The 72,089-nt window shown below is 40.8% G+C and overlaps 1 non-coding gene and 1 pseudogene across 1 annotated transcript; one reads left to right on the top strand and one right to left on the bottom strand.

The window, feature by feature from the left end:
- Positions 1–32,487: 32,487 nt before the first annotated feature.
- Positions 32,488–57,575, top strand: LOC122121644 (annotated as a pseudogene).
- On the bottom strand, positions 36,184–36,347 carry LOC122121661. Its single transcript, XR_006150001.1, has one exon. It is a non-coding gene; the product is annotated as a U1 spliceosomal RNA (small nuclear RNA).
- Positions 57,576–72,089: the final 14,514 nt, after the last annotated feature.

Raw genomic sequence — 72,089 nt, 5'->3', positions numbered from 1 at the left:
TAACATCTATAGGAGTGAGAGAAAAGAGAGCATCATCATACCCCATGATAGTTTCTTATCAGATAGTTTACAGCAGAAACCTTGAAATCCATAAGTTATTGTGTTGATATGTTCAAAGTGAAGGACAAGGGATGGAGTAGGGGCTTATGTGGTTGAACCCCTTCCTAGCAAATTGGAGGTCCTCAGCTTGAATTCTCCGACTGCCAAATCCATCAGTCTTTCCTACAGCTAGAGAAAGAGTACATCCTTTAGAGAAAGAGATATATCTGGGTGTTTCAATGCCATTGTGATGCTATAACAAAACTCCAGGTCCCAATAGCTTAGAGCAAGGTATTTGTAGTAAACAGACATTCTGAAGGACAAGATCTAGAACCTAGAAAATTCAAGATACAGAGAGGTCAGCTTCACCAGGTTTAATGTGCTCACTTTTTGCTGCGTCCTCATATGGTAGAAAGGCTAGAAACTTATTTTAAAGAAAACAATATAGTTGACAGACTTCTTTCCACCATCCAGATGAAGGTTAATTTGTTTCAGATCTCTATTTTTTTCTTCTCTCATGGTCCTCCTCCTCCTCCTGTTTATTTGTTGTGCTTTTTTTAGCTGACTGGTCTTGAACATTTGAACCACCAAAGAAATGGAAGTTTGGATTCCAAGTACGTACCACCAAAATCATCTGCTGCTACTTCTATTTTGGAAGTAAACCACTTACCTGCCCCAAACCCTGTGCTTTATTGTCCTTCGTGTATTATGTTTTTAAATTTTTGGTCTGTTTCCAATTTTGCAGGAGATTTATCAAGGACCCTTCACAGATAATAGGCAAATATTCTACCACTCAGCTACAAATTCCTTGCATAGATTTTATTTCTTCATTGGTTGACTTCATGTTAAACCAACTTACTGAATAGTTCTTGGTGTATACCTGTAAACATGTTTGAATTTTTATGTAGACTACCATGTCATCTTGCTCACAAATTACAGTGTTTTCTTTCCATTGTGATCTTCTTCTTCTTCTTCTTCTTCTTCTTCTTCTTCTTTCTTCTTCTTCTTCTTCTTCTTCTTCTTCTTCTTCTTCTTCTTCTTCTTCTTCTTCTTCTTCTTCTTCTTCTTCTTCTTCTTCTTCTTCTTCTTCTTCTTCTTCTTCTTCTTCTTCGTTAAAACATCAAATGTGTCATCGAATTCCATCACTGAAAACAAATTTATCTCTTGATTGCATCAGAAATACCTCAGCTAATTTTTAAAAAACAGTGTGTGTGTTTGATAGATATTCTACATAAGCTAAAGCTATTTTCCTTCAGTTTCAGAGTTTTCAGAAATATTAAAATATTAAATACTTTTGTGTCATCATCTGTTCAGATGAATATATGGGATTTCTTTGTTACTCAGTATGATAAATTGCATTAGGTTTTCTAAATTTTAACTATGTAAGTAGGGTTGCAGCTTGGTGTTAGAATAACTTGATTACCATGTGTAAATCCAGTGTTAAATCTTCAGGAAAACACACGCATAGGAAAGAGGGAAAAAGGATAAATGTAAACGGTCCTTCATTTCTGATACATATTTTCTTCTGTTTAGGATTTTTTGCCTTTCTATTCATGAATAAAATTACTATAAATACATTCTCATTTTGTCATGGGGATTATAAAGTTAATTAGGAGGTGTTTCTTCTTTTTAAAAATTTCTGCAGTAGTCAAATAAGAGATATATAGTATATGTATGAGTCAAGCGGAAAAGGTCAGATAATGTGATGTTAGGAAAACGAAGCCTTAAATATGTATTTTAATGTTTTTTTTCTCTCATGCATGTGTTTCTAATGCATTTATAAGATTATTTCTTTGTTGCTTGTATGTCCCTCCCCCACAGTATAACCCCCGCTTTCACTATATTTGATGTCAGCATAACTTGTGGAGGAGATGGGGACAAACAAGTCGTTTAAGGATTCAGGTGGACCTGTTGCAACAATGAGAAGTACAAAATGTCATGTCAAAAATGAGCTTTACAATGTCGGTGTGGGGGGGGAAAGGGGGGAAGGATTGGGTAGGGGGAAGGGGGGAGGCTGGGAAGGGAGGTGAAGGGTAAACAAAGGAGTAGGCTGCAATGCTTGGTAAGAAATGTATACATTATCCTGCCCATGTAATTGTTTTTTTTTTGTTGTTGTTGTTGTTGTTGTTTTTTAATTCAATTTAATTTTATTTGTGAACATGCTGTACAGAGGAGTTACAGTTACATGGGCAGGATAATGCGTACATTTCTTACCAAGTATTGCAGCCTCCTCCTTTGTTTATCCTTCACATCCCTTCCGAGCCTCCCCCCTCCCCCCCTAATCCCAATCCTTCTCCTTCCCCCCCCACCCCCCGCACCAACGTTGTAAAGCTCGTTTTGGACATGACAACTTGTACTTCTCATTGTTGCAACAGGTCCACCTGTATCCTTAAACAACTGGTTTTTCCCCATCTCCTCCACAAGTTATACTGACATCAAATATAGTGAAAGCAGGGGTTATACTGTGGAGGAGGGACATACAAAGCAACAAAGAGATAATCTTATAAATGTGTTAGAAACACATGCATGAAAGAAAAAAAACATTAAAATACACATCTAAGGGTTCAATTTCCTGACATCACATTATCTGAACTTTTCCGCTTGACTCATACATATACTAGATATTACAAATAAGGGAAACCTTGGGACCTACGTTTCTTTGGGCCTGGCTTACTTCACTTAATATAATTTTTCCAAGTTTTTCCATTTCCTAACAAATGGGGAAATGTCATTCTTTCTGATGGAGGCATAGAATTCCATTGTGTATATATACCACATTTTCTTGATCCATTCATCTACTGAGGGGCATCTGAGTTGGTTCCATATCTTAGCTATGGTAAATAATGCTGCAATAAACATAGTTGTGCTGGTAGCTTTAGTGTGGTCTTGTTTGTAAACATTAGGGTAAATGCCCAAAAGTGGGATTGCTGGGTCATAGGGGAGCTCTATGTGAAGTCTTTTGAGGAACCTCCATACTGCTTTCCAAAGAGGTTGAACAAGTTTACATTCCCACCAACAATGAAGTAAGGTTCCTTTCTGTCCACATCCCCTCCAGCATCTGTTGTTGTTAGAGTTCTTGATTTTTGCTGTTCTAACTGGAGTGAGGTGATATCTCAATGTTGTTTTGATTTGCATTTCTTTTATGGCTAGGGATGTTGAACATTTCTTCATGTGACTATTGGCCATCCTTCTTTCTTCTTCAGAGAAGCTTCTCTTTAAGTCTTTCGCCCACTTACTTATTGGGCAGTTGTTTCTTTGAGGATTTGTTGTTGGGTGGTTTAAATAGGGAAAGAAGAAATAAAACTCTCCCTCTTTGCAGATGACATGATCTTATATTTAAAGAATCCCATAGACTCCACTCCCAAATTACTCAAGCTGATTCAAAACTTTGGCAAAGTAGCAGGTTATAAAATTAACCCCCAAAAATCAATGGCTTTTCTGTATGCCAACAATGAGAAAAGTGTGGCTGAAATTAGGAAAGCAACTCCATTTGTAATAGCCCCACAAAAAATAAAATACCTAGGAATTAACTTAACTAAAGAAGTGAAGGACCTCTATGATGAAAACTTTAAAATCTTGAAAAAGGAATTCAACACAGAACTTAAAAAATGGCAAAACCTCCCACGCTCCTGGATTGGAAAGATTAACATCGTGAAAATGGCAATACTTCCCAAGGCTATCTACAAATTCAACGCAATACCTATCAAAATTCCACCCTCATTCTTCAAGGAAATAGAAGAGGCAATCCAAAAATTCATATGGAACAATAAAAGACCCCGAATAGCAAAAACGCTCCTCAACGGAAAGAACACTGCTGGAGGAATATCAATACCAAATTTCAAACTCTACTATAAAGCCATAGTAATCAAAACAGCTTGGTATTGGCATAAGAACAGACCTCAGGACCAATGGAATAGAATTGAAAACCCAGAAATGAACCTACAGACCTATAGCCATCTAATCTTCGATAAGGGAGCTAAAACAATAGAATGGAAGACAGACAGCCTCTTCAGTAAATGGTGCTGGCAAAACTGGTTAACTACATGTAGAAAACTAAAGCTAGATCCTTATATATCACCCTGCACCAGAATCAACTCCAAATGGATCAAAGACTTTGAACTCAAAGCAGACACTCTGAAAACATTACAGGATGGAATAGGAGAAACCCTGGGTCTCCTAGGCTCAGGCCGAAATTTTCTGAATAGAGACCCGGAAACAAAACAAATCAAAGAAAGGCTGGACAAATGGGATTGTATAAGGTTGCAGAGCTTCTGCAGGGCAAACGACATAGCTAGCAAGATCAATAGAAAGCCCACAGACTGGGAGAAGATCTTTACTAGCCATACAACGGACAAGGGTCTCATATCTAAAATATACTTGGAACTCAAAAAATTAAACCACCCAACAACAAATCCTCAAAGAAACAACTGCCCAATAAGTAAGTGGGCGAAAGACTTAAAGAGAAGCTTCTCTGAAGAAGAAAGAAGGATGGCCAATAGACACATGAAGAAATGTTCAACATCCCTAGCCATAAAAGAAATGCAAATCAAATCAACATTGAGTTATCACCTCACTCCAGTTAGAACAGCAAAAATCAAGAACTCTAACAACAACAGATGTTGGAGGGGATGTGGACAGAAAGGAACCTTACTTCATTGTTGGTGGGAATGTAAATTTGTTCAACCACTTTGTAAAGCAGTATGGAGGTTCCTCAAAAGACTCCACATAGAGCTCCCCAATGACCCAGCAATCCCACTTTTGGGCATTTACCCAAATGATCACAAACAAGGCCACACTAAAGCTACCCGCACAACTATGTTTATTGCAGCATTATTTACCATAGCTAAGACATGGAACCAATCCAGATGCCCCTCAGTAGATGAATGGATCAAGAAGATGTGGTATATATACACAATGGAATTCTATGCCTCCATCAGAAAGAATGACATTTCCCCATTTGTTAGGAAATGGAAAGGCTTGGAAAAAATTATATTAAGTGAAGTAAGCCAGGCCCAAAGAAACATAGGTCCCATGGTTTCCCTTATTTGCAATATCTAGTATAGGTATGAGTCAAGCGGAAAAAGTCAGATAATGTGATGTTAGGAAAACGAACCCTCAAATATGTATTTTAATGTTTTTGTTTCTTTCATGCATGTGTTTCTAACGCATTTATAAGATTATTTCTTTGTTGCTTTGTATGTCCCTCCCCCACAGTGTAACCCCCGCTTTCACTATATTTGATGTCAGTATAACATGTGGAGGAGATGGGGACAAACAAGTCGTTTAAGGATTCAGGTGGACCTGTTGCAACAATGAAAAGTACAAAATGTCATGTCAAAACCAGCTTTACAATGTCGGTGGGGGGGTGGGGGTTGGGGGGTATGATTGGGTGGGAGGGAGGGGGGAGGCTGGGAAGGGAGGTGAAGGCTAAACAAAGGAGGAGGCTGCAATGCTTGGTAAGAAATGTATGCATTATCCTGCCCATGTAATTGTAACCCCTCTGTACAGTATGTTCTCAAATAAAATAAAATAAAATTTAAAAAAAAAAAATCCCCAACAATTAATGTCTTTGGATCTATATGGGATTTGAGGGAAAGTAGTGTTTCTTGGATAAATTTGGGTGCTCCATTGTTTGGCGAATAGATATTTAGAATTGTAATATCCTCCTGAAGGAGAGATCCTTTAATTAGTATGTAGTGACCTTCTTTATCTCTTCTCACGAATTTTATTTTGAAGTCTATTTTATCTGATATTAGGATTGCAACTCCCGCCTGTTTATGGGGGCCGTTTGCTTGGTAGATATTTTTCCAGCCTTTAACATTGAAAATGTGTTTGTTTTTACACTGCCCATGTAATTGTAACCCCTCTGTACAGTATGTTCTCAAATAAAATAAAATAAAATTTAAAAAAATAAAAAATAAAAATTTCTGCAGTAGTCAAATAAGAGATATATTGGGAGAGGTGGCATATACCAATTATTCCAGCTATTCAGGAGGTAAAAACAGGAGGATCACAAGTAGAAGACTAACCTGAGCTAAGCATGGCCTATCCTCACAAAAAATAAATAAAAAGAAAAAAAAAACAAAAAAGAAATGAAAACTACCAACCAAACAAATTAAAAAACACCATATGAATAAAAAGGCTCGAGGCATACTCAAGTAGTAAAAAACTTGTTTACAATGGGCCATTTTTCGGGTTTGACACCTAACAATAAGGAAAATAGAAGGTATTTTCTTTGACACAATTGCCCATGAAATATTTGGTTGGAGTTGTTTATTCTCCCTTTCATCTTTTTCCTTTCCCTTTCTTTTATCTTTGAGACGTACTTTTCGTATAACCTATATAACAACTTTCAATCCTCTAATTTAGCCTCCTAAGAGTTGAGATTACATGCATATGTTATCACACCTGGCCTTTTTGGCATTTTTTACAATAAATTGTGTTGGCATAAGTTTAGTATACAGAAAAGTTCAAATGTAGTAAACATTTTGTATGTCCCCTCATTCTCCTAATGTTAATGGAATGTACCAGCAGTATGTAACCACTGGATGTTTGTAAAATAAAAAAGCAACATTGGTCTTCTATTGTTAAATAAATTGCAACCTTTACTTCATTTTGCCAATTTTTGTAACACTTTTTTGTCCTTTTCTAGTATCCACTACTTTGCTTTTGCCTCTGGCTTTCTCCTTTCTTCATGTTACTTAATCAGCTCTTCCATTAATGAGGAAAATTAAAAGTAGGTTAAAAATCACCACTTGCCAGGCACCAGTGGCTCATTGTTTGTAATCATAGGTATTTAGGAAGCTGAGATCTGAGGATCACTGTACAAAGCCAGAATGAGCAAGACAGTGGAAAACTCATGATAAAAAATGGCATTTAAAAGATAACCCAAGGACTTGGAATGTGGCTTAGAGGTAGTGTGCTTGCCTAACATTTATGAAGGCTTGAGTTTGATTCCACAGTGCCACTTAAACAGAAAAAGCTGGAAGTAATGCCGTGGCTTAAGTGTTTGTCACAGATGTGCAGGCAAAGGAACATAAAACAGGGCTGGTGGGAATGTGAACTTGTTGAACCACACTAAAAATCAAACAAACAAACTAGGACTACCCTGTGGTCCAGAATACCAGTTTGGGGCATTTACCCAAAGGACTACAAATCAGGATAAAGGAAGGCCACCCATATAACAGTTTATTGTCAAGGTATAGATATAGCACAAATGCCTTCAATAAATGAATGGATCAAGAAAATATGGTATATATACACAGAGGATTTTTACTCTTAGATTAGATTTTTACATCATTTGTAAAGTAGTGGATAGACCTGGAAAAATTTTTGTGAAGTCAGGATGCATGTTTTCTCTCACATGTGGAAGATAGGTCCACTTTTTAAATATACAAGTAAACACATAAAGGTTTTGTGCACATATACATAAACATATTGCACAAAGTACAGTAAATGTAAGAAAGACTTTAAATGTTGTAATTAATTGGAAAAACTAACAGTACAATAAAATGAGTATGAAGAAACTGAAAATTCAAAAGTGGGGAGCAGGTGAATGAAGTCATATTTTTCAATGCATATCCAATGAAACTAGGAAAATTGAAGAGAAGGAATTGAGTTTCAGGGATGGGGGAGATGATGAGAAAAGTGTCATTGATCGGGATTCAATGTACTTATAAATAAATATGTAATTACTATAATAATGCCTGAGCTTCCCACTTATGATTTCCATATTCACACTTCTGGGAAGCCATCCTCCTTCCAAACCACCAGGAACCACCTCATCTTACTTAGAAAGGGTACCACTTTACAGTCTCTGTGAACCAAGGAATTGTAAGAAGATCAAATTAATGCTGTCCATATATCCCAAGCCATCAATATAAGGCCAGACACCATGAAACAATTACAAGAAGTGGCAGGGGAAACACCATGGCTCCTAGAACACAGGTCCAAACTTCCTAAGTAAAGATCCAGAATTACAACAAATCAAAGAAAGACTACATAAATAGTATTGGATGAAACTTAAACGTTTCTGCCTGGTAAAGGACATAACAAGCTAAATAGAAAACCCACTGAATGGGAGAAGAATTTTATGAGCTTTGCATCAGACAAAGGCCTAATAGAAAAAATATACATAGAGCACAAAAAATTAGCCCCCAAGAAACCCTCAAATAACACCCCAATTACACCCCATTACTAAATGAAGTAATGCCCTAAAGAGAGACTTCTCAGAAGAAGTAAGAATGGCCAATTGATACATGAAGAAATGTTCAACAAATCTGAACATATAAGTAATGTAAACCAAAACAACACTGTAATTCCACCTCACCCCAGTAAGGAAGGCCAATAAAAATGTTTTTTAAAGTGATTAGCAACAAATGATGTCATGGATGTGGCCAAAGGGAGCTCTATCACCGTTAGTGAGAATATAAATTGTTCAACCAGTCTGGAGGCTGAGATGTGAGTATTGTGGTTTGAAGCCAACTTGGGCAGAAAAGTCAGTGTGTTTCTTATATCCAATTGGCCATCAAAAAGCCAAAGTAGAGCTGTGATTCAAATGGGTAAAGTGGCAGCTTTCATTACAAAATCTCAGGGACATTACACATATCCTGTGTTCAAGCTCCAGTGTGTGTGGGGGGGGGTATGTGTGTGTATGAGAGAGTGTGTGCTCGCGCGTGCACACAGGTGTACACCCACCCTAGTGATTTCCTACCTGAATCACATATTTTTGTCTATTTAAATTATTAAGAGAACAAGGTTTATATGTCCTGTGGGGTATTTTTGTGTCTCTGTGTATGTATGTGACTATCTGCTGTAGGTGTGTGTGTCGGTGTATGCATCTGTTTGTGCATTTACTTTTTATCTTGCTTATTCTCCAGCTGGGTTAACAATATTGGCAGACTTGAAAGGTGGACACTACTGTTTAACGTTAAGACAATTTTCCAAGATTCTTTTTCAACAAGTTACATTTGAATTGTCCACTGAAGGACAGAGAGTGTGGGGAAAGAGAGAGGGATAGAAAGTGGACTTGTAAATCTAAGACTGCAACAGTCATGTTCCAGAACAAGTCTGTAGAAAGAGGTATAAACTAGATCCAGTGTTGTATCTTCTGTCAGCTATCTGTAAGAAAGCCCCCAGTTGGCCACAGTTGTGGATTGTAGGAAAAAAGACAATTCTGTAAAAAAAAAAAAAATTCAAATGTTCTGAGACATTTACACAAGTTCTGGACATCACTTCCACTTGAGCTGCTGCTGTTGTGCAGGCCCAGTATTTGATCTGAAGCAAAACTTGCCATTACAAAAGTTAAGCCCCAATGTCTAGTAATCTCTGAAAATCCTGTGTAACTCCTTAGTCCTCATAGCTGATACTGTGACCTATTGGGAAAGGCAGAGAGCGGACTTCCAGCTATTGAAGATTTCTTCCTTGGTGAATTAAGAGCTATCACCTTCAGTCATGTGGTTCCAGCACAGACTTGGCTCAGGGCTATGAACCTGAGTGTAGAAGTTTCAATCTCTATAGTGTGAAAGGAAATTTGGCCTTGTTTTAAGCTAGCAGTTTGGTGGACCTCTGGTAGCTGTGGACAATAAGTCTCCTTTTGTGAACATTTACTTTAGATGTAGGAATTCCTAACTAACTAGTAGCAGTGGTCACCCCAGGTTGGAACAAGAGAACCACAGTAGAGGGACAGGGGTAAAGCTCACACTATCTGCCATTTTGTGCTTCTTGAATTGACAGGTTCTGCATGCATTTTAGTAATTCAAGAATAAAAATTAACATTACATATAGATTTTTTAAATTGCCTCTTTGTTTTCCAATCTACAAGATTATTTTTCTAAGGGAGCATTGTGAGAATCAAGGAGTCAAAAACCCCCACTATTAACCAAATGTGAGACCTACAGTAAGTCTTTGCCCTTTTGACCTCAGTTAATGTATCTTCTAAATATCTTCCTGCTGTCCTCTGGAAATTCTATGGAGCCAACCTTATGTGTCAGATGAACGTATGGCCAAAAGGACAAAACTGTCCTTCCTGTGCCAAAGATTAGGTGGGGTTGGGGTGAGGCCAGGCCAGGCCAGGCCATGGGGGACAGTGCTAGGATAGCAAAACCTGTATCCCTCCAGATCAGGCCAGTAGCCAACAATGGCATGTGATCCACATCATCTTTTCTCCAACTTGTTGGTCAAACTCCTGTGAGTCCCTGCTCCAAAGTGCTGACTGTAGGATCTGGTCCCTGAGAGGCATTCATTGAACTTCTCTACAGTTCGTGGTCCACTTTACATAATGAAGACTGCTGCCAAGTATGTGTGTTTGTATGTTTACAGAATGTTATACTTAACACTATGTCCTGATATTCTTATGAGAATTTTTTGCTTAATCCATGCAAAAAAAACTAGTGCCAAAATACACAAAAAGTGTCAGCTAATATTCCCAGGCATGGGTTAGTATTAACACTAGCATTAGTATAAATCAGAGCACATAGAAGGACCCATCTGATCTACCAGTTGAGAATTCGGGTATCATTTCCTCCTCTGCTGCATTTCAGGCAGTGAAAGACAAATCTTTTCAGTAGACTTGGGGAAGAAGGAGTAAACACCTGTGAGACCAAAAGAAGCCCCATGCTGGCATATGAGTACTGTCACACACACACACACACACACACACACACACACACACACACACACACACACTTGTGGGTCCATCAGTATTCTCAAGCATCTCCCCTGATCTGTGAACTCTATACAGCAAAGGCTAGAATTGGGTGGAAACAGGATTAGAGCAGCTTGTCCACACTTCACCAGCTGTTTGAATGATCTTCCACTGCTAGATGTTATCTTAAATGCTCTGCTCTGAGCTGGAGGGACAGTATCTTCCCTTGGGAAGACAGTGAAGGGATTAGACAATCTACATAGGTAATATGAGCAGTCCTGCATCACAAAAATACTTCCTTTAAATGCTAGTTTATTAGAAAGCTTTGAGCACACTTGTCCAGTACTGACATATATTCATGTCGTCTCCCTATTTTGTTTAAATAAAAATCTGTATTTATGAACTCTCATTTCTCCTTGCCCCCTCTGGTATATTCGTGTAGTATCTAATGCCTCACTTTAAAGCTTCATTCCCCCCTCTCTCTGGTGAACTTTGGTGAGAGTTATCAAGTAATTTTCTTACTTAATGCAACCAAGACAAAGCTGATGAAGAAAACAATGTTACCTTCAGGTTAGCATAGATATCTGCTCTGATAAAGGAAGATGATGGTCTTACAACCATCATACCAAAGGTCCCTCTGGAGATAGGAGATTGCATTTCCTCTGCCTTCCTAGCTTCCAGGGTAACCTCTGGCCTCCCAGTAAAGGAATTCCTTTCTAAGAAAAAAAGCATGCCACCAAATTGCACAAGGTCAGCACATCCACATTATTTCTGCTTAAGAACACTTCTCCTACCATATACTGCTGATTCACACCTATAACCCTAGCCATTCAGGAGTTTGAGAGCAGAGGATCTCCGTTCAAAGCTTGCCGGGGCAAGAACAGTCCACAAAACTTTTTATCACCTTCACCACAAAAAGCCAGTAGGAGAGTTGTGGGCCAAGTGGTACAGTACTACCCTTGAACAAAAGCGCTCAAGGACAGTGCCCAGTCCTGGAGTTCAAGCCTAATACTGGCACACAGACACACAGACACAGACACACAGACACACACACACACACACACACACACACACACACACACACACACACGAAAAGCTAGAAGTGGAGCTGTGGCTCAATGGTATAAGATTAGTCTCTTTTTGTACATTTTTATTGTAAAAATGCTGGACAGAGGGGTTACATTTACATGAGCAAGGTACTGAGTACATTTCCTATTGATCATTGTTACCTCCTCCTTTGTTTTCTCCCTACCCTACCTTCCCTCCCACCTCCACAAAATACCCTTCCCATCCCACCCCCACCAAAGTTGTAAAGTTCATTTTCAACTTAGTGTTTTGTACATCTTATTGTTACACTGGGTCAACTGTATCCCAAAAAAAACAAAGTTCAGACTTATGTGAAAATTTTCACTAAGGTAAAATGTCAATGCCCAGAGTTCAAACCCAATATCAAAATACATTTTTTTAAAAAGACTACTTTTAATAAGCTTTCCAAACATAACTGGTTGTCTTCCTTTTATGGTACTGAGGTTTGAACTCAGGGCCTCATGTTTTCCAGATACACACTGTAGTATTGAGCCACACTTGTATAATTTTTGCTGTTTTTGAGACAGGGTCTCATTACCTGCTCAGGTGTGCAACTGGATTTCAGTCCTCCCACTTTCCTCTCCCATCACTGCTGGGATGAGAGGTGCACACCCCTGTACACAGCTTCTTCTGTTCAGATGAGGTCTCAAAGAATTCTGCCTGGGTTGATCTGAAAACACAACTTTTGCAGTCTCAGCCTCCCCAAAAGCTAAGCTTTTAGGTTCACATCACTATGCTTGGCTTATTGAAGCCCTAAATTCAATCACCAATACAAAAATTGAAAATGAAAATAAATTTAAATGGAAAGGCAGTATGGTAAGAGCAGGGAAAAAGGATGGAGCAATGATCTTGGGCAGCTCCTGAAGTCCAATCTGATGGCTTTATTTACCAACATTGGAGAATAAAATGAAACTATGTAACAAGACAGCCCTGTCTGTTTTTCCTTAGCAACAAGACAGCCCTGCCTGTCTTTTCTCATTTATGCCAGAGCCAAAGGGCTCAGTAGACCACGACTAAAGGAGGAAGTTAGAGCTGTGTAAGATGAAAAAGAACAAGCCCGGGACATGTCTGGAAATCAAGAAAGCTTCTGGAGCCTTAGAACTCTTAAGCATTTCAGAGACTACTATTCCAAAAAAAAAACCAAAACAAATGTTCAGAGAGAAAGTCAAGATGTGCTCTGAGGTGTGTAGATTCCCTTACTCAAAGAACATACAGACCTCCCAATGGCACAATCCTCCCTGCCAACTATAGTTCTTCACAGTGAGTGTCAGGGGGTAAACACACTGCCCTTTTCTACCCGCCAGACACCAGCCCACATCCTGAGAGCACCAGGAGAGCAGGGAGGGAGGGCTCAGCCCTATAACAGCCCAAAGATGAAGCTCAGAGGACCACACCTAATCACATAATGTTTTCAGACCTCATAAAGTTCTAACCGCTGCCAGAAGGAGTCCTCAGCCTTTCAAAAAGAACAAGCTGTAATACCCAGTTTTACAGCCTATCCCCACCCGCAGGACTTCAAGGAGGGCAATGAACCTAAGCAAGAAGGAATGAAGGGACAAGAGACACGAAGAATGACAGCAAGACAAGGATTCTGATCAAGATGCAAATTTTTATTTTTCACACAGGGGTATTTATATGCTTAGAATAAGAAAGCTTTTTCATTGGCGGTAGCAGCTGCAGGATGTTTGCTTAGGGCAGTGTGAAAAGGTGGTCGTTAGCAGCTACCTGGTGTTTGGGGCAGGATGAAAAGACCAGATTCTGTAAACAGCCTCGAGATGTTCCAGTGAGATAGTCAAGCCTATCATGCAGAAAGACTCCCTTTAGGGCTCCCGACAACAGCCCAAACTCCCCACCCAGTATTAGTCCTGCTGTGACATGCAAGCTAAGTAGGGCTCTCTGATAATTTTCCTAAAATTATCAGGCTCCATGCCAGTGTCCACTCATTTGTCCTCTGGTGACAAAGCCTCAGGGTCCTTCAAGACAGAAGCAGCCATGACCTCAACTCCACCTTCTGTGGGCAGTTCAGCAATCCTTACTCTTTTGCTCCCTCAGGGGTTTGTTTCATTTGGGGATAATCTCACAAACACTGTCTCCTAATATCACTGTCCCCTAGGGGCGACTCCCTACCCAAGCAAACAGCCAAACAAGCTGGAGGTGCTCTCTTTGGGAAAGACACACCAGCCTTCCCATGAGCCCATTTTGAGGAGCTCCCCTTTCCCCAGAAGCCTTGGAAGGGGCATCTGCTCCATCCAGCAGCAGGCCTGCCATTCCTCCCAGACCCAAACTGACCAAGCATCCTCTAGTGAGCTGAACACTCATTTCCAAGTTGGGAAAGCTGCTGTCCCCAAGTTCTTTGTCTGAGTAGATGCTAGGCAGCTTCTTGTGCCTTCAGGTGCCTCAAGTTGCAGACTCTGCAAAGCTATCCAGCAAGGTTTCACCTTCCAGCCTGTCTAGTGTACAGCTAGCCAATCCTGGTGTCTGCTTGAGCTCTGGCTTCCCTGGACATGCAGTGTTAGGGAACCCGCAGCTCCTCCTGCCAGTGCCAGCGTTGAATTGCCCACCAAGAGCACCATGTACTCCTGGTCTGTCTACTTTGGTCTTTGGGATTTTGCCCCCCACCAGCATGGGACTCTCTGGTGCATCCAGTTTTAGGGGGATATTTCTGGGTAGCAAGAAAGTCTAACTTTTCATTAGGAAGCCGGCAGTCTACTAATACAGGCTCATCACCTGTCCCCCTGCCAAACTGGATAGCCCTGTTCCTCCAAGGTCCATTGCCCACCCTGTGTTTAGGGGCCCCTTGAGTCAGCTTCTGCTTCCTGAACATGCCCATGTATTCTGAAAAGAGCCCAGAGAAGCCTTTGACATATGTTGTTCCCCAGAAGTCAGGCCACAATGAGGCTTCTGCAGTGCACAGCCTTGCTCCTAGCACAGTCACTAACAGGGCAATGCCCCCAGGATCCAACGCAGACCTCTGACTTGGGTAAAAAAGGCTGTGCTTGAGTCGCCCACAGTCAGCAGTCAGCAGTCCTGGCACATTGGCATCTACTATGTCCACCCCAGTAGCTATGGGGGCTTTGACATAAAGAAAGAGGCAGGCACACCTGTGTAGGCTGACTTTGGAACAGCTCCTCTTCCAGGTGCAGGCATGGTGGCCTTTGAAGCACAACATGACAGTGGACACACTAGAAGATCACAGCACACACTAGAAGAACTTGGTAAGCCATGGTCCTGTGCTCAGAGACCTGACAGGCAGGAAATCAGAGAGAGAGAGAAAGAGAGAGAGAGGCTAGCTCTGATTTGTACCAGTTTAAATATCCTTGCTGAGAAAATTTTCACCAAGAAATAAAATGGAAAACTTCTAACTCTAACTCTGATGGAGTAGCTGGGATCAATCTAGACTTCCTCCATAAACAATCACAAAAGAGGATGTCATGTGAAAAAAAAATGTATATAAATGTATATATAATATAAATATGTAGGCATATACATGTGTATTCACATACGCAATGTGAATATGTATTGTATGTATAATGTGTGTGTGTGTGTGTGTGTGTGTGTGTGTGTGTGTGTGTATATATATATAACATACAGGGAGAAAAAAATACATAGTATTTGAAGGAATAATTACCAAAACCATCCCAAATTTGATTGAAAGCATGAACCCTTCTATGCAGGAATCTAGCAGCTTAAAGAAGTCAATTAACATAATTACACAGGTCCACACTAAGACCCATTCTAATTAAACAGTCAAAGACAGAATATCTCCCAAAGCACAGAGACACAACTCATCACACACAAGTGATCTTCAATGATATTATGACAAATTTCTCATCCAACACTAGATTAACTATTAGACAGCAAGGGCAACAAATTTAAGGTGCTAAAGGACATATCTAATACCAACCTTTCTAACAAATATATATACTTCCTCCAAATGTGAGCGATGAGCTAAGTACCTAACGATGGCTCAGGCATATAATCCTAACTACTCAGGAAGGTGAATTGTGAGGATTGTGGCTCAGATATTCTGGACCTTGTCCCCTCAGGAGCAAGTTGTAGGACAGCTGTCCTTGAGAAGGCAGAGGCCTTTTTGCCATTTCATTGGTGGAACAAGATATAGGATAAGGTGGGCATCAAGATTGGAGGCTATTGGTTAGTGTCTCCACAGAAGCAATTTATGAGATTCAGGAGTCTTCTATAAGGTCAGAGGACTTTGAGTACTGTCCTAGTGGTTTCAGGAATGGCATAATATGACCAGAGCAACCTCAAGCCCACATGGAGTCCTTAGCCACAGTCTTTGAAGCCTATGAGCTACAGTAGCAATGCTGGCAAGCTATGATTGGTCCACTTTTTCTCTGACCTCACTGGCCCAGACTCTGATTGGTCCATTTCCTCTATGATGTCACTATGCTGGGCTGTGATAGCTCCATTTTGAGAGGTCATGCAGGATATATAGGAAGCCACTATACTCCAACCTATGTCAGTTAACACCTTTAGGAGCTCTTGATTGGTGACCCACTGGACTGTCTCAAAGCTAAATCCATGATATTTTTGGCTGGGGGGTGAGTTGTTATTTGGATTTTAGTATTTATTTTTACTTTTTCTGGGTTTTTCATTATTTTATTCAGTTAATTTTAGGTAGACTTGCTGCCTGCCACCATAGCAGAAGCATGGAAGAATACAAAGAATCATCCTCCAGATCTTTGAAGGAGGAGATCATCAAACAATACCAGATGAAAGAGCTCATTGACCATGGTACTAATGGACAAGTGAGGCTGGCCCATCCTCACCTCACACACATGGCAGTGGCAGTTAAAATACTCCTGAAAGGAGAGTTCTCCAGTCATCAGTTAAAGAATGAGGTGGACATTTTTAAGACGGTATGGCACAAACACATCATGAGGTTGTACCAGGTGATGGAGAAGGAAGAGTATGTGTATTTCATCATGGAACTGGTCAGTAGAGGATACCACCTGGGTTGGATCTGAAAATTCTGCAACCTATATGAGGATGAAACCAAGAGGCTCTTCACACAAATTATAAGTGCTGTTCACTACCCACACTAGAATAGAATCACACACCAAGACCTTAAGTCCAACAACATCTTGTTGGATACCAAAGGTAATAACAAGGTCAGCGGTTTGGTCTGAGCATCTGGTTCACCCTGGGGCAGTTGCTATCAAATATATGTGCTGCTGTGCTATTCAATCCCCCTAAATTTTCCTGGAAAAAAGAAATGATGGCTGGGTGCCAGTGGCTCACACCTAGCTATTCAGGAGGCTGAGATCTGAGGATCACGGTTCAAAGCCAGCCCAGACTGGCTCTACCCTCTGAGCAGACTCATACTGACACCAAAGACTAATTTGAGGAGGAAATGGCAGTGGATAGAGGAGGCTAGCAAAATAACTACCACTCTTCTCAGAACAAGCTATTGAATGTGGGCCTAAGAACAGAGCAGTTCCAGACAAAGGGGAGGAGAGCCCTAAGAGATATCAAAGATAACTTCACTTGAAACACAGAAGACCCTGTTATTGAGATGGGAGAGATTTGTAGGTGGTCTACTAAAAAAGAGTTGTAAGTGGGATTCAAGAATGGAGATCAAAACATTTTGCCCAGCAACACCCTCAGTCCAGCCAAGAAGACAGATGCATCAACTGCCTTAGGTTACCTCAGGAGAGATTCCAGCCAAGGGGCACCTTATACTGCAGTGTAACTGAACGTTGTAGTTATCAAAGCATGTAATTTTTGTGCATTGTATCAGTTCCTTGCACATTCAAAACTACTTGAATTACACTTGAAATACACCCTAGTCTTTAAAAATATAGTTTGATTTATTTTATTCTTTGCAGTCTCATTATATAGCCAAGTCTGATCTTAACTTCATAATTCTCCTGCCTAGTATCCCAAGTGTTGGGATTACAGGTGTGTACATCTATGTTATCCCTCATACTATTATTTGCATGTTTCCTTAAGTTTAATACTTTATTTTATCCCTTGGCAGTACTGTGGTTTTGATTCAGAGGCTGGTGCTGGGCAAGCAAGTGCTCTACCCTTTGACCCCTGTCCCCAGCCCCTGTACTTCATTTTACTTTAGATGAGTTCTTATTGTATTATTTTGCTTGGGTCAGAATCAGACTGTGATTGTAATGTATTTTCCTGCTGGGAAGCTTATTTTGTCCTTTTATATTTTTTGTAAATATAATTTTTCTTCTTATTAAAAAGAAGGTACACAGAGATGTTACATTTATATAAGTCATTTTAAAATTCAAAATCTTATTTTAAAAGAGTAAAAAATGCAAATAATCACTAAAATTTATCTCTAGAAAAAAATGACTACCAGATTAAATTTTTTTGGAGGCTAGGTAAGTGGCATTTGGTATTGTTCTCACTTCAGCTCTAGACAATGCTTCACAGTTCCAGGCCTGCATGACCTAAATAAAAACAAGTAAAAAGTAAGAAAAATGATCCTTTAGGGCACAGCTGTGGAAGATTTGAAATACTCTTGTGTATTGTATTGACCATTTTTACATTTCTGTGGTAATGAAAAGTGATATAACAATTATGGTAGAATTTGACACATTCTTCTAACAAAACATAGCATGACCACATTACCCAGCAATCCCATTGCTCATTGCATAACCAAAAGAACTGAAAAGAAAAAACTAATAGCTCATATGCCAATGATAACAGCAACATTTACAATAGTCAGAAGTTGGAAATACCTAGAGTGTCTATCAGATGAACAGGTTTATAAAATATGAGGTATGCATAAATGGATTATGACATCCACAGAAAAGCTGCAATTTAATATATGTCTATCATGGATGGACACCAAAAATAATCTACTATTTATGTGAAACATATTGACTAAACCATTTCATAAGAGAAACTGGAAGATTACAATTTCTGGGGCAGGTCATTGGGGTGATTATTACTCAATGATTGTGTGGATTCCATCAGTATCGAAAAGATAGTTCACAAATAGAGGTAATGGTTACAAAGCAGTGTGGATATAATTAATGTCACTGAATTTTATACCTGCCTAGCAAGCATGAAGCCCTACGTTCAACCCCCAGCACATCCAAAAAAAACGCTAAATCTTCCTTCTGTTACCTACCTTGAGTGGTAGGTGCTTTTCTACTGTTTTGATTGTATTCCTCAGAGGATCTCTGGTGGATCTCTGATGTTTAGTCATTCATTACAGAAAATCCATTATTTGAATATTAATTCTGAGTTTTAAAGGAAACCTCATATATTAAAATGAGAGCAATGCTTGCAGTATTAACTCAAGAGGCTAAAGCAGGAAGATCCTTACACAGTTAAGGCTTCATAGAGAGGTCATGTCTAAATCACTGTGGTATCTGCTGAAACTGGAGGGATAATTATTTGTAAGCAATTACAAGTGAGAGATAAGAGAGAGATAAGCTTTTGATCACATTATATTTTGGTCATGTCAGCTTGTATTTAATATTTACATGATTTTTAAAAATTTTCCTTTTTCCCTTACTCTCAGTGTCATTTTGAAACTTTGTACTATGTTCTCATTTGCCACATTAAAAAAAACATAGCTTTTCTTTATATCATATTAAACTTTTTTTTATTTTTTCTATATTACAACTACTTTTATTTATTTTTGAAAGCTTTTAGCATTTTTTTTTCTGCATATAGGGAGTGGCCACTCTCTCAGAGATTTTTCTCAGTTCTGCCAATTGAACCACAGATCAACTTCCAGATTCATTCTTTTGAAAAGTCTCATGCAAAGCCCAGCACAACTAAGGAGGATGAAATCTGAGGATCTTGGTTTGAAGTCAGTCTGAGCAGCAAAGTCTGAGATTCTTATCTCCAATTAATCACCAAAAAGCGGTGGGTAGTAGAACTCTAGCCTTGAGTAAAACAGGGCAAGTTCAAGCCCTAATACTGGTAATTACACAAACAAGTCTCATGGACTTTCTTGCTTGGGCTGGCTTTGAACTACAGCCCTTAGATTTCAGCCTCCTGGGTAGTTAGGAACCAACTGCTGACTTATATTAATTTTTTTTGGTCGTTCATGGGGCTTAAACTCTGGGCTTAGGTGCTGTCCCAGCGCACTTCAGCTCAAGGCAAGCACTCTACCGCTTGAGCCATAGAACCACTTCCAGTTTTCTGGTGGTTTATTGGAGTTAAGAGTCTCATGGACTTTCCTGCCCGGGGTGGCTTGGAACTGTTCCTCAAATATCAACCTCCTGAGTAGCTAGGATTACAGGCGTGTGCCACTGGTACCCAGCTTATTTTACTATTTTTAACCATCACTTTCTTGCCTTCAACCTCAATACTTTTTTAAATTTTGTCCAGTAGACTTGATCTTTGGGCCACATTGCTGTTTCTTAGTTATTTTGAAGGGAGGTAGGGATTGAACTCTCAGCTTGGGTGCTGTCTTTGTGCTCTTCAGCTTAAGGCAAATGCTCTACCAGTTTACCCACAGAGTCACTTCAGGTTTTCTGGTGTTTAATTGCAGATAAGAGTCTCATGAACTTTCCTGACCAGGCTGGCTTTGACCCATGATCTTCATATCTCAGCCTCCTGTGTAGTAGGATTACAGGCTAGAACCAGCAGTGCCCTTCTGTTTCTTAGCTTTCTGACTCAAGGATGATGTTTTACAACTTCAACTACAGCTCCACTTCTAGATTTTTTTGGTTTATTGGACATAAGTTTCAAATGTACTTTTCTGGGTAGTCTGGCTTCAAACCATGATCCTCAGATTTCAGCTTCCTGAGGTGCTCTGATTATACATATGAACCACAAACCCATTGATCAATTAAAAATATTAATATGTTTTATTCACTTTTATTTTTAAAATTTTCCTTGCTTTTATTGTTGTATATGTTCTAGTCCTGGGACTACAAATCAGGGCCTGATACAATGCCAGAGATTTATTTCAAGACTAGTAGCTTACCACATGGGCCAAACTATAATTTGTGGCTATACTTGTTTTGTCTTCGTGCTTGACCTAAAGCCCTGGGTGCTGTACTAGAAAGTGATTGCCCAGTTTGCATCTTTGGTCACAGCTCAACTCCAGGTTTTTGTTTTTTTTACTTCTTGGTAGTTAATAGGAGATAAGTTTTATGCAAAGCCCAGCATGAATCAGTGGGCTGAATTCTGAGGATCATGGTTCAAAGCCAACCAGGGCAGGAAAGCCCATGAGACTCTTAGCTCCAATTAATCAATGAAAACCTGAGAGTGGTAGAGCTCTGTCCTTGAACAAAACAACATAAGTTCAAGCCACAAGATAGCACACAAATGCACATACAGAGAAAGCTTCATGGACTTTCTTGCATGGGCCAGCTTTGACCCATGCTCTCAGATTTCAGCCTCTCTTCATCCTCTCTCCTTTGAAAATTTTATTGGTCCTGTAGCTTGACCTCTGACTCTAAGGCCTATATGTTAGCTTTTAAACTCAAGGCTGGTGCTTTACCACCTCATCCACAGCTCAAGGCTTTGTGCCATGTGGCTAGAGATAAGAATGTCAAGCACGTTCCTTCCTAAGCTGACTTGACTCTTCAATGCTCAGTTGTCAGCCTCTTGTGTAGTAAGGATTACACACATGGCCATCAACATTTGGGTCATTTTAAAACTTTAATATGTGCTTGCTTCCACCTTTTTTTCTTTTTCTTTTTCCATTTTTGCTTGTCCTGGGAGTAGAAATTGAAGCTCAGATGTTGTCTCATGGCATACATGGGACCAACCATAACATTTGGCTTTTGAGGGGAGATTAATTGGAGAGAAAAGAATCATATAGAGCTAGGCCAATTTCAGGAGGCTGAAAATTTAGGAGAGTTCATGACACTCCTATCTCCAAGTAACCACTAAAGTCTGAGAGTTGTAGATCATTGAGCAAAATAGTGCAAGTTCAAGCACCAGGACTGGCAAACCCACACACACACACACACACACACACACACACACACACACACACACACACACGTATCTTATGAACACCTATACCTGAGCTGCGCTTTAAAGAGTACCCTCATATGTCAGCCTGAGTATATAGAATTACAGACATGAGCCACCAATGATTGTCTCATCAAAACCTCTGTTACTTGGTCTTTCTTCTTCTTCTACCCTTCTTTTCATTTATTTCACTCCTTTTGTGTGTGTTGGTGCTGGAGCTCGAACTCATGCAAGGCCTGGCCTAATTCAGAAGCCTGAAATCTGTCCATCATGGTTTGAAAGCAGCCTGAGCAGGAAAGTCCATGAAGCTCTTATCTCCCTTCAATCAACAAAAACTTATCCCCAGTGTGGCCACCACACACAAAACAGTTTACTGTAATTTCTTGATTGGGTTTGCCTTTACACAGGATCTTATATTTCAGTCTCCTGCATTTCTAGAATTACAGACATGAGCCAACAGTTTTTGGTTCTCTACTTCCAAGCATTTAATTTTCTTATTGTGATCCTGAGGCTGAATCTCTGAGCCAGGGCACTGTTTCAATAAGTTATTCTTTCAAGGCTGGTGCTTTACAACTACAACCACAGCTTTATTTCTGGCGTTTTTTGCTGGTTAGTTGGAGACTTATGCACTTCCCTGTCCAGGCTGGCTATGAACAACAACCTTCAGATTTCATTCTTATGAGTCAGTAGGATTACACATATCGACCAAATATTCTTACATGGATCATTTTTAAAATTTAATTGGATTTTCTCACGGGGGGGGGGGGGGGTTCGTTTTCCTAATCCTGGGGCTTGAACTCAGGCCTTGGGCACTGTCCTTGAACTTCTGTTACTCAAGGTAAGAACTCTACTACTTGAGCCACTGTGCCACTGCTAGCCTTTTTTATTTATGAGGTACTGAGGATACAAATCCAGGGATTAAAACATGGTAGGCAAGCACTCTGTCACTAAGCCACATTCCCAGCCATTCTTACACCTTTCTATTTGTATTTTTATTTTCTTGTGTATGCTGGTCCTGGGTCTAAAAATCAGCCCAGTTGCAGTCCCAGAAGTTTTTATTCAAGACTAGCACACTAAGACATGAACCACAGCATAACTTGTGGCTATTAGTTTTTGTTTTGTTTTAAGTAGCTACTTAGATTTGAGTCAATGAATTCTCCTACCGGGGCTGGCTTTCAACTGTGATCCTCAGATTTGAGCCTCCCGTGTGGCTACCATCACAGATGTGTGCCACCTATGCTTGGCTCATTTTAAGCTCTGGAATTGGTCATTTATTCTCCTAACTTTTCTGCAATTATTTATTTTATTGTTTGTGTGTATGTTGGTCCTGAAGTTAATATCAAGATCTGGGTGCTGTCCCAGAAATTATTTTCTCATTTCTGCCATTGAAGCCACAGCTCAATCACCAGGTTTTATTTTTCTTCCTTTTGGTGGTTAATTGGAGATAAGAGTATCATGTAAAGCCCAGCAAGACACAGGAGGCAGAAATCTGAGGATTGAAGTTGAAGCTATCCTGGATAGGAAAGTCCATGAGACTATTTGCATCAACTAAATACTCAAATTCAAGCCCTAGGCACACAGTAAAAAAGCCCCATGGACTTTCCTGTTTGGACTGGTCTTAAAATGTATCTTCAGACTTCAGCTCCATGAATAGCTAAAATAATAAGCAGGAACCACCAGCCCCAGGCTTATTTTCAAATCTCAAATGGTCATTTCTCCTCTTCTTTCAGTTTTGTTTTTGGTCGACTTTGGGCTGAATTATGGACCAGGGAACTATTTCCCAGTTTTTTTTTTCATGAAATTTCAGTACTTTACAACTACTATCACACCTTCATTTCCAGCTTTTACTGGGTAGTGGGAGAAAAGAATTTCAATCACTTTCCTGCCCAGGCTGGCTTTTAGCGGTGATCCTCATATTTCATCTTTCTGAGTAGCTAGGAATACACACATAAACCAATAACTCATGACTCATTTTGAAACTATAATTTTCTCATTCTCCCATCTTTTATAATTTGTGCTTTTTTTTCTTTTCTTTGTAAGTGTCTGTGCTAGGGCATCAGCACCAGGGTCTGTGTGCTGTCCCAGAGCTTTCTGTTTAAGACTAGCACTCTACCACATGTGCTAGAGCACAGCTAGTGGCATATTTTTGGTGACAAGTGAGACATAAGAATCTCAGGGATTCTCCTACCTGGGCTAGCCTTCAACTGTGATCCTAGGCTTTCATTCTCCTGAGTAGCTGATAGAACATCAGTGAGCTACCAATGTCATTGGATCTGTCATTGAACTCTGTCATTGGATCTTCCTTCTGCACTTCTACCCTCCTTTAATTCTTCTGTGATTGTCCTGGGGCTTGAACTCAGTGCTTGGTTGCTGTCCTAGAAACTGATTGCCCAATTCTGCCACTTGAGCCATAACTCAATTCCCAGGTTTTTTTTTCTTTTATTTTTGACAATTAATTGGAGATAAGAGTCTGAGACAAAGCCTAGCATAAATCAAGCTAGCCTGGGAAGGAAAGTCCATGAGACTATGACCTCCAATTAACCACTGAATAGTTGGGAGTGGTAGAACTCTATCCTTGAACAAACCAGCACAAGTTCAAGGATGGCACACACAAGCTGCAGGATGGCACCGAGATGCACACACACAAAGTCTCATGGATTTTCTTGCTTGTGTTAGCTTTGAACTCTGATCCTCAGATTTCAGTCTCTCTTCTTCCACTGTCCTTTTTATTTATTGTTTTTATTTGTAATTTTTAGTGGTCCTACAGCTTGACCTCTGGCTCTGGGGACTATTTCTTAGCTTTTTAAACAAAGGCTGCTACTTTATCACCTCAGCTTCAGCTCAGGGCTTTGTGCTAGGTAGCTTGGATAAGCATCTCAAGCACGTTTATGCCCAGGCTGACTTGATATCACAATCCTCAGATGTCAGCCTCTTGTGGAGTTAGGATTATACACAGGACCAACAACCCTTGTGTCATTTTAAAACTTTAATATGTGCTTTCCACTATCTACTGTTGTTTACTCTTTTTTTGCATGTGTGTGTTGTTACTGGGTCTACAAATTGGGGCTCATATTCTGTCCCAGAAGTTTTTATTCAAGGCTATCCTCTATTACATGAGACACACTATAACTTTTTGTCCCTTTTTTGGGGAGGGTGATTAATTACAGACAAGATTTTCATGAACTCTCCTGCCAGGGCTGGACATAAACCATCATCCTCAGATTTTAGCCACTTGTATAGCTAGTAGAACATGTATGAACCACCAATGCTTGATTCATTTAAGCCTTTGTCACTCACTCTTCCTTGGTTACTTCTACTCTTCTTTATTTCTTCTGTGCATGTCCTGGGGCTTCAACTCAGGGTTTAGGTGGAGTCCCAGAAAATATTTTCCCAGTTCTGCCACTTAAGTCATAGCTCAAATTCCAGATGAATTAGGTGGCTGAAATCTGAGGACCACGTTTCAAAGCTAGCCTGGGCAGAAAATCGATGACACTCTTATCTCCAATTCACCACCCAAAATCTGATAATGCTAGGGTACTAGCAAAGTATGGTACACAAACACACACATCACAAATACAAACACACACACACACAAACAAACATACACACACACACACACACATACACCCAAAGTTTCCTGGATTTTGCTTCTTGACCTGGCCTTGAAAGTTGATCCTCAGGGGTTGGGAAGATGGCTCAGAGGTAGAGCGCTTGCCTTGCATGCATGAAGCCCTGGGTTCAATTCCTCAGCACCACATAAGCAAAAAGAAAAAAGCCAGAAGTGGCGCTGTGGCTCAAGTGGTAGAGCACTAGCCTTGAGCTGAAGAGCTAAGGGACAGTGCCCAGGCCCAGAGGTCAGGCCCCACGTCTGGACCCAAAAAAAAAAAGAAAAAGAAAAAAAGAAAGTTGATCCTCAGATTTCTGCCCCCACGATCAACAAGCACCAGGCTTATGTTTCAATTTACAATTGGCCTTTCTTCTCTTCTCCTACATTTTTTTAGCACCAGGAATTGATCCCTGGATCAATAAACAATTTTTTTTTTTTAGCTTTTTCAACAAATACAATGTTTTACAACTACAATGATATCTACACTGGGTAGTTGGGTATAAGAGTCTCATGTACTTTCTTGCCCAGTCTAGCTTTGAACCTTGAATAGCTAGGAATACACATATGAACCAAAACCAATGCTCATTTTGAAACTGGCTTTCTCTTTTCCCATCATTTTTAGTTTGTGTTTTTTTTTTTTGTTTTTTGAAATATGTGTCTAGGATTTCAACTTAGTGCTTAGGTGCTGTTCCAAGCTTACTGTTTAAGACTACCACTCAACCGCATGAGCCAAAGTACAGCTTGTAGCTTATTTTTGGTGGCAAATTAGATAGATGAGTCTCATGGGTCTCATGGACTCTCCTGCCTTGGCTGGTCATGAACTGTGATCCTTAGATTTCATCCTCCTGAGTACCTCGTATAACATGTGTGAGCAACCAATGTTTGATTCATTTCAACCTCTATCACTGATAGAGGTTTTGTACTTCTATCCTCCTTTTCTTTTATTTCTTCTGTGTTTGTCCTGCAGCTTGAACTCAGGGTCTGAGTGCTGTACCAGATACTATTGCCCAGTTCTGCCAGTTGACCACAGCTCAATTCCAGGGTTTTTTTTTTTTTTTTTTCTGTTTTGGTGGTTAATTAGAAATGAGTAGAGCCAGTCCACATTCATGAGGCTGAAATCTGAGGATCAACATTTGTACCAGCCTGGGCAGGAAAGTCCATGATATCTCCAATTATAACAACTAAAAAGCTGAGAATAATAGAGCCTTGAGAAAAACAGTACAAGTTCAAGCAACAGGACTCTCACACAGACATACAGACACACACACACACACACACACACACACACACACACACACACACACGTGTCTTATGGACTTTCCTAATTGGTCTGGTCTTTAAATATTATCCTCATATTTTAGCCTCCTGAGTAACTAGAATTACAGTTATGAGCCACCAATGATTGGCTGATTGGCTCATTGAAGCCTCGGTTATTGGTTCTTCTTCTACCCTTCTTTACATTTATTCATTTCATTGTTTTGTGGGTGATGGTCCTGGAGCTAGAACTCATGCAAGGCTTGGCCTGTTTCAGGAGGCTGAAGTCTGACCATCATGGTTCAAAGCCACGCTGAGCAGAAAGTCTAAGATCCTTACCTCCAATTAACTGCCACAAATCTGGGAGTAGTACAGTTCCAGCCCTAGGATGTGCCACAAAGAACTGTCTTCTGGGCTTTCTTGCTAAGTTTGGTCTTTACACTGGATCCCCATATTTCTGCCTCCTGAGGTTCTAGAATTACAGGCATGAGTCACCAGCCCTGGGTTCTATTTTTCTTATCTTTTTTTTTGTGATCCAGAGGCTGGATCTCTGAGGCACTCAGGGCACTGTTTTGTAGCTTTCTCACTCAAGGCTGGTGCCTTACAACTCCAATCACAGCCTCACTTCTCTTTTCTTGTTTGTTTGTTTTGTTGGTGATTTGATGATGAGACACCATAATCCTCAGATTTCATCTATCTTAGTTTCTAGGATTACACACATGAAACAAAAACTCATGGCTCATTTGGAAAATTTAATTGGATTTTCCAATACATTTTTTAATTTCTATTTTTTATTTCTATATGTATGCTGGGCTTAGGGCTATAAATCAGAGCCTGGGTATTGTCCCAGTACTTTTTGTTTTTGCCGGTCATGGGGCCTGAACTCTGGGCTTGGGCACTGTCTCTCAACTCTTCAGCTTGAGGCTAGAGCCCTACCACTTGTTCCACAGTGCCACTTCTGGCTTTTTTTCTTATTTTTTGCTGAGGAATTGAACCCAGGGCCTCATGCATGCAAGGCAGCACTCTACTACTGAGGCAACTTCCCAGCCCCGTCCCAGTACATTTTTAATACTAGCATGCTAATACGTGAGCCACAGCACAATTTGTGGATTTTTTAAAAAACTGTAGTTGACTAATTAGAGATGAGTCCATGGACTCACCTGCCTTGGCTGGCCTTGAACACTGAGTCTCAGATGTGTGACCCTTGAGTAACTTTAATAACAAGTGTAAGCTACCTCAGTTTTTATTTTATCCTCTGAAATTTGCTCTCCCTTTTCTTCTTCTACCTTTCTTTTCATTTATTTATTTTATTCTTGTTTGTACTGGTCCTGAAGCTTATCTCAAGATGTGGGTGCTGTCCCAGAAATCAGTCTCATTTCTGCCATTGGAGCCACAGCTCAACCTCCAGCTGTTTTTTTTTGTTCTTTTCTTTATTTTTTTGGTGGTTCATTGGAGATAAGAGTCTCATGCAATGCACAGAATACCTCAGGAAGCTGAAATCTGAGGATCACAGTTTTGAAGCCAGCCTGCAAAGGAAATTCCATGATTCTCTTTATCTCCAGTTAGCTGGTAGTGATCCCACCAAAAAGCTGAGATTGATAGAACTCCAGCCTTGAATAAAGTAGAACAAATTCAACTCTCATGACTGGCACACACAGAAAAATGGCCAATGGGTTTCCCTGCTTGGGCTTGCCTTTTAAATGGTATTTTCTGACTTTAATCCCCTATGTAGTTAATATAACATGTGTAAGCCACCTGTGATTGATTAATTTAAAACTCTGTCACTGTCTATTACTTTTCTTCTACACTTCTTTATTTCTTTTGTGGTGGTCCTTAGGCTTTAACTTGGGGCTTTGGTGTTGGTCTTTTTATGTCTTCTATATAACTTGTTCCAGTTTTGTTCTAATGTTTCATTTGTTTATATTGCTTTTTATATCTTACATAAGTAAATTTTTATATCTCACAAAAGTAACGTTTAGCTGGTGGCTCATGCCTGTTATCTTACTCAGGAGGCTGACATCGAGGATCACAGTTTGAAGCCAGCACAGGCAGAAAAATCTTGGAAATTCTTATCTCCACTACACTACCAAATGTACTAGAAGTGAAGATATTACTGAAGTAGTAAATTGCTAGACTTGAGCAAAAAACTCAGAGCCCAGGTCTCAAGTTCAAACCCTTGGACTGGCACAAAAAGAAAACTTTCATTAACTTATATTATACTAGGATTACTGGTGTGAGACACCAGTTGGTTTTAAGAACCAACTTTTGTAGCAGCTGCCACTTTTGATGTTTTCCCTAGGAACTTTTATGTTGTTTTTTTCCATGCCTTACATTTACATTCCATTAAATGGCATTCTTACTTCTTTTGTTTGGAGGGACATATCAATAATTCAATGACAAATCAAAAAAGGCATGTCTTGAATTTTTCTTTAATTTAAATAGGAAAGGGAAACGCTGAGTCTAAACCTAGCAGAGAGTGAATGACGGTTTGTTTAATGTATTCGTGAATGTGGGAACCTGCCATTTTGGGTGCTTTCATGGTGGGGTCATCCTGCAGCTTCACAATAACTTCTATGATGTCACAACCTCTTTTTCCATCACAACGGATAGGTGTCAGCCACTGATCTCACCCTTATGTGGACTTAGATACACAAGGAGGAAAAAAATAATTAGAAGAAATGACTATTAACTACAAGACCACAGCTTGATGAGTTTTCCTGACTGAATTCTGATATTACATGAGCAGAGCAGGCTCACCTCTATACAAGAGTACTAAGCACTAAGGCTCATCTCTACACAAAGCTACTAAGCCGTAGGCAACTGGAGAAACATGTGAATGCAGCTATAAATGGCCTTCTCCATGCAAATTTCATGCTGAAGGAGAAAACCAGAAATCCCAATGATAATATCAATGAATCAGAAAGATGGTAATCTGGGGAGACAACTTCACATTGAGGATGGGAGGAAGAGACATATGATCTAACAGCAGGGGACTTCATCCATGCTGGCACCAATCTCAATCCCAGATCTCATCCTTCTGAGTAGACAATTATAGGTATGAAGTACCTGCAGTGGGCTCTTTGATATCAATATCTAACCAATGTGTGCTAAGTTTCTTGGAAGTTTCTTGAGAGGAAGGTTCAAAATTAAGCATATTATGTATCCTAAACATTCATTTCATTATCTTCTAATTATTTGAATATGAGCTGTATTCCTCACTTTTTGGAAAAACCAAGACAATTTTTTTTTCATTGTTCAAATCCTGGGGAGGGAAGGAAAATCACAGCTTCTTTGCCAAACTAGAAAGTAATAGTCATTTCAACTTAACAGTTTTTCCAAATAGTATGTCTTGTCCTTGATGGATTTTTCATCTTCAACAATGTTAGATGGATGAAATTATAAATGGGAGAAAAGCAACCACATAGTAGCAAGTTTATCACAATGACATATAATCTGTCCACTTTCTATCCAATGAAAACATTTGCCACAAGAATTAAAAAACTTGAATAAAAACTTGGAGATTCTACTCTTTATACAAAGTTGTTTTTTTGTTGTTTTTTGTCAGTCGTGGGGCTTGAACTCTGGGCCGAGGGGCAGTCCCTTAGCTATTCAGCTCAAGGAAAGCACTCTAGCACTCGAGCCACAGCACAACTTCTAGTTTTCTGGTGGTTATTTGTAGATAAGCTTCATGGAGTTTCCTGCACAGGCTGGCTTTGAACTGCAATCTTCATGTCCCAGCCTCCTGAGTAGATAGGAATACAGACATGAGACATCAGCACCTAGCCAAACTTGTATTTTCTTCAGTTTTGCTGGCTTGAATGATTACCAAGGAAAAAATAGAACCTAAAATTATTATTTTGTGCTAAAATTTGCAATAGTTTTACCACGAAGAATAGTGAAATATTTAGAATTACATATTTTGAGAAAATGTAGCTTATTAGCTTTTATTGTTCTAAAATAATAGAATCTCTTTTTTTGTAGACACTGTACTCTGCGTTCAGAACTTGTACATGTTGACAGACACTCTATTCTGTGAGCCACATCCTTCTCATTTTTAAATCAATCATCATTTAAATAATTTGAAGCTCACAGGCATCTTTTGTTAAGATTAAGTAAAATAAGCCTAAACTCCTGCCTTTTGAGTAACAGAAGAAATCCTAATATCTAGAATATATAGACAAAAAATGAAACACCCTAAGAACAAATAATCTAATCAATAAATAGGCAAGTGAATTGACTAGATAGTTCCCCAAAACTGATGTAGGTGTCTAAGGAATACATGAAAATATTCAACACCGTTAGTAATCAAGGAAATGCAAATCAAATCTATGTTGAAGTTCATGTCTGCCTAATCAGAATGCCTATTAAAAAAGAAAACAGAAATACTTGCAAGGAGGTGGGGAAAGATACCCTCCACAATGATGGCAATTAAGTGAATCATTGCAGCCCCAACAGAAATCAGTGTGGAAGTTCCACACAAGAAATCCTATATATACACCTGAAGAAATGTAAGTCAGCCTTATAGTACAGCTATTTGCACACACATTTTTTACAGCATGATTCAAAATAATCACATTCCAAAATTGGCCACCACAGGCAGAAAAGTGTGTAAAACTGTTATCTCCAATTAACAATTAAAAATCTGGGAGTAGGACTGTGTACCAAGTCGCAGAGTACCAGCCTTGATGGAAGGAAGCCAATCAAGAGATTAATGTCCTAGGTTCAAGCCTCAGGACTGGCAAATACACACACACACACACACACATACACACACACACACACACACACACACACACACACACACACACACACACAATGCTTACTATATTTTTTAGCCAAGTTTCTTATTCCCCTAAGATTCATACATCTATGACAGATCTAAATGTAATGGGAAAGAGATATTTATAATGATAAACTTCTACTGAAGAACCCAACTTTTTCTTGTTTTTTTTTTTGTGGTCTTTGGACTTGAACTCATGGCCTGAGTGCTGTCTGTGTGCATTTTCCCTCAAGGTTGGTGCTCTACCACTTAGATACAGTGCCACTTCCAGGTTTGTGATAGTTTGTTGGAGATAAAGAGTCTCAAGAACTCTGTCCTCCACACACTGATTTCTAACTGCAATTCTCAGATTTCACATTCCTGAATTGGTAGAATTAGAGGCCTGATCCACCAATGCCGGGCTAGAACCTGAGTATTTTCACCTTTGCTCATTAGAAGAGTTCAATTCTTTTTCCTCCAGAACACTTACCAAGCACAGTTCTCTCTCGATGGTAATCAAGCAAATACTGAGGCACCAGTAGCTCACACCTGTAAATCCTAGCTACTGAAAAGTCTGAGATATGAGGATAGTGGTTCAAGGCCAGCCCAGATAGGAAAATCTGGGAGACTTTTAGTCCCAATTAACCACAAAAAAATGCCATATGTTGAGTTGTGGCTCAAGAAGTAGAGCTCTACCTTGATCAAATACCTCAGGGATAGACCTCAGGCCCTGAGTTCAAGGCCCAAGACCAGTGCACATGCAAACACACACAATTTAATAACATGGTTCTCAAACCTAGCAAGGTGCCATCCTAATCCATTAATGTCATGCTTTGTTATGAGAACTGGAAAAGTCTAACGTCTGGCGTGGGCTGGTAAACAGCATCTGGACATAGTAATTAGCTCACAGCCAGTCAGACCAACCCAGACCGGAAGCAAGATTGAGTTGGTACAGGCACATGGCCCCTACTCCTTATTCACCCAGACTGGAATCAGGAGTGAGGTGACACAGGCAAGCAGCCCCCACTCACCAAGACCGGAAGACAGAGTAAGGTGACAAGGGCACCAAGCCCAGACTTATCCAGCCAGGAAGCAGTAGTGAGGTGATGCAGGGACATGGCCCCTACCCACCCAGACCGGAGGTTGTCGTGAGGTGACACAGGCAGCATGGCCCTTACTCCCCCACTCATGCAGACCAGAAGCAGGAGTGAGGCGAAACAGGCACGTGGCCCCCACTCACCTAGAGTGGAAGCAGGAGTGAGGTGAAACAGGCATGCAGCCCACACTCACCCAGACTGGAAGTGGGAGTGAGGTGGTGCAGGCACACGGCTCCTACCCACCCAGACCAGAAGCAGGAGTGAGGTGACACAGGCATGCGGCCCCTATTCATCTAGCCAGGAAGCAGAAGTGAGGTGATGGTCGCATGCCACACCAGAGGCATGATCCTAGCATTCCATGGCAGCTCTCTTCTCTCCCAGCCTTTGTGAAGGGCTGCTAGGTTCCATGATGCACTCCGGAGGTCAAGGGGCTGGAGCCAAGGTTGCTGCTGCCTCCCCCAACTGTTACTCCACCTGCTGCAGCTATGGTAGCAAATTTAATAAGTTCTAATTCACAGACCATATACTATGAACTATTAGTGTCTTCATGTACCATGTTCCACTTGCTAGTCACTTAATTGTATAGTTGCCAATGTCTTAAGTGTTCACTGACTTGTAAATATGCTGGAATGGAAATCCTAATATCACTGATGTCTTTTAATTTCTAGGAATGATGATTTTGAAATGACCCTTTCTGAAGAGAAGAGGAGGGGACATAGACTCAACTGTTCAAGAGTGCCTTTGGTTGACATTATTGGCCCAAGAATGAGTCGACACAGCTGGTATCCAGTTGTTTTGTGTTAGTCTTTGGGTCATGTTTTCTGTTTGGCCTTGGAGTCTTAGGCTTCTCTTTGTAGACACAGAAGATGGGAAAGTAATTGCCAAGGCTTATATAATCAGGAGCCATTTACTTCCTGCCCTTCTGAAATGGCATCTCACTACATAGCCAAGATGGCCTTGAACTTATTTTGCTTCTGCTTCAGCTTCCCAAGTGATGGAATTACAGGCTTACCATACCATGCCGAGCTATCTCTCATGGACCATTTGAAATAGAAAAATCATGACATGTGCGCTGTATCTACTAAGAGACTTGTGCAAAGACCAAATAATTTACAACCCTGTTGTTAAGAATATAGACTCATATTCAACTGAATTTCAAATTCAATTTTGGTTTCTTACCTGCTTTGGGTTAAAGAGGTAGACACTATATCACTGAGTTTTATTCACTTGTACAGAAATGTGGATGGTGCCAGGGACAGGTGGCTCATGCCTATAATCTTACTCAAGAGGCTGAGATGTAAGGATTGTGTTTTGAATCCAGCCCGGGCAGAAAAGTCAACATTAGAATAGGAGGGCAAGAGCCAAACTGATGAGCCAGATACTCTTCTGAAAAATGGTTTAATATGGTACAATGTTTCCCATATGTCAGTTTGTCATTCTGCTTCTAGTCAGAAAATTTATAAGGCTCAGAAAAGGATTCAAGCTCTCTGTTAAACCATACTGTAGCCATTTTGATTTGTATTAAAGGAATAATCAATTTAGACATTGGTAGCTCATGCCTATAATCCTTGCTGCTTAGGAGGCTGAGATCTGAGGAACATGATTTCAGGCCAGCCCAAGCAGAAAGTCCATGAGACTTGTCTCCAATTAAGCAGTGATAAACCCAGAAGAAGAGGTATGCCTTAATACAGTATTATTCCTAAGGAAAAAGCTTTATTTAAGCTGGCTTAAAACTTTGGGTCATATGTTGGGACATTGCCACGTACAATGCTGCTGGACCCTGCCTTCCTTTGGTGTGTTTGCCTAGAGCCTGGCTTTCACTCCTGTGGATATAGGCTGTTTAGCCCACAACCTTGGGGGTGGCATGATCCGTGTATGCCATATACTGCCCAGACAAAAACCTATGATGGAAGCAATGATTGACAAGGTGTTAGTCCAAAGTTACAATGGTAAGGATGTATTCTGTTTAGCTTTTTTCTTTAGTTAATTGCTTTTTAAAGTTTATCTGCTTATTTAATGTACTCTAGGAAATCAAAAGTTAATATTTGGAATTTTTGGTGCAATTTGCAACTAGGCAAGTAGAGCACCCATTGCCCCCAAATTCAACATTTAAAATTATTAAAACTCTGTTCAGATGTTTTAGTCATCAGAAATTTGAGCCAGGGATGGGAGCTCACACTTGTAATGCTAGCTGCTGGGTCTTGACAGATACAGAGAGGATTATGATTTGATGTTAGCCCAGGAAAAACATTCAAAATATTGGATCTCAATCAATATTGAACCCAATGCATTGTGCTTCTTATTTCATCTACTCAGAAAGGGTAAAAAGAAGGATTATGGTCCATGCTGGTCTGGTCATAGACATAAAACCCTACCACAAAAATAGCTAAAGCCAAGCCAGGCGCAGGTGGCTCATGCCTGTAATCTTAGCCACGCAGGAGGCTGAAATCTGAAGATCACAGATCAAAGCCAGGCCAGGCAGCCCAGTGAGACTCATATCTCCAATAAACCACTAGAAAACCAGAAGTGGTACTGTGGCTCAAACAATAGAGCTTTCACCTTGGGCTGAAGAACTCAGGGACAACTCCCAGGCACAGAGTTCAAGTTACATAACCAACAAAAGAAAAATGAGGGCTGGGAAGGCGGTCAGTGGTAGAGTGCTTGCCTTGCATGCCTGAGGCCCTGGGTTCGATTCCTCAGCACCACATAAGCAAAAAGAAAAAAGCCAGAAGTGGCGCTGTGGCTCAAGTGAAGAGTTGAGGGACAGTGCCCAGGCCCAGAGTTCAGGCTCCACGACTGGACTCCCCCCCCAAAAAAAAGAAAGAAAGAAAGAAAAATAACTAAAGCCAAAAAAAGCAGGTGTATGGCTCATCTGGTAAAGTACCTACCTAAAATGCATGAGGCCCTGAGTTTAAGTTCTAGGATAGAAAGGGGGAAAGGATGTGAAGGAATAGAAGGAAGAAAAGAAGGAAGGGAAAAGTTATTCTGTATATTGTACTTGCCTAGCTATTTCATTAAGGTGGCTTCTCATTCCTTTTTTTTTGTTTTTTGGTCGGTTGTGGGGCTTGAACTCAGGTCCTGGATCCTGTCCCTGATCTTTTGTGCTCAAGGATAGTGCTCTACCATTTTGAGTTACATTGTCACTTACGGTTTTCAGTGGTTAATTGGAAATAAGAATCTCATAGATTTTCCTTCCTAGGCTGGTGTTGAACCTTGATCCTCAGATCTCAGCCTTCTAACTAGCTAGAATTACAGGTATGAGCCATTGGCTCTGGTCACTCATTTGTTTTCTTTCTTTTTATTTGTAAGTCATAGGACTTGAACTCTGGGTACTGTCCCTGAGCTCTTCAGCTCAAGTGAAGTGCTCTACCACTTGAGCCAGAGCCCACTTCTGGTTTTCTGGTGGTTAATTGAGGATAAGAATCTCATGAGCTTTCCTATATGGGCTGGCTTTGAACTGCAATCCTCAGATCTCAGGATTACATGTGTAAGCCACCTGCACCCAACTTCCTCATTTATTTTCTCATGGTGAGTTGTAGCTGATTTCCCTACTCCTTGTAGTTCCTAGCAACTACAAAGTAGTCCTAGAGGTACCTCATCCTTTATAGTAGTCCTTAGGACCAAGTGACTGCTGAGTGCAGGAAAGCAGATGAGGCCAATATAAAATACAATGCTATCTATCTATCTATCTATCTATCTATCTATCTATCTATCTATCTATCTATCTATCTATCTATCTATCTATCTATCTATCTATCTATCTATCCAGTGGAGAGAACTAACACAGTCCCCCACTACCACAAATTATACAGTCGAATTTCCCACATTTGGGGAAATCTCAGGGGTCAGCACATCTGAAGTGCAATAGATAAGCCTGGCCCTGGGAAAACCATCTTCATGATCATAGTATCTCCCCTGCCAGGTAAGTAACAAGTGCCAGGTAAGTAACAAGGCTGACTTGGTATTTAAAAAACTAACAAACACATGAGAGTAGTTCACATTTGTAATCCTAGCTACTCAGAATGCTGAAATCTGAGGATTAAGCTTTAAATACTAGATAAATTTTGCTGAATTTTTATTAAAGCTCCTTTGGTGTTTTTAATTGAAGGTTTTATTTATTTTCTTATTTTACTGTTTCTTACTGTGACTACCAAAAAGCTGAGTGACTTCCGTGGCTTGTATTCCTGGATTACTTTGGAGGTGCTCTAAGACTTCATCAGAGGCCAGACTTGTTCTACTCAGTGGAGTAGCCAGCCACAAAGTTGTAAGTGACAATACTTACAGTAAGCAAAATTACATAAAATTAAAAATTCAGACACACATTTCCACTAGCCATATTTCAAATAAAAATAGAATTCAAGTTTCAGTGAATGTTAGTAAAGTTATAATGCATTCATTTTATGTGTCCCCTGTCACACTGCCACAGAAGAATGGAATACTTAAGGCATATCATGTGACTCCCAAGGCCTGGATGTACTTACTCTGTTCCTTTACAGAAAATGTTTGCCTGACCATGTACCCTAGTGAATATCATTTATTATGCAGAGCTACCCTCTTTTCTATATGCTGTTATTTCTCCCTATACTTTTCTCCCTCCCTCTCTCTTCCCTCACCCAATCCCTCCCTTTCCTTGTTTTAGGGATCAAAACTCATGCATGGTAAGTTGCTAAGCTGAATCTCAGCCCTGTGTATGATTTTGTGTTTGGTGAGGGGGTACTTTTTCAGGGCTTGAACTTTGGCCCTGGACACTATCTCAACTTTCTTCCTCCCTCCCTCCCTCCCTTCCTTCCTCCCTCCCTCCCTCCCTTCCTCCCTTCCTTTCTTCCTTCCTTCCTTCCTTCCTTCCTTTCTTTCTTTCTTTCTTTCTTTCTTTCTTTCTTTCTTTCTTTCTTTCTTTCTTTCTTTCTTTCTTTCTTTCTTTCTTTCTTTCTTTCTTTCTTTCTTTCTTTCTTTCTTTCTTTCTCTCTTTCATTTTGTCAGTCATGGGGCCTGAACTCTGAAATCTGGGCCTGGTCACTGTCCCTCAGCTCTTTAGATGAAGGATAGTGCTTTACCATTTGAGCCACAGCACCACTTCTGGCTTTTTCCGACTTATGTGGTGATGAGTAATGGAACTCAGGGCCTTATGCATGCATGACAATCACTCTACCCCTAAGCAACCTTCCCAGCCCTCATTTTATTTTAAAAATAAAATTCAAAACATGCCTTTTATGAATCTTCTTTCAATTTATTGAAACATAGTATATATTCTTTAAGCTGTTTTTAAAATATTTTTAGTGTAAAAATATTGTACAGAAGGTTTACAGTTACATGAGTAAAGTAGTGGGCACATTTCCTAGTGAGCATTGTCACCTCCTCCTTTCTTTTTCCCCAAACATCCCTTCCCTCCCCACCTTCCCAACACCTCCCATCCACCACAAATGTTGTAAAGTTTGTTTTCAACATAGTGTTTTGTACATCTCATTGTTACAATGGGTTAAACTGTATCCTTATTTAAACATCTTGTTATGTACATATAAGACGCAGGTCACCAGAAACAAATACAGTGAATACAGAGTAATACCCTGGAGGAAGAACATACCAGAGAAACAAAAAAAATCACATAGTACATTATAAATATGTTAAAAACAATAGCAAGAAAGAAAAAAGCACTTGAGTTACTATCTTGAGGTTTATTTCACTTAACATCATCCTATATGGTCATATGTACATAGCTTTTGATTTTTTCTTCTTGTCCTAGACATATACTAGATATTGAAAAAAAGGGAAACTATAAGACCTACGTTTTGGGGGGGCCTGGCCTACTTCACTTAATATAATTTTTTCCAAGTCTTTCTATTTCCTAACAAGTGGGGTGATGTAATTCTAATGGAGGCATAGAATTCCATTGTGTACGTGTGTATGTGTGTGTTTGTGTGTGTGTGTGTGTGTGTGTATTATATATATATATATGTATATATACATATATGTATATATATATGTATATATACATATATATGTCACATTTTCTTGATCCATTTATCTACTGAGGGACACCTGGGTTGGTTCCATATCCTAGCTATGGTAAATAATGCTGCAATAAACAATTGTGCTGGTAGCTTTAATATAGCCTTGTTTGCGATCATTTGGGTAAATGCTCAAAAGTGGTATTTCTGGGTCATAGGGAAGCTCTATGTGGAGTCTATTGAAGAATATCCATACTGCTTTCCAAAGTGGATGAACAAGTTTACACTCCCACCAACAATGCAGTAAGGTTCCTTTTTGACCACATCCCCTCCATCATCTGTTATTATTAGAGTTCTTGATTATAGCCATTCTAACTGGGGTGAGGTGGAATCTCAACATTGTCTTGATTTTCATTTTTATTCTTCATGTGTCTATTGGCCATTCCTATTTCCTCTTCAGAGACCTTTCTCTTTAAGTCTTTAGCCCACTTATTCATGGGGCAGTTGTTTCTTTGAGGATTGGTTTTTGGGGAATTTAATTTTTTGAGTTCTAAATATATTTTAGATATGAGACCCTTGTCCATTGTATGGCTAGTGAAGATCTTCTCCCAGTACTTGGGCTTTCTATTGATCTTGCTAGCTATGTCCTTTGCCATGCAGAAGCTCTGCAGTTTCACGCAATTCCATTTGTCCAACCTTTCTATGATTTTATGTGTTTCTGGGCCTTTATTAAGAAATTTTCGGCATGTGCCAAGGAGACCTAGAGGTTTTCCTCTTCCTTCCTGAAATGTTTTCAGGCTATCTGCTTTGACTCCAAGGTCTTTGATCCATTTGGAGTTGATTCTGTTGCAGGGTGCTATATAAGGATCTAGTTTTAGTTTTCTACAGGTGTGAAATATAGTATATATTTTATAAGTCTTTGTCCATCTCTCTAGAGGCCTCCACAAGTTTATATGTATTTGTAGCTTAGGAAGGGAAATAAGATTTAAATCAGGACAGTAGGAGGCTATGGTTTATAAGACTCATTTGAGACCCTTTTGGAAGGAATGTTGACTTTTTCCATCTGATATCCTACAGATGACAATCTTGGTACAGGTATTGAGTAGTCACAGGATAGGAAGCTTGTACTGATTTCTCCTGACTTTCCCCTGGGGACAAAGAAGGTGAAGTAGCCATAGGCATGAATCTGTAGGGGGATTGCAATTTATTTGTACTGACTGTATATTTCTAATTACTGTTGCCACAGGCCAGTGGGTGAAAGGTTTTTTTTTCCTTTCCTACTTTAGCTGTAACTAGTTATTTTTCATTTTTTAAATTTTATTTTATTGTAAAGAGTCTATAGAGGGGTTAGAGTTACATAAATAAGGCAATGAGTACATTTCTGGTCAAGCATTGTTACCCCTTCCCTTGTTTATCTTCCACTATCCCTTACCTCCCCCACCTCCCACACTCCTCCCCTCCCCACCCGAAGTTGTAAAGTTCATTTCCAACATACTGTCTTATGGGTGTCATTGTTGCAACGGGTCATCCTGTGTCCTTGTTTTAGCATTTTGTTATTCCCTTCCCCTCCCCAAATTAGAAAAATGTATCTACAAGATGCAGGGTATCAAAGTCAAGCACAGTGACAACAGGGGATATACCACAGGGGGAAGAATATACAAAGGAAACCAAACACTTACATAATAAATCTAAAACAACAACAACAAATGAACCCCAAGATATAGTAATTTGTTTTTATAGGATATTTATTCTAAAACTCCCTAGACATCTTAAGTTTGGACTGTTTCTTTTTTTTCTGCCAGCCTGTGGTTTGAACTTAGGGCACTCTACCGCTTGAGTCCCAGAGCACCACTTTGAGCTTTTTCTGAGTAGTATATCTTATATAGAGTGTCATAACTTTCCAGCTTAGGCAGGTTTCAAATAATGATCCTTAGTTCTCAGCTTCCTGAGCATCTAGGAGTACAAGTATGAGCCACTAGGACCTGGCTTGAATAATCCCATAGTTTTAACTAGCTGTTTTCATATCCCCTACCAACAATGCTTTCTCATACTTTTTAAAGTTATCTCTAAATAGCTTAGGAAGGAGTTTGAGCATTGCTTAATCATTTTTTCACTTTCATTAGTATATACTAGTTGCACACACTGAGAGGTTTGATGGAGTTACTTCCACACACGCATATGATATACTTGCTCACATTCATCCTGACATCCCAGTGCCCAGCCCTTGAATTCAAGGCCCAGAACTACTGTGTACATGCAAACATTTACGGACACACACACACACACACACACACACACACACACAGAAGAACAATTAGCAAAGGTTATACTATTGATCAGGAACTGCAAGGAAACATGGGAAGGTAGATTGTCTTTTCCCAGTTTCTCTGTCTTCCTCCATTCTCTGCTTTTCCTCAGAACAACTCAAGCCCTCCACACCTCGCTTCTGTCTGTTTGAACACCCTGAGCCTGGCTTCCAGTATGCCATTCATAGGGAGCTGCCCTTGCCTGGATAGATGGTCCTCAAAGTAAGCAGAGTGTCTCAGGTTATATTTTATTTTTCCATTTGGAGTGTGAATGCAGGCCCTGGGACCATAAGCAGCATCTTGAAGTGTATGGACAGCTGTTTTGAGCTACAAAACTCACCTCAGAAAACAAGCAGAGGAAGTGGGATGCAAAATACACAACCTGAACCAATAGATCTATAGGTGACTGAGAGCCAATTTCCACATTAATGTGAATACAAGGGTGAGTCCATTTGAAGACAGGTCTCCAACGATTTAATGGGACCCCATGGACAAGCCTGGCAGGAAGACACGTGTGTGTGTGTGTGTGTGTGTGTGTGTGTGTATGTGTGTGTGTGTGTGCCTGAAGGCTGGGCTGGGGCTCAGGCTGAGGCTGAGTGCAACCTGCCCTTATGCCTTTTTTGCTGCTCTACCACTTCATCCACAGCTCCACTTCTGGCTTTTTTGTTAATTGATTGGAGATGAGATTCTGATGGACTCTCCTACCATGGCAGGCTTCAACTCTGATCTTCAAATCCCCGCCTCATGAGTAGCTAGTATTAAAGAAGTGAGGCACTGGAACCTGTCAGGAAGCCTCTTAAATATCAGAGCTATTTTTAGGGAGACAGGAAACACCTCAGTCCAAAAGATGGTGTTGCGTTTTCATGTTTTAAAGGAAAAAATGCACTCAATATTGAAGTGTGAAGTAATATTGAAGGAAAGAAGACAGCAAACTTTCATGAATCTGGTGTTGTGAAAGCCCATCAGACATGAGTGTTTCATATAGGAATCAAAATAATATCCATGTGGCAACATTGAGACTCACCCATGTGGTCACTTGAACTGGTTGAAGACCTATTCTCAGACTGACTAACCTTCAAAAGTCTGGGATTCTGCTCTGTGGAAGATGTTTTCCAGTCACACTTGTAAGTCTCTTAGTTCTGTTTTTCACACTTCTCATCCCTCATTCTTAGTATTCACCAAGTATCTTTTCCATTGCTGCTCCAGAAGATGCTTTCAATGTCACTGTAAGAAGTGGCGCTGTAGCTCAAGTGGTAGAGCGCTCGCCTTGAGCTGAAGAGCTGAGGGACAGCGCCCAGGCCCAGAGTTCAAGCCCCACGGCCAGCCAAAAAAAAAAAAAGAATCTTTGGGGCTGGGAAGGTGGCTCAGTGGTAGAGCACTTGCCTTGCATGCCCGCGGCCCTGGGTTCGATTCCTCAGCACCACATAAGAAAAAAGCTGGAAGTGGCGCTATGGCTCAAGTGGTAGAGCACTAGCCTTGAGCTGAAGAGCTGAGGGACAGCGCCCAGTCCCAGAGTTCAGGCCCCACGACTGGACCCCCCCCCCAAAAAAAAGAAAGTAATATCAATGTCACTGTAAGGATTCATCTAATAAGAGAAACTTGTTTGAAGAACTTTAATACTTATATTAATAATATCATTACTAATAAAGAGTATTATTCAAGAACTACTTTAAGATAAATAAAACATGATTCAGAGCAGTTATGTAGTTTGGATATTAAATCTGATAACACACATATATTCCTAGGCCATTACAAATCTGTAGTTACTTCAATCTTACAATACAAATGTTCTTAAGAAAGAAAGTGTTGATAATATAAGCAACCCAGTAGTTGTTGAATGAGATAAATATAGTGAGGACTTCTGTTGAGCTAGTACACACTGGTTCTTGCTCTGAAAGCATCACCTATCTGTTCTGAGAGCCAGTCAGGCTTAAGTAGGACACATGCTTCCGGATGACAGACCTGCCTGGCATTCACTGCCTAAGTCCATTCAGGCCCACAGCCCATAGGCAATATAGAACAATCTTCAGAACAGTCATCCTGACTTTAAAGTTCAAGCCTCTAATCCTAGCACATCAGCAGACTGATGTCTGAGGATTGTGGTTCAAAGTCACCCTGGGCAGCAAAGTCTGGAAGACTCTTATCTCCAGTTAACCACAAAAAAGCCACAGTGGAAGGGATAAACTGAGAGCAAGGGAAGGGGTGTAATTGTCCCCCAAAAATGTATTCATTACCTGACAACTGTTTAATTTAACTGACTTAACTGTTACCCCTCTGAACGTCATATTCCTAATAATATTTTTTTAAGAAAAGGAAAGATGAGTCTGGGAAGGTGGCTCAATGGTAGAGTGCTTTCCTTGCATTCATGAGGCCCTGAATTCAATTCTTCAGTACCATATAAGCAGAAAGAAAGCTGGAAGGCACACTGTGGCTCAAGTGGTAGAGCACTAGCCTTGATCTGAAGAGATGAGGGACAGTGCCCAAGCCCAGAATTCAGGCCCATAACTTACAAAAAAAATAAAGAAAAGGAAATAAAAAAGGAAGAGTATTGCTGCCAGGCTCAGTGGCCAAGCCTGTAATCCTAGCTATTCATGAGGCTGAGGATCAGTGATTGAAGCCAACTTGGGTTGGAAAGCCTATACGACTTTTATCTCCAATTATGTACAAAAAAACCTAGAAGTAGAGTTGTGGCTCCAGTGGTAAAGCAGTAGCCTTGAGGGGAAAAACATAAACTACAGGGATAGTATCCATTTCCTGAGTGCAAGCCCCAGAAAGGCACAGAATAAAAGAAGGAAAGACACTATGAACTTGGTTTATCTGTACCTGAGATGTCCTTGTTAGAGACGATTATGGACTGAAACTCTGAACAGGGCATACTAGGTCTGGCATTTTTTCTGCACAAACTGTGTGCACAACCATCTTAACTCCTTCGCTATTCTATAGTTGCAGGTTGCATTATCTTCTCACCATGGAAGAGGTCCAGTATTTACTTTCCCTAGGGTACCTGTTTCCTTGTCTTCTGCTCTTTATTCATGGACAGCAGTATTTTAACTGAGAATGCAAGGAGGAGGATTGGCAAGGCCTTGAAAAAGAGAATTTGCTAGAAGTGGGTGAGACAGTGGTGATAATGCCCAGGACCAGGTGAGCATTTTGGTGATGATTGGGCATGGTGTGTCATTCTTTATCAATATGCTGAGGGGCCATGGGCATGAAGAGGAGGCCTCAATGCCTCCTGGGGTCATTCAGATTACACAGATATAAGCCAGCTAATCTTCCTCTCACTTTCCCAGCATGGAGTTATGGGTCCTGCCTGGAAGGGGACTCATGCCCAAGTATGGACAGCTATCCACACAACATCCAGTTGTGTCCTCTACATTGTTACTACATTGAGAGCAGTGCAGCACAAATCACATGGAGCATGTCTAAATCATTAAAGGGATGGGAAAGTGGTTCTATGTTATATGGACCAAGACAGACAGAGAACACCATATAAGTTCCCTTTCAGAGACCCCACTTCTGTTCAATGGCCAAGAGAACATACAGGAAAACCTCCAGAAGGAGGAGCTATGTTCCTAACCTGGACCTTCACTGCATGATTTCCCAAAGCTTATGGATACAATAAAACTAAATCTCTCCAAGATCAGGCATGAAGTCTCTCAGAGACCATTGCCCACATCTGTGAGGAGAGCATAGGAGGTAAAATGGACTGTCAGGGAGGGGAATAGCCACAGAGTGTCTCCGTGACATCTCTGGCATCCAGTATTCAGATAATTAGGGAAAGGTTACGAAAGCCTATTTGGTGTGGATAATGAATCATTGCAGCAGGTGGCACAGAGGATGGGAAAGCTAGTTGAAGAATACATGGGTCCCATCAAGTCCCAAGATGTGCAGATCTACCATCAAGAGAGCTGGACTATATGTTGGATATGTTACATGATAGCCTTTGCTAATGCCAGGTCTTAGACATGTGTTATACTACAGTGACTCTGCTGTCTACTACCACAAAGGCATGTAAGAGAGAGAAACTTGATACAGTTGCTGACGTCACCAAGATCATCCTAAGGAAGAACTTCGTAGACATTATCATCTGATTGTGTGTGGGGTCTGGGGTGGGGGGGGTGTATGTGTGGACACTAGAGATTCAACTTTGGGTCTGGACAGTGCCCCTGAGCCTCTTTTGCTCAAGGCTTGTACTATAGCTCTTAAGCCACAGCTCCACTTTCAGCTTTTTTGATATTTTATTGAAGTCTCACAAGTATTTACTTACAAGATAAACTTTAATTATGAGGTGATATGATTTTAAGGATGATATACTACTATGCAAATGCAATAAATAAAAATAGGAGGTAAAAAGACACTCTAAGGACTATATAGGAAGTTTTATGAAAGCCATGAAAGTATATCTTAAAAAAGTGTTATTAGTGACTTAAACAGCAGTGCTAAATTTTTTGTCCTGTATAAATGAATGAAGTAAGTTATTTCTGTTTAAATGTATAATGTTATTTTTCTCTTTTTACTGTTTGTAATCCATACTATTAATATTAATAGGTGTAGGAGACTCAAGCTTAGCTGTTGAACCTGGAAAAGGTTTGAGAGGTTGGAACATCACCTGAATAGTACTCAGAAAGCTGAGAGCTGACTATGCAAAGGTTAAAACACAGCTCTGTGAAGTAAGCCAGGCCCAAAGAAATATAAGTCCCATGGTTTCCCTTATTTGAAATAACTAGTATATGTCTGAGACAAACAGAAACTGTCAGACAAGTTGATGTTAGGTGAAATGAACCCCAAGATAAGGATTCAAATGTTTTTTTTTTCTTTCTTGAGATTGTTTCCAACATATTTATAAAATGATTTCTTTGTTGCTTTGTATGTACCTCCCCATGGAATTAGCCCTGCTTTCACTGTAGTTGATGTTGGTATAATTTGTGGAAAGGAAGGAAAAAAAACAAATTGTTTAAATAGGGATACTGGTGGACCCATTGCATGAATGAGATGTACAACACGTTATGTCGAAAAGCGAACTTTACAACTTTGAGGGGGAGGTAGGAAGAGCTGGAGGGAGGGGTGGGGGGCGCGACATGGGGAGGGATGGGAGATGGGAAGGGATAGGAAGGGAAAACAAAGGAGGAGGCAGCAATGCTTGATAAGAAATGTACTCATTATCTTGCCCATGCAATTGTAACTCCTCTGTATGGTATTTTCACAATAAAAAAAAAAATATATATATAAATAGGGTTACAGGTGACCCCATTAAAACAATGAAATGTATAAGATGTTATGTTGAAAAATGAACTTTACAACTTCGGTAGGGCGTGGGGGTAAGGAAGGGGGGTTGAGAGGGGAAGGGATGGTAAGGGGAAACAAAGGAGGAGGCAACAATGCTTGATAAGAAATGTACTCACTATCTTGTCAATGTAATTGTAACTCCTCTGTATGGTATTTTCACAATTTTAAAAAAAAGCACAGCTGTGGAGAGTGTTAAGCTATTGCCCCCTTCCATAGTGCTTTAAAGGCCTTGAAGCCTGGGAGGTAAAAGAATTGACAACTTAACCTAGGAAGCTAGATAAAATAGACCAAATGTCTGGATTTTCTCTAGGTTGCATTCTCCTTTCTCAAAACAAAAAGGGAACCAGTGTTTCTCTCTCACTGTGGTGGTTCTGATTGCAATATAGAAGCTTCATTTTTGCATGTATCCATGGTAACCTTCCCAGTGTGAATCCAAATAAATATGATTGCTTGTATGACCTGGGGCCCAAGTGCCAGTAAGCCTTGGGACCCCAGGTCCTCATTGATTTTTTTTTCTTTTTCTCTATACCTGTCCGTGTATTTTCTAATTTTCTTCAGCTTGGTATCCTATTGCACTGCCTTGGGTTGCAATTAGCAACAAATATGAATATTCTTGAGTTGTAAAACATAAAGGACTTACAAACTTTCTTATCCCAGATGGCTTCAAACCACAATCCTCAGATCTAAGCCTTCTGAGTAGGATTACAGGCATAAGCCACTGGCAACCAGCATGCATCTGAAGACTTGATGTCAGTGAGATCTTTCTTGGGGAATGTCTGCACATCTCAGTCCTCCTCAGCTCTGTTCCTTCCTGTTACCCAAACAGAGTCAACATTTTCACTCCTTTATGTTCAAAATCCTTGAGGTTAGTGAACTGACTTGCCTGCCATGTACCTCCTTTCTATAAATACAATAGTGGGTTTTACTCCTTACCATCGATTAACTAAATTAACTGGGATCAACACAGAGGTGACATGTCCTTTTCTGGATTGCACACCGTACACCTATGTTTTACTTTATCTAATAAAGTTAACATAACTTACCTTGTTTGAGGGTTCTTAGTTCCCATATTTCTTCCTTCTCATCCCTCTTTCCCTTGCACAGAGGGAAGAACCATTTGGAATTGTGAAGAGTGAGTTTTTAGTCATTTTCTGAAAAGCTTTGCCAATGGATCCTGATTTCCAAGTCCTGAGTAACTGGCCTGTAAAGCCTTGTTCTTTAATCTCTCCTCAGCTGACACAAATGACCACATATATCTAAAAAAGGCTTTGGGAAATGAGTTCAGGTTATCAGTTAGGAATCCTTATTACGTGGTCACTGTGCATAAGTTGTTTTTGTTTTTTTGTTTTGTTTTGTTTGAAAAGTGTACAATTAGTACCAGAATTAGACTTCCAAGTATTTTTTTTTAATTCAAAGCTAGCAGGCACTCTTATTTGAACCACAGATCAACTTCTGCCCCACACTCTTTATCTTCTGGTGGTAAATAGGACAGAAGTTTCCCACAGGAAGCCAAGGGCACTACACAGTATCCTCAAACCTGAAGACTGTGGTTCACAGCCAGCCTGGGCAGGAAAATCAATGAGCCTCCTATTCCCAACTAATCAGCAAAAAGAAGTGGAACTGTGGCTGAAGTGGTAGAGCAGCAACCTTGAGCATAAAAAAAGCTAAGAAAAAGCTAAGAAAAAAAGTTTTAAAAAAGGTAAGTGAAAAACAGATCTAGCACTAAGACAACCACAAAATAAATTTTTTTAAAAAGTGCAAGAGAGCACAAAGAGTCTTAAAAATGATAAAAATTAACAAGAAACTGGTGGCTCACACTTGAAATTCTAGCTACTCAAAACACTGAAATTGAGCATTACTATTCCAAGCCAACCAGGACAGGAAAGCCCATTGTGTGTGTGTGTGTGTGTGTGTGTGTGTGTGTGTGTGTGTGTGTGTATGTGTGTATGAGTGTGTGTGTGTTCCTTTCTGGGATATGATCTACAAGTTTTTGCTTGACCATTTCCAATCTTTTGGAGGTTAATTTGAGATAAGAGTCTCATGAACTTTCCTTGTCTCCTGACAATGAACCGCAATCAGTATAAGTCAGGACTTTGTGGGAGTGTCTATACTTACCTCCTACTAACCACCAAAACCAAAAAATGAACCAAATTGCAACTGTTACTAAAGTTTTAGAGCATTCTATCCTTCAGCAGGATTGGTGAGGCCCTAAAAACAAGACAGAGAACCAACAAATAAATAAATGTATTTGAAGAAGAAAAGAGCCAATTAGTTTTTTATAATATAGACTCATATCTTTAATCCAAGCTGAAATGTAAAGATCACAGTTCGAATCCAGCCTGGGCAGGAAAGTCCAACTAACTTCTTTTTGAGTGTGCTAGACATGGGCTTGAACTTGAGGGTTTTTACTCAAGTTTAAAAATACTACTTCCTGTATCATGTGCTGAATTGGAGATGAGACTGATGGACTTTCTAGCCCAGGCTGGCTTTAATCTGTAATCCTTAGATTTTAGGATACTGTGTAGTGCCTTGGTTCCCATGGGACTCTTATTTACTATTAACCACTAAAAGAAAAATAGAGGCGGAAGTTGAGCTGAGGCTCAAGTAGTAGAGCCTGCTAGCTTTGAAATGAAAAACAAAATACCCACAACAAAACAAAACAACCCTCAGCGAGAGTCACTAGGCCTTGAATTCAAGCCTCCTCTCCCCCCAAAAAAAGACCTCAGGAGTTGAGTTTTTGTTCCTGCTAGCTTTGAGCAAAAAACAAAAGGCCAAAAATCTCATGGACAGTGAAGTAGTGTGGCCTAAATATAGAGCCTGCTAGTTTTGATCTAAAAAAAACAAGCCAGGTGCCTCTGGCTCATGCCTGTAATCCTTGCTACTCAGGAAGCTTAGATCTGAGAATCACATTTGGAAGCCAGCCTCGGCTAAAAGGTCCCCTGGTGACTGTTTTTTCCAACTAAGTAGAAGTGGCACTATGTCTGAAAATAGTAGTGTGCCTGCTGTGTCCCTGATGGACAGTTCCTAGGCATTGAGTTCAAGCCCCAAAACTGACAATATCAATAAATTAATTAATTAAATACTGAGCATAAATGAGTAGGCCCTAATAATAAAGGACATGAACTTTGAAAAAGGGGGAAGGGACAATCAAATAAATGAAAAGGTGGAAAGGGAGCATATTAAGGCCTTCTAAATCAAAACTGTAATTCTACCTGCTCAGATTACTGAAAACTGAGGACTTTGGTTCAAGCCAGCCCAGGCAGGAAAGTACAGGAGACATATTTTACTGTGTTCAGTATGGAGGCTTGAACTTGCTATGTTTTGCTCATGGCTACAGGTCTACTTCTTCCAACCTCTAGGTGGTTATTAGAGATAATTGTCTCATTGACTTTCTTGCCCAAGACTGGCATTGAAACATGATTCTCAGATTTCAGTCCTTTCTGTAATGCTCTTGACTTTCTATTGATATTCTAATCTCCTATTAACCATAAAAAAATGCAAAAGTTGAGCTGTGGCTCAAGTAGTGAAACCAGCTACTATTAAGGTAAAAATAAATAAACCTCAAGGAAAGTCATCATGACTTAATTTCAAGACCTAAGAACCACCACTCAATTAAAAAAAAATAGAACCTCAGTCACTGTGACCTGAGTTTAAGCCCTAGAAAAACAGCTGCAAAAAAGAAAAACAGCCTGTAGTTTACCTGTGGTCAAAGTTGTAGGTCATGGTAGTTTCAAGGGAAACAAAAAATCAGCATAATAGCTAGTGCCTAATAACAAATGCCAAAAAGAAAGAAATAATAAATAACTGAAAAGGTGAAAGAAGAGGTAATTAAAGATTTGTAAATGTTGACTCACACTTATAATTCTGAATGCTAAGGAAACAGAAATCTGTAGGTCATGGTTCAAAGCCATACTGGACAGGAAAGTCCATGAAACTTGCTTCAGTATGTTCAGTCGAGGGACTTAAAATTGAAGTGTTTTGCTCAAGGCTACAGCTCTACTATCTTCCACCTATTAGGTTGACTGGAGATAAGAGGCTCATTGACTTTCCTGCCCAGGCTGACTTTGAACTCTGATCCTCAGATTTCAAGCCTCTCTGTACTGCCCTGGACTACCCATGGAATTCTTGCCTCATATTAATCACTTAAAAAAGGCAGAAGTTTAGCTGTGGCTCAAGTAGTAGAGCCATCTACCCTTCAGTTAACTAAGTAAATCAATAAAACCTCAGAAAGAGAGGAGAGGAATGAGAGTGAAAGACAGAACGTCTTACAATAAGCAAAAGGAAAGAAATGTATATATCACCTGGAAGAAATAATTGTATTGTCAAAGCTTATAGAATTGTATTGTCAAAGCTTATAGAATTCACAAACTTTATCGACCATAATAATGACAATTTGCATTGTGAAGGTTAAAGTATGTTTGTGACTTCAACTAAATATCACTATTCCACAATATTCTGAAATAAGAGAAATTTAGGTAATCACCTAATCTCAATAATAGTAAAAATCTCAGAAAGAGTCACCAGGCCTTAATTTCAAGCCCTAACACCAACGTGCCTAACTCCAGCCAAACACACACACACACACACACACACACACACACACACAGAGCAGGAGCTGAGTTCTCACTCTTGGAGCAGAAGCCAAATGAAACAAAAAGTAGACTGTAGTAGACCTATGGCTTAAGTAATAAAGCAAGCTGCTTTTAAGAGAAAAGAAAAGAAAACTTGAGTATGAAGGCAAGGCCCTAAGCCCCTGACTCTTCCCAGAATGGAAATCAGTCATGGAATCCAACAGAACGTGCCCCTTCAGTTCTAGGCCCTCCTATCAAAAATAGATGGTAGGCTTGTTCTTGGCTTCTGGCACAAGTACCTTGTGTAGAGGAAGCCCCTCCTCTTGCTTCCTGGATCCCAGGGTTCAGCCTCTCTTGTGAGTCAGGGTGGGAGGTGGATGGCAGTGTGGCAAGAGGTTCCAAATAGAGTGGCAGCTGTGCTAATTGACTTGAGGCTGACAGCTGGATGCCAGGGCTAAGTGATAACAGGTAGCTATCTCTGATTACCCAGCAGTAGGCAGACTGAGTTGGAGCACCTGCTGGCTCTGCCTATCAAGTCCACCCCATCTCCTCTGCCCCATAACAACCAGAGGTTTAAATGGGGATCTGAGTTGGCTGTGTCAGATTCCTGCTCCCCAGCCCTACCTGTTTTCCTCGGTGTACACCACTGCTGAGGACACGCATCCAACTGCTTTGCAGCCCTACACCGTGAGGGAGATCGTGTACATACAGGCAAGCCACTGTGGCAACCAGATTGGCTCAAAGGGGAGCATGACACTGGCCTAGGATCCTAGTCTCAAATTTAGGGGGATAAGGAGGAAGAGGACGGGGTTGGAGGGTGCAGGTGGTGGTGGTCATGTCTAGGCTGAGGTAGGTGGGGCTCCATAGTAGTCCCTAACCTCCTAGAAATCAAGTCCCCCAGATAGTTTCCCCAATTTCCCTAATTTGTGTGGCCCAGGTGGGTGTGGTTTTTTAAGCAAGGCTGGGGTGGTTTCAAATCCCTTGCATGTCTTAGTCTTACCTGAGACTCAAGTCATTGTACTTAGTTTCCTGGGAATAGACTAATGCATTTTTGGTCTGATTTGAAAGAAAGGAGTGCAGTGTCTTTGAGCTGACAGATACAGAGGATTCCCTTTTTGTCAACTGATGAGTATTAGATAATTGAGAACAGTTCATCAACCTTAATGCAAATTTCTCTGAGTTTTCATGCCCTATCTCAGTTCCCTTAAGTTGGGTGTTTTCTAAATCCGTGGTTGTCGGTGTATGCTCTGAGGACCCTTGGGGTTCTGGAGACCCTTCTAGCTGAGTCTTCAAGTTACTGCTTTGGCAATTTCATGTCCATATAAGGCCAGGTTCTCATCATAGAATCCAAACAGAATATTGTATCCCGTAAGATAGAATAAACATAGGAGAACCCAGATGTCTTCTATTCAGCCAGATAGCAAAGAGATTAACAAAACTAAAATACCATCAATTTTTGTGCTTTTTTTAATTTAAAAAATTAATTTTTTTACAAAAATATTTGTGTCAACAGGACTTGGATTTCTTATAGTTATTTTAAAATCCATTGTTTGGACAGTTAACATTCTAGGCCATAATACACTTCTAGTTCCATCTCAGTTTTGGGAAATGCTAAGCGATGAGCACAACATTGACTGCACTGGCAACTATTATGTAGACAGCAGCTTAGAGAATCGAGGTATATTACAACGAGGCAGCTAGTGAGTGTCTCCTGTCTGGCTTCCAATACTGTGGCAGAATAGGTCCCTGGGGAATACTAATGACAAGGAAGGAGTTCCTGCCTTTCTTAGGGTGGTATTGTAGTTCGAATTTGGGGCCTCAATCTTGTAAGTCAAGTGCTGTATCCACCTGAGCCCCTCCACCATATATTTTGTTTTAATTTTTGAGTATACACTTGTGAATTTCCTCAGGAAAGCCTTTTACTGAATTCCCCCTACCTGAACTTGCTGACTAGCCACACCTGGATTTTTTTTTTTTTGTCATGGGGCTTCAACTCTGGGCATAGGCATTGTCCTTCATCTCTTCAATCTTTCTTTTCCTTTTATTACCAGGGGTTCCTTTTTTTAGAACTCTCTGGGCTTCTGGGATAACTCCTTCTAGCTTAGTTTAATTCATTAATTCTGCTTGTTGTAACATATTTGGAAATTTTAAGTTTTTATGTTTACTATGCGTGAGCCGCAAAACCGCTTGTGAAGTTGTAGGAGTTTTTGGAGGCAGCGTCACATCAGATGATTGATTGGGGCATCGCCCACATTTAATCTTTGGTCCTAGTCTTTATTATTTAGAGAAGTCATCTCTATTGGACTGGAAAGAAACAACATGCTCTGTTCACGGATCAATAGAAAAATAGCCAAAACGAGAATAAAAGCAATGAATGTACAGCCAAGAAGAATATAGTAAGAATAAAGGTAGAGGCTATAAAGGTGCAGCCAAGTGTATGGGAAGCCTTGAACCAACACCCCCTTCCTGCAGGCATGCTTCCTTAAAGCTCTTTGTCTAACGCGATCTCATGCAGACTCCGCAGGAGGTGGCATGACACCAACTATTTCAGGTAGTTTCTTGGAAATGAGAGTCTCCCAGAATTTCCTGCCCCAGCTGGCTTCAATCTGCGATCCTAAGATCTCAGACTTTTGAGTAGCTAGAATTTCACCCTTCAGCAACCAGAGCCCAGTTGCATTGCCCTCTTTAAAATACAGATTAAATTTCTAAAAAAAAATTTTGAAATTGAAAATTTTAAAATTTTAAAGAGGGATGTTCAGTCACTAATATATATGTGAATAGTCCAAATCATAAAGCATAAATAAAGTGTCTCACCCTGAAATCTATAACACTTCTGGACTTTAGCATTTTGAATATGAATACTTAGCCAACAATAAATTCTTTTTAAGGTTTTTAAAGTAAAAAACATTGTTGTGATGTAGAAAAACCCAATAATAATGTGTAAACACTGCTTTTAAGTGATATATATTGTCTTTCCTAACACAAACAACCTTACTGAAGTCTACAGAGTAGATTGTCAGTTTTTGTAACTGTCAATGTGAAATTCATTTAATTTTATATAAAGAGTTTCCATTCTACATCATTGTATACAAACAGAATCGTAGATAATTGGTTTTCCTGTGTAATAAACCAATGAAAAAGTGCAAACAAAAGGACAGAGCTATTTAATGTATTTGAGTTTTATAGATCTACATTTGGGGATGTCCTCACCTTCGTATTTTGTGGTGATATTGCTTAAGTAAGATATAAGACTTTAATCTTGTGGTTCCTTGGTTGAGAGTCGTTGTGTGGAATTGTATCACTGCTATGAACAGTATTTTATGTTGTGTCTTTATTAGATCCTGTATATCAGGCAGGATGGCCAGTTTTCTTCATATCATTGTTTAGGAAGGGGGCAGTCTCAAACTCATGTTTATATCATTTTAACTGATATCCCTTTTGAAAAATCAGGTTAAATGGCAAATTGCAAGTAATTGCCCAAGGTTGCTCTGAGTATTTGAATACAGGGAAATGTGCTATTTGATAACAATTATTGAAAAATTATAACACAAGAAATATGAATTTTATGTATTTTCCCCAGGAAAGCATTATACTTGAATTTCCCCTACATCTACTTGCTGAAGAGCCACACCTGGCTCTTTTGTTTTATTTGTTTGTTTTTTTGTCGTCAGTGGCACTTAAACTCTGGGCCTATGCACTGTGCCCCAACTCTTCTGTTCAAGACAAGCAGCTCTACCACTTAAGCCACAGTGCCATTTCTGGTTTTCTATCAGTTTATTGGAGATAAGAGTCTCACAGACTTTCCTGCCCAGGCTGGCTTTGAACAGTGATGATCTCCAACTCCATAGTTGCTAAGATTATAGGCATGAGCCACTGGTGCTCTGCACCTAGCTACTTTTAATTGGGGAATGGAAGGGATAGTGGGAGAACAACAAAGGAGTGGGTAACAATGTTCGACAATAAATGTTCTCATTTCCTTACTCATGTAACTGTAACTCCTCTATACAGCACCTTTACAATAAAAATAAAATTAACAAAAAAGAGAAAGCTTCTTGCTGATAGGCAATGATGACTCACACCAATAATCCTAGCTACTCAGGAGGCTGAGAAATGAGAATCATCGTTCAAATCCAGCCTGGGCAGGAAAGTCCCTGAGACCTTTATCTCTAATAAACAACTCAGAAAACTGAAAGTGGGACTGTGCCTCAAGTGATAGAGTGCTAGCCTTGAGCTGAAGAGCTGAGGGACAGTGCCCAGGCCCAGAGTTCAAGCCCCACCATGAACAACAACAACAAAAAAAAGGTGTTGTCATCTTTCTTTTGCCCCATTAGACTCAAAGCCTGATGCTCATCTTTGCCTCCTGAGTAGCTGAGATTTCAGCCACCATGCCCAAAGCAAAGGAATAAAATGCATGGAAATAGACAACTGCAAACGTCCTTAAAGTTGCTGAAGCCTCTTGCATGGTGATTCATTCTCAAGATATCTTTTCTGTTTCCATGTCTGAAATGCTGTAATTTCTATAATGAATGCTGAGAGCCACTTAGAATCATAAGCTCTGCTCCTAAGTTCCTTGTCAAGTATAGGCCCAAGTCAACTCTTGTTCCCACAGGCAACAAATATGTTCCTCGGGCCATCATGGTGGACCTAGAGCCTGGCACCTTAGACTTAGTAGGATCGGAACCATAGAGTTTCAGACCAGACACTTCATATTTAGTACGTCAGCATGGTCCATAGAAGATGGCTAACAGGCACCCCTCCTTCGTAACATCCAGACACTCCAGTTCCCAGAGCTGAGCTGAGCCTTTATTCATCTAGATAACATCCTCACCTAACCCACCTATTTCAGTCCACGGGAGTCATGTCCCTGTCCACTCAATCAGCACAGATAAATACCAGTCTGCAAACAGCCTCTGAAGGGAATGAACAGCGAGCAGGGAATGCCTCCAACAAGGTTTCAGCACTGCTGGCCCTTTCAAATACCTGGCAATAACAGGGAACCATTTCAGGACACCAGAAATCAAAGCACAGCTATATGTGAGCAAGGTGCAGACAAGTGCCTTCAGCTTAGCTTCCCTCTGACCATTCTGTTCTCCTGTTCCTCCTGTGAAAGTAAGTACTTTTCCAGTATTGATGCAGGCTCTGTTCATTTTTTTTGGTCGGTCGTGGGGCTTCAACTCTGGGCCTGAGCACTGTACCTCAGCTCTTCAGCTCAAGGCAAGCACTCTACCGCTTGAACCACAGCATCCCTTCTGGCTTTTTCTGTTTATGTGGTGTTGAGGAATCGATCCCAGGGCCTTGTGCATGTGAGGCAAGCACTCTACCATTAAGACCCCTTCTCATCACCAGGCTCTGTTCATTTTTAGAAGTACGTGGTTTGGGTTAAAATGTATCTTCCTCCACATTGTCTTTACTTTCTTTAGAACCTGGTTGATTTGTAGGGTCCCAGATACATTGAAAACATTTCCTGGGGGCTAGGAAGGTGGCTCAGCAGTACCGTGCTTGCCTTGCATGCATGAGGCCCTGGGTTCGATTCCTCAGCACCATTAATCAGGAAAAAAAGCCAGAAGTGGTGCTGTGGCTTAAGTGGTAGAGCACTAGCCTTGAGCTGAAGAGCTGAGGGACAGCTCCCAGGCCCAGAGTTCAGGCCCACAACTGGACCCCAAAAAAGAAAACATTTCCTTTATTTCACCAGTGTATCTAAAATAATAGCCAAAGTTGCTCAGAGGAGCCTATAGTCTTCACAATGCATATAGCAAAGTCATTATTCCTGGAGTATGTGTCTCATCATGTCTTTGTGTCTGATAGGCCAGAACAGAGCAGGCAATAACTGGGCCAAGGGCCACTACACAGAGGGAACCGAGCTGGTGGAGTCAGTGCTGGAAGTGGTGAGCAGAAAGGTGTGTCTGTCTCCAGGGTTTCTAGCTGGCCTACTCCCTGGGAGGTGGCACCAGGTCAGGCATGGGCACCCTGATTCTCAACAAGATCCGAGAGGAGTTCCCAGACAGCATCATGAACACCTTCAGTGTCATGCCCTTGCCCAAGATGTTGGACACTGGCACCTTAGACTCAGTGAGATTGGAACCATTTGGCCAGTGTTTCAGACCAGACAACTTCATATTTGATACGTCATCATAGTCCATGGGAGATGGCTAATGGGCACCCCTCCTCCCTAACATCCAGACACTCTAGTTCCCAGTGCTGGCTGAGCCTTTATCCACCTAACCCTATCATCCTCACCTAACCCTACAACACCATCTTGTCTGTCCACCAGTTGGTGGAAAATGCAGATGAAACGTTCTGCATTGACAACAAGGCCCTGTATGACATCTGCTTTTGCACTCTGAAGCTGCCCATGCCCACCTATGGAGAACTGAACCACCTGGTGTTGGCTACCATGATCAAGGTCATCACCTGCCTGCGCTTCCCTGCCCAGCTGAATGCAGACCTGCGCAAGCTGGCTGTGAACACGGTGTCCTTGCCCTGCCTGCGCTTCTTCATGCCTGGCCTTGCACCCCTGACTAGCCGTGCCAGCCAGCAATACAATGCTCTCTCAGTGCCCAAGCTCACCCAGCAGATGTTTACACCAAGAACACGATGGTCACCTGTGATCCCCGCCATGGCTTCTACCTGACAGTTGCTGCCATCTTCCGAGGCCGCATGTCCATGAAGGAGGTGGATGAGCAGATGCTCAACTTGCAGAACAAGAACAGCAGCTACTTTGCAGAATGGATCCCCAACAACGTGAAGACACTTGTGTGTGACATCCCCACACATGGCCTCACGATGTTGGCCACATTCATTGGCAACAACACGGCCATCCAGGAACCCTTCAAGCACACCTCAGAGCAGTTCAGTGCCATGTTGCAGCACAAGGCATTCTTGCACTGGTATACAGGTGAGGGCATGGATGAGATGGAGTTCACTGAGGTTGAAAGCAACATCAATGACCCGGTGTCCAAGTACCAGCAAATCAAAGATGCCACTGCTGATGAACAGGGGAAATTTGAAGAAGTCTTGTGGAAGAAGAGGTTTAAGACTTCCCATTGCTAGCAGTGCAACAGGAATGCCAGAGCCTGCCTACTGCTTCTCAAATAAATGGTGCTTTCCTGAGCTACTGTTGTCCTGCAGTGGGACCTTGCTATGTATCATCATGCTCAGCCTTCTCTGTCAGGAACTCACTGACAGTGAATGTAAAAATGCAGATTTCTTTTAAATATGATTGTTTTAAAACCCTATTTGTATAAATAAAGAAGTATACATTTTATACCCTGAGCCCTTATTCTTCTTTAGAATCCTTTTTATTCTTTCAGTGTATTTGAAATATAAATTTGGCCAGAAGGATTTAATCTTAGCAATATAGGACTGGTGCTCAAGAGGAGTATTAAATTCATGGTTTTTCTGCTATTTTGAAGAGGAGGATGACAAGTGCCAAGTTGTTGTTTTTCCCCCTGGCCCAGTTTTATAGTTTTCAATCTCTCAAAAGCATGCAAGTAGCAAAAAAGCAGTTTGAAGAGAAAGAAAACTAGATCCAGATGCTACTTCTCCTTCAGACAACCACAGGTTCTTGTCTCATGTCCCATCAGAGGGATTTCAGTCACATTCCCCAGAAACAGTATCAGGAACACTGATCCCTGTGTTTAGAGTTCAGTTGGCAATGAAGCAGCACTCACAGGATGAGTGCAAGTTCCTGGTTGCCAGGGTAGTTTCTCAAGGTGTCTGGCAGCTTTAAGTACAGAAGTGATTCTAGCTGTTTGAGGGAGTGAGAGGCTGAGAAGCTGACCAATCCCATAGTGTATCAAGAACTGCTTGACACAGTACTTCCAAGTCAAACAGAGGAGGGGAGACATGGCCTCTCCCAATGACCCATTCTCATGTTCATTTTTCCAGCAGTCAAAGCTGTCTGAGGCCCACAGGGTGTTGTAAGGATATAAGGGATGGATGGATCTAGCTTGTTGGGTATGTTTACTTTACATGAGTGAAACAGAAATCTCAATTGCTTAGAACCTACAATGGCCAGGAAGAGGGTGAACACTTCTGTTTTCACTGGAGGCCAAATCAATCACTGGTTCTTTTTGCCAGAATCTTTCACTCTTCTTTCAGTGAGGCTCCAGGCAGGTTGTCTGTGCCAAGCATTCCTCCATGGCCACCAATAACCTGTAAGAGTACCTTTTTCTTCAGAAAAAGGGCTATGGGAATACTGCAACTTATAGAAAGCTCTAAGGAAAAGGTACTTCTGGGTGAGGTGCAAGTACCTTGTTGCTAGTAAAGTTGGGAGATGGTAAGTTCCGTAAGTTTTCCTCTACCAGGCCTGAGGTTGGGGTAGGGTAGGGAGGGGTGGGATAGAGATCTTTAAGCCAAGCTGGTCTCACTCATTAGAAAGTAAACTGTCCCAGAGAGTGATCTGTGACTAGAAGCAGGTTATTTTGTGTCCTTGCCCCAGGGAGATCAAAGTGCAAATAGCTTCCATTGTGGGAGTCCTATGGAGTAAGTACTGATACCCCTGGGTCTCTAGTCCTAGAACTGACCAGGTTGGATGAACCCAAATCTTCTAAGGCTGCTGGGTCAGAACTGAAGGCAGGCCTGGCCAAGGCACTCTCATTCCTCAGTGGGTTAAGGATTGAGGCCAAGCTGTGATGGAGGCACCACCCATCCTATCTACCAGTGTTTGACTAAGAACATTTTTGTTTTCTCTTAAGTACCCATTTATGAGTCTTTTCATGAGTCTTTTCTGGTGGCTTTGGCTTATTTCTTTACACTTTTGAAGAAGTAGTTCTTGGTTCATAATTAATGACTCATGCCTCACTCCTTAGAAAACTCCTGTTGATAATTTTACCAGTAGACCACCATGTATTTCTCAGGCATGACTTTTGTTTTCTCCTAGCCAGAGCTCTGCATTCATTGCCACACAAGCTAATGTGGAGGTGATTCCTATAGATCAGTGATTTTTTGTCCAATTGCTAAGTGCAGCATCTCCCTTATTCTCATGTACCTTAGTAATTGTATCAAATACTTAATAGAGTTCTTGACAAGTATGATAAACAAAGTTCAGAGGTGAAGATGCAGCTCAGTAGTAGAGTACATCCCTGGCATGCACATGACTCTCAGTTCAGTCCCTAGCACCAAAAGGAGGAAAGGCAACAAATGTTAGGCTCAGGAGAGGATACATTAGGACTCATAGAACAGCAGCACCTAGATTGGCAATGAGGAGTTGTGAAATGAGGGAACATTGGTAGAATATTTGTAGGGGGAAAGAAGAGAGCCCCTTGATGTGTGTACCCTTTTAGAAAGCAGAGGTAAAAACAGGGAATGAACCTCTGGTAGTCAGCCTAGGCCGTGGAAGGAAGAAGCCATGACATGTATGTTACTCTATTGGGACCAGAGTGTAAAGTGGCACCACCATACCAGGTCATGGCCCAACAAGAACAAGTTTGTCAGAAACACATTCTTGCATTGGAGAGATGTCTTTTGACCACTTTGGCCATGTTAATATTTCCTTATGCTGCTTCTTTTTCCTTCCAACTTGTCATACCTATAGCAGATCCTGTCCAGGAGACCCATTCTCTCTAATCTTATTCTCTAAGTCTCCCAGTTTATAGCTCCATATATCCTAGACCAAAAAAGTAGGGGGTAGATACTCTGTCAGACATAGATTGAAACTGAAAGGTATCTTTGAAGTAGACTTTGACAAGGTTCAGGTATTGACAGTCTTGTGTTGATATGTGCTGTGATTGCAACCAGCTTCTGGTCTAATTCTGAGATGACAGTGGGAGAGAAATGGTGATAGGACATCATGGACCACTATGGTTTCAAAACCTTCGCAGGTACATCTCCATTCATGGATGTGCTATCAGCCAACATACAGATGTCTGTTAAAGGGATGATGGCCGGGAAAAGGAAATTTATTGGCCACAGATGAGACCAGCCTTTGGACAAGTGGTTGCCTTTCAGTGTGAGGCAAAGAATGCCTACCTATACAGAGATATTTTTCAGGAAGCAAGATGATTCACTCACATCTTCTTATCCACAAAATAATCTGAGAATAACTCTGGAAGACCAGGGGTGAGAGTCATGTGCTTTGTGTTTCTACACGACTGCTTTGCTTCATGGCTCTTTATGCTCTTCTGAAACCTCCTTCTGAGCTGGCCCACAATGTGCCCAGGAGGCAGGAATCAAAGGGGACTTGGAAGCTTGGCTGCTAATCACTCTGGCCACACTGACTTGGGGCTGTAGGCATGTGCTGGGAATCTGCTCCATTCTAATGGTATGGGCTCCAGTGGGAGCTTTGGTTCTTACCAGGAAAAGATAACAGTGCCTCTGTTTTTGAGCCATCTCCCAGGTCAGGATGTCTTTATCTGCAGAGGCTGGAGCTTTGCCATATCTCTCATCATGACAGGTTTTTTTCTTTCGACTTTTTCTTTTTTCTTTCTTTCTTTCTTTCTTTTTCTTTCTTTCTTTCTTTCTTTCTTTTTTCTTTCTTTCTTTCTTTCTTTCTTTCTTTCTTTCTTTCTTTCTTTCTTTCTTTCTTTCTTTCTTTCTTTCTTTCTTCTCTCTCTCTCTCTCTCTCTCTTTCCTTTTTCCCTTTCTTTCTTTCTTTCTTTTACTTTTTTTTCCTTTATTTTGTCAGTCATGGGACTTGAACTCTAGGCCTAGGGGCTGTCTCTCTGTTCTTCAGCTCAAGTCTAGCTCTCTATCACTTGAGCCACAGTGCCACTTCCAGTTTTCTGGTGGTTTCTTGGAGATAAGTGTCTCAAGGCCTTTCCTGCCCAAGCTGGTTTTTTACTGGCATACTCATATCTCTGCCTCCTGTGTAGCTAGGTTTACAGTCAAGGGCCACTGGTGCCCAGTTTGACAGGTTAATTATTTGCTAAACATAACAATGGCCACATTCTGTCCTGGGAGAAGTTTCCCCATCATCCTACAACACTGATGGTCTTAGTGTTGTGGCAGAGCACACAGCAAGGGGGCTTTCTATGCATGCATATTGACTAATACCTGAAAAGGCAGCTTGCAAAGGCCAAGGAGATTGTTGTTGGAGAGATTGTTGTTCAAAAGCCCTTAGTGCTAGGAAGACTCTAGAAATGCATACATCTCAACTTGCACTGGGCATTTCCAAATTTTAAGTTTTAGTATTGTTTCTTTTCCTTTGTACACAGCTTGAGTAGGTTGTTCCAGACAAGGAAAGCTACCTACAGAAGGTCTGTGTGCTAGCTACACTCATACAGAACAAGTTCAGGGCTTGATTTTTGGTACATTTTTAGACTGCAATCTGTTCACTGGTGAGGTTTTTTAATGTTTCCAAGATCATTTTAAATGATTTTGTGCCCTCTCACCATATCACTTAGGTTTCTATCCTAAGCTAAATCAGCAACAACAATAACAAAAACAACAACAAACAGACTGGACTCACTTGTAAAGTAGTTAAAAGTGCCACCTGCTGTTCAAACTGCAGAAATACCCATTTCTTGTAACCTTCAGAGAAACAAAGGCTTTCTTCTTCTTCTTCTTCTTCTTATTATTATTATTGTGAAAATACCGTACAGATGGGTCTTTCTTTTCCTATGCTATTCCTCTTGTTTCATAGTTACAGTGTATTTTGTCCCCAGCACATATGTCTCTCCTTCCAGAAAATAAGCAATGTACAGACTGTTTATTGCTGTTCTATGCAAAGCAAAGCACATCAGTCTGGGCATGAGTTTTCTGTAGTCTAGTTTGTCGACTAGTAAAACGCTTATAGTAGTCTGTACCCAAAGTGGTTCTTATCATTGGAACTTATGGTGACTTCCAGGTGATAAAAGAAGTCCAGAGTGCCCTGAAAACAGCCACTGCCGATGACAGCAGGTGTATCTCAGTGCACTGGGCAGCGTCTTCTATTGTGGCCTGGATTTAACTTACTTCATAGACCATCTCACAGATGATAGAAAGAGAAAAGGCACCAAGATGGCAGATGCAATCAGGTTTGCAGAGCCAATATGTTTGCATCAGGGTTGGGGTTAGTTTTCCAAGTACTAGAACTGAAGATCACAGCCCTGCATAGGCTTCAATGTCAGTCATTTAAGTCAGTTGACTCGATTAACTCATCTGCTCTTTCTGTGAGTCTGATATTAATGACTGCTTATCAGAGGCCAACAACTGAAACCCAGCAAGTGCTCAGCATGTTGGCTAAGAGTGCTGTATAGATAATGTACAGCTGCATGGTACTTGTGCTGTACACTTCTCCTATGCTTCCCCAAATTCTAAATATTTCTAGTAGAGAGGAAAAAAGCTGAATCCAGCTAATGAGCACATCTTACATCTGTTGGGTTGTTTTAATAGTATTATCGTTTGATTGGACTCAAAGCCTCATACATGCTAACATGCATTCTACCACCTCCTGCCCCCTTCTTGCTTTAAGTATTTTAAGTAATTTTTGGGCTTTGCTCTTCCCTCACGTACACCTCCCACAGAGCTGGGATTTCAGGAATGAACCACCTAGCCAGAAGAATTTGTTGAGATAAGGTCTGCTTGCTAACACATTGCCTAGACTAGCCTTGGATCTCAATCCCCCCCATCTCTGTTATTCCCCAGAATAACATACCTATGGTCTGAAATATTATAATCCCATTAAATATTATAATCCCATTATTATTCTGAGTTCTCAGATTGGAGTTTTGTGGTGCTAGAAGGCACTGCTTTCTTACTTGACTTGAAATTACAAACCTTCATCAGTGGACATAATTCTGCTCTAGATTATCAGAACCTCATATCAATGTGTGACACTGCTCATTGTTAAATCATAGTTCAGGATATGTTGCATGACTTTAAGCCTCACTTTTTACACACACACACACACACACACACATACACAAACACACACACATGCCATTGTCTTCAGTGGTGACTTTGTACATCTTCTGTGAGACCACCTGAGTCCTCTCCTGTGCATCTTAGAGCTTTTTTTTTTTTTACCAATCTTGCTGCTCTCCAGTCTGCTCCCTCCTCAGGTATCCAGTCTCTGCCCTTGACAGTGGCTGAGGCTTATAGTACTAGTATTAGAGAAAGAGAAAAGATAGATACAGATATTTAAGTAGAAACTTCATCTCTTGCACTTTTAGGTGATTTTAGATGCTTGTTTTCATCAGATCCTCACTCCTATTATTTCTCCCAGCCTCACAATGCCATGTCCTTCTCCTAGATCCCACAGAAGGCTCAACTGATATTATAGGAAACCGAAACATTGTGCTTCTGTGAAACCTGCATTGCTGCTGCTTTGAGTAAATGCATTTTTATCAGTGATAATTTTGCTTAATGGAATATGGGAGAATCAGAAAAAACTACTTATTTAAAGCTGTTTCACTTAACCTTTCTCTTACTCAGTTTATTTAAATTAACTTCATATGCCTATGAGGGACATTACACAAAACAATCTTTCTATGTATTATATTTTTGCCTGTTTCTGTGGTATCATGACTCAAATTCCTTAAACTTTTTGAGGCAAAACTCTTCATTGTGGCAAATATTCAGAATGGAAGGAAAGGGAAGTGAGAATGGAGATCAATTAACATCTTACATCATCCACTGTCCAGGGCTGCTATTTCCACTATTGGAATTGATGATACCCAGTTTGCAGATTCATTGTCATGAAATGGCCCTTACATCATTGATAAAACTGAGTATCTTGGGTTCCCTTTATAGCATTGGACTTTTGATGTCTGCATACTATGTGTCTGAAGGACCCAAGAGCAAGCTTATCTCCACAGAAGTGAGGTCTCCTCTCATGATAGAGTGAGATAATGTGGGGACTTTCCAAAGGAAGAGGCTATTACTCAGCACTCCTATCTTACAGGATTTGGAGAGAGAACAAAACAAACCCATAAACTGGCCCTAGAACTTGACCTCTTCCTACTCATTCCTTTCTTCTTCAGATAATAAAGCTGAGTAAGCTGAGGAAGGAAGCACATTACCTCCTAATTCAAATTTTGTTGCCTGGTTTCCCCAGACAATTCCTACACCATTCCATGAGGGTTTGACCTAACATCTGATCTTGTCAAGTGTCTTCTCAGAAGGAATTCTATTGAATAATAATGTCTTCAAAAACTAACTTTGTGGAAAATCTTTCCTTCCCTTCCATATCTAAGACAGCCTTTAACTCAGTTCACAGATGATCCAGTGGGAACAAATACAAATTGAGTATGCTGCATTGTACACCTCTTAATGTTTATGGGCTTTCATTTTAAGTTTTAAAGGATAAGTATAAAAACCAGGAGCCTGCTGGTTCATGCCTGTAATCCTAGCTACTCAGGGGGCTGAAATCTGAGGATTGCAGTTTGAAGCCAGCTGAGACAAGAAAGTCCATGAGACCCTTATCTCCAATAAACTACTAAGAAAAAGCTGGAAGTGGTGTTGGGATTTAGTTGGTAGAACACTAGCCTTGAGCACAAAGAGGCTGAGAGACAGTGCACAGGCCCTATGTTCAAGCCCCATGGCTAGCAAACACAACCACATGTATACTTACTTAACAAAACTGTACACATTTCCTCTTTAGGTCCATCATGATCTCCTACCACTAGCCACACTGCCGCTGGACTTTTGTAGTACATGATCGTACAGCTTTGTGGACCGGAGAGGTCTCTCCTGACAGGTCATTTCTACAAAGATTTGGTGGGTGGCTGTGTTTTAACAAACTGAGTTTCTGTTCAACTCATGTTTACAAATGAGTTTACACATCATCATTGCACCCTTCCTCTGAGCAGGGCTGCTGGTGAATTTAGCATGGACCTCTGAAATAGAGACATAATTTCATTTGACATTATTACCATTCCAGGCAAAAATTGAAATTCCAGTTATAAAACAATATATCAATCCTATTGAAATCCTCGTATTGATTTTCCTCAAAGACTTTGAAACCAGAATTTTTTTTTTAATCTTGAAAATGTAGTACAGAGGGGTTACAATTACATGAGCAAGGTAATGAGTACATTTCTTTTTTGGGGGTTGGGGAGTCCGGTCATGGGCCTGAACTCTGGGCCTGGTCACTGTCCCTCAGCTCTTCCCCTCAAGGCTAGCGCTCAACCTCTTGAGCCACAGCACCACTTCCAGCTTTTTATTTCTGCTTCTGTGGTGCTGAGGAATCAAACCAGGGCCTCATGCATGCAAGGCAAGCACTGTACCACTGAGCCACCTTCCCAGCCCAAATGAGTACATTTCTTATCAAGCATTGTTCCCTCCTCCTTTGTTTCCCCTTACCATCCCTTCCCATCTCCCTCCCCATACCACACCAGAGTTGTAAAGTTTGTTTTTCGACATAACGTCTTGTACATCTCATTGTTGCAATGGGTCCATCTGTATCCCTGTTTAAACAATTTGTTTTTTCCCTTCCCCTCCACAAATTATAGCAACATCAAATACAGTGAAAACAGGGTTTATACTGAGGAGGAGGGACATAAAAAACCACAAAGCAATCATCTTATAAATATGTTTAAAACAATAGCAAGAAAGAAAAAAAATGTGAGTCCTTATCTTGGGGTTCATTTCACCTCTGAACATTTCTGCTTGTCTCAGACATATACTAGTCATTGCAAATAAGGGAAACCATGGGACCTGTGTTTCTTTGGGCTTGAGATGAGAATTTTTTATATATGTACAAATATATCATGGGAGAAGCATGGAATCGTGGACAGTTTTTGATTCTTATGTGTTCATGTACCAGAGCTTTATCGTTAAACTCCATTGTGAGCTTTCAAATAATGCCTTGGGCCATCTCATTTAGAAACCTTAGATATTAGTGCAGCTTGTTCTTTTAAAGGATCAATTCTTGCATAATGCAAAACATAACTTACCTTGGGGGCAATTGGCAAGGCTGAGATGAGGTCGGCCTCACCTAACAGACAACATCTCACACCAATTGCTGGAATCTGCATCTATAAGCCCTGTTCTCCTGTGTTCCTTACAAACCTCCCAACCTCCCTCCTTACAATATAATCTAGCTGGAAGCATTGACTCACACTTGTAATTCTAGCTACTCAAAAGTCTGAGATACATCCAGAGGATTTGTGTTAAGACCAGATCAATTAGAAAAGTCTGTTAAAATTGGGCCTCCAATGATTAGTACAAACAGAACTGAAAGTGTGATTCAAGTAGTCAAGTGCCAGCCAACTAAGCAGAAGACCCTGAGTTCAACTGCAGGACTTGCAGAGGGGTGGGGTGGGGGGAGGGAGGGGGGAGGGGAGATGCAGCACTATATTCCATCTGATAGTATTCAGAGGATGAGGAACTAGTAGCAAGTGCTTCAATAGCTGTTGTCAGTCAAGCCCTGGCTTAGAACTCTGCATATGAAAAGTCGTAGTTATTCTTCAATGATCAGGCTCAAACTACCTATAAAGAATAACTTTATATGTATGTAGGTATAAGTTTATGCTTTGATCTACTGTGTGAAATCAGAACAAGAAACTACCTCTGAAAACAGAATCAGCTGTATGGTAGGGAGGAAGAAGCAGATTCCCTATATAGTATAGCATCAACCTCCCTGGAACTACAAAGCCTATAAAACAAATTCCAGCACAGCATTGGCTGTGTTTTATGGCAAGTGCTTGTCCCCTGCAAAGGCCACCCTCTCCCATGTCTGCTTTGCTCTCCAATTTCCTGTGGCAGTAGCATCCACCAACACATAATGGGATACAGGCATTGAGATGCTTGCTGATCTTTCTTTCCAACCTTATGTCTTAAATTTGCTTATCTCCATGTCCATAAGTTAATTTAGTCCAGTTTATAAGACCTTAGAAAATACGTGTTTCCAATTCAATGTGTAAAGTCTCCTTGCAGGGGCAGGTTATATCCCTTGGTCAATAACCCTTCAGTCAGTACCAGACAATCTTAGTGCCAAGTTCACTCTGAATTTTCCTTTTTCTTGGATACAAGAACTCCCTAAAAAAAAAAAAAGAACTCCCTGAAATCAGTATGATCTTTGGGTCTTCAAAGAGAAAAAGTTGGAAAGGCTATATGCAATAGTCAGAGTGGCCAAGAGCCACTGTAAATACGAAAGCCGTTCTGGCTATGTCACCTACAACCGGTGGCAGCAGCCACACCTGTGTAATATCCAGGCTGTAGGTAAGCCTTTACAACCTGCAGCAGGTAGATCCACAGTCTACCTTTTCTGGGAGGAGGCTTTTTAAGAAATCTTAGTTTTTATGATTTGCACAGTTTCTGCTTGGCAACTTCCAATCTAGAATATATTTTTGTCATCTGCTCACATATGCAATGTTTTTACTTGTTCCCTGTGTATTGTTTTTAACTTTAGAAACTTAGTGAATACTTTCATCCAGTCTAAGAAGCCTAATTTTGTAGCAGTAAAGGGCCCAGCCATTGGACTAGAAGCATCCATATTGTCTCTTTGTGATGTGGTTTGGACTAAGGAAAAGGCTTGGTTCCAAATACCCTGTACACCCGTAGGACAGGATTCAGATGGCTGCTCTACTGGTATCTTTCCCAAGGATATAGGAGGCACATCTGTGAGTACCTTGGTTAAAAACTTATTTTAGACAATGTCCTAAGAACCTGTGCTTTGGGTGTTGTTCCACTCAGGGTATCTTGTGTGTTCTCTGGGGACATTTCATCAAACCTACTTGGTTCATGTAGTGCTGTAATACTTCCAAGGAGAAGGCCTTTCCTCCCATGAGGAGCCTCCAGATTTACCTAAATCACACTGATATCCAGTTTTCAATCAAGAATTTTCTTTTACTTCACTTTAAAAGCTGCCCTTTTAAAGTGGCAGTGGGAGGCCATGCACTAGTTGCTCACACACACCTGTAATACTAGCCTTTTGGGAGGCTGATACCAGAATTGCAGTTTGAAGCCAGTGTAGGCAGAGAAACCCAAGAGATTCTTATTGCAATTAGCTTGGAAAAAGCCACTAGGGATCAGTGGCTGGAATGGTAGAGTGCCAGCTTTGAACAAAAAGAGCCAGGTTAAGAGCCAAAGGCCCTGAGTTCAATCCTATTATACACAATGTCCCCCACACCCGTACCCACACACCTTCCCCAACAAACACACAAGAGCAATTAGGGAGCAAACTTGCACAAATAAAAGAAGCGGGGAGAGGGGTTCAGTATAATTTTGTGGTTCATTTTTTTCACTATTTAAATTGGTCCATTCATGATGAGAGATTGTGTTTGTGGTTTCTCAATTACATATACCTTGTTCCTTAGTTCTAGAGACAGACTGAGAGTGTTGGCAGAGAGGAGAATGCACAGAGATTGAATTCTGTTGAAGGGAGGGACTGGATGTCAGATTGGATAGGGGACAAGTGCAACTCCTCCAGCTCCACCACTGAGTGTCCCATAGTTTGACCTGGCCAATTGGCATGATGCTGTCTTTGTACCCATCAGTGTGGGGAGTGTAGGAAGACCATTGTGTCATGGAAAATGACTGTAGCTGAGGGAGTTGCAGAAGGAACTGACAGCCCACAACTGAAATAACAGGATCTCCCTTTGGGGTTCACAGCTAAGTTTACCTCCTCATGTAGAAATATCCAGTATCCAAAGGTATCACTTCCTTGGGGAGCCTACAATGAGGGGAGATAGTACAATTTCAGGAGCAATCTTGGGAGCAATTAGGGTACAATGAAAAAGAAAATGCGTGACTCCTCTCTGAAATTCCAGAGGGTAAGAGTAACTGAGGAGAGCAAGCTGTCAGTCACTGCTGAGTTGGTAGGGTTGAGAAGGAAGGCACATTGGAGCTGGAAGTCACATGTGTATTCCTAACTATTTAAGATGCTGAGATTTGGATGATCATTATTCAGGGCCAGCCCAGGCCAAAAACTGGGTGACATCTCCTCTTAAGCTAGCAATGAATATCAACTTCACTACAACAGGAAGCTTAAAATAGGTGAGTCCAGGCCCAGGCATGTACCTGGATAAGAAGCAAGACCATAACTAAAAAATGACCAGCACAAAATAGGCATATAGCTCACCTACCTAGCAAGTACAGTACTCTGAGTTCTAACACGAGTACCATGAACAAGGGTAAGCATGGTGATCTCGGTGCCCCAGTGTGATTCACTGAGATGGCTGCAGCATCTGTTGCTCTGTAGGCTCCTGCCAAAGAGGAACAGTCCGTCGACATCCCTCAATCTATGTCTACCAAGACAGCAAATGCTGAGCAGAACCCCTCACAATGGCCAAGGATGGAGGTTTGGTTGGAACTTTGGCCCCTCAAAGGGGAGGAGAGCAATGATCTGCAGGACCAGATGGCCTCCTGAGTGAGAGAAGGGCAGAAGGAGGCAATGTTGAGGTTGGTATGAGGTTTGTGTTTAATGACTAATATGGCTTCAGTGGAAATGTTCTGACTTTGAATAATATGTTTTATGACATGTGAATCAAGGGAGAGCTAGGGCAGTGAGGGAAACACACTTGTGTAAATTTTCCATAGGTTGAAACTTACTCTAACGTCTAAGTTGTTTTTGAAAACTGAAATGTGGAGAAGTTGATAAAAGAGCACAGCTCCCCAGTACTGGCACTGTTGTCTGTAGATTTACCTGCCCTATCCATCCCTCTACTGGTGGGTACTTGTCCCCAGGGTGCCTCATACCCCATCCCAGTGTGCTGCTCAATCCAGAACAGCTGCTGTTGGGCAGGGAGGATCAGGAAGCCCTGATGCACTCATGTGCCAACAGTGCCTCCTTCCCTTGGAGGCACAACACAATCCAGAGCTCTGCATCACCCTATCATTGCTATGAATTGGAGCCTCCAACACTTGGGCTTTGCCTGCATTATTCCCCCACACTTCCAGACCAGCCTTTTGGGGACTTCTGAGACCTGGAGAATACGAAAGGGAGGCCTGGAGGCAGCATCTATTCCCATTGGAGCACTGAGTTTGCCACAAGGACCTAACAGGCTGAGAATCTTGGAAATGAACAGTGCAGGGTGGCTAAACCTTGATTCTCTCTGCTAACATGTAGGCATTTACTGACATTTATATTCTAGCCCTCTGTGTCCACCAAACCATGGCCATTTGTGGTGTGTGTGTATGTCTGATAAGTCAGAAAGTGATTGGCTAGCAAACAAGAATGACCAGTGCTAATGGGTTCACATGGTTGACTGTATTGGCCCTTTATGAGAGATCTCTGGTAGATCTGAATGTGATGTTGCAGTTGACAATTCTTTCCATCAACTCATCCCTCTATCATTCAATTCACATCCTACTCCCTACTTTTCCAGCTCTCTGACCAGCAGTCCAGGTTAACACTCAGTATTGTTCAGCCCTAATACTTTGACATCAAGTAGATGACCAGTGCAGTCCCATTTGGGGTTATTTTCCTCTTCTTGTCACTATAGGATGATACTGTAAGGAAGTGGTCAGTCCCCTCCTTGGCTTGCATACCCACACTGTCTGACCACAACCAATCCATTTCTATAAGCTCATAAGTTCTTAGTAAGTATGAAGGTGTCTTCTCAGAAATTGCATGCTACGTTTTAGGCTCCTGTCTTTCTTCACCTGTAGCCTAGCATACCTTCCTTGGGCAGATTACTGAGTTTTTCTGAAACTTCGCCAGCAATTTGAGAAGAGTAAGGGTTGGACTCAGGTCTCAGCCTCCTACTTTCCTGATATCCAGGAGTCCCATAAGTACAAGAGGGTATTCTGCCCTCACCTTGGAGGTCCATGTTTAGCACATGATGGTATTGGGTCAGGTCCCATAGTGCTCCACCTGGCATTGAAATGCTGTTTTGTCCATTTTACTATGCTGTGTCCACCTATCCCTACCTGATTAAGGGTAGATCTTTAAGCTCATTGTGAGTTATTACTGAAGAAGGTGACTTGCTAACAATTAAATGCTAATTCTACCACTAAAGAATCTTTATTTCCAGGAAACTGTTAAGATCATTGTAAACAATAATCTGGGGGAATGTGTGGAGGTGCAATGGTATGGGAGGATGAGGGTCAACTAGAGGAAAGACTAAGTAAATATGGATAGGTAAACACCATCTAACCAAATGGCATTTTGGAAGTGGAATCTTTGTACTGAATGTTTCAGTGGTAGAATTCTTGATGGTTCATTGTGTTTGGAAAGATTCAAATTGGTTTGAAGTCTCTGCAACATAAGCACGTGCAACTTAATATTATCAGTGTACACAACAAGTGCATGAGTATGTGAAGTTGTACACATACACACTCATACATAAAGTTGGAATTGAAGAGATGTTATTAGTACAGACCTGGGACTAAAGGGCCTGTGCTACCAGCAGCCCAAGGTGACCTACACTATGATAGCTCTTGCTCAGATTGTATGCTCACCGTAAGCCATACTTCCAGCCCTTCTTTTGTGATTATTTTGAAGGTGGGATCTCAAGACTTTTCTGCTTAGGCTGGTCTAGGAGCCACCATCCTCCAGATTTAAGCCTACTTATTAGCTAAGATCACAGGTGTGAGCCACCAATCCTGGCCCACTGCTTGTGTGTTTAAGTGGAAAATAGTTAACAGCCTTGAATCAGCCATGTCATTCACACTCTTGGCAAAATTCAGGAACTCCTTTTATTGTCTTGCACATCCAGTCATTTGGAAAAGTGAAAAGCACAAGTCAGGAAAGACTCCCTA

This window comes from Dipodomys spectabilis, unplaced genomic scaffold (genome assembly GCF_019054845.1).
Source record: "Dipodomys spectabilis isolate Male_0828 unplaced genomic scaffold, ASM1905484v1 ptg000192l, whole genome shotgun sequence".
In the NCBI taxonomy this organism is placed as follows: Eukaryota; Metazoa; Chordata; class Mammalia; order Rodentia; family Heteromyidae; genus Dipodomys; species Dipodomys spectabilis.
This window is presented reverse-complemented; position numbering and strand designations above follow the sequence as displayed.